The following is a 72,089-nucleotide window of genomic DNA, read 5'->3' on the forward strand; positions in this document are numbered from 1 at the left end:
TCAAAAAATGGTTTCTTGAATCCAAACTTCGTGTAAACTTGAGAAACACTCCAAGTAAACTTAGGGAACAAGAAATACATTTTTTAAACTCTATATATAGCCCCCAAGGCAAAGTTTTTTATTACAAGAAATATTTTTAGCAATCAACATACTCTCAAGTGCTCTATATTCTCAAGGCTATCTTGCTCGCATCTTGTTGATCTTTCAATTGAGTTTTTACTGATCCGAAATTGAGCATCAAGTCTGAATCTTTCAATCATAGAAAGATTATAGCGATGACAGATTTACATTGAACTTCAATTTCATTATATTGAGATTTATGTTGAAGTATAGTTTGTGCTTACACTTGTACTAACTTGCTCTATCTGAGAGTGATTCTTATACACAAACTCTTCTTCTTGTTTCTTGTTTCTTGAAGGTTCAGTGCTATTGGATTGTTGTAACCAAGTGTGGGGTATCGCTTGGAGAGGGAGCCCCACCCTATTGTAGGAGGGATTGTAACGATGTGTTTCACCCGTAAAGGAACGTGTTAGTGGAATCCTTAGGTTGTTGCCTAAGGCGAGGACGTAGGCTGGGTATAAGCCGAACCTCATAAAAAACTCGGTCTCACTCTCTTTCCCTTACTCTTTAATTTCCTGCATACTTATTAATTGTGTGGTTGATTTAAATTTCTTGATCATAAATACTACGTAGATTTGACTTTAAATAAACTAAAGATTAAGTTATTTTTAGGACTTGCGGGAAACCAAAAGAAAGTACATTGGTTGATTATTATAAATTGCGGAAACCATAGGGAAGTACGTTGATTGGTTAATACCCAAAACCTATTAGCTAAAGGTTTATTTGAATTCTGAATTTTGGAAAAAATGTTGGATGTTATATTACTTATCATCTTGAAAGACCAATTTCATTAATACAGGGCTTAATCTCTGCAAGCATTCATATTCAAAATTTTTTATTTAATCATCAAATCTTGATAGTGCTACAGTTCATAGATTAACTTGTGTTTGGTAAATCAATTGGTTGATTTTCATTAAGAATCATTACTTTGTGTTGATATTAAATCAATTCATTAATTGAGTGTGATTTGTGATTGACCTATACAAGCATTGAATATCTAATTATTCTTGAGTGATTGCTAAATATAAAATAAGTTGGGAATTTATAAAAGGAATTAAAAGAAAAATTTTATAAACCCAATTTACCCCCCCTCTTGGGACTACACCTTAGTTTTTTACCCAGTAGTGACGATTTGGAACCGTCATTACTGCTTTTTAATTATGAATTTTTTTAAAAAAAATTAAGTTAATTTATAGTGATTGAACAAAGATCGTCACTACAAAGCCTGAGATTAAAATACTACATGGATAAATTGGGGATAAATACTTGGAACTATTAGCAACGATTTTACATTCTTCATTAAAATCATTTTGTAGTGACGATTCAATATTCATCACTAACAAATTTTCAGAGAGAGTTTTAGTGGCATTTTAAACCGTCACTAAAAGGAATTCGCCAAAATTTTTGTTACTTTAAAATAATTTAAATTATTAGTGATGGAAAAAGATCGTCACTAAAAATATTAGTAGTGACCAACAAGAATTCGTCACAAAAAGTTAATAGTGACAAGACAAATTCATTACTATTCTTTGAAAAAGCGTTACTAATATACTGGAGCCATGCTTAGCTCGAGAAACAACTCTTTTAGTGACGAATGCAGATTCGTCACTACTGTGTCTTTATTGGTGACGAAATGCTTTTTCACCACTAATACTAAAACTATTGGTGATGATTTTTTTTTTCTGTCACTATAAATGCAGCATTAATGACGATTTTTGATTAGTCACCAATACTTATGTCACTAAAAGAGCATTTTTTGTAGTGAGTCAAACACCCCTAAACTTCAAAATATTTTAGGTCAGGATTATAACCTTTCTAAAGCTCATAAGGTATTTTTCTTGTTTTCTTATAAGGTATGTTGTTTTAAATGTGAATGTAGACAATATTGCTTCCACTCACAAGTTGTTTGGTGCTCCTAAATTTATTAGCATAGAGTTCATCATTTCTTTTAAAGTTTCTTTCTTTCTTTCTACAATTCCATTATATTCAAGCGAGTAGAGATGTGTAGCCTTATGTATTATTCCTTTCTTCCCACAAAATTCATTAAAAGGTCTAGACTCATATTTCCCTTTGCGATAAGATCTAAGTCTTTTAATTTCCTTATTTAGTTGATTTTTAACTTCATTCTTATATTTTATCAACATTTCAACAAATTCATCCTTGTTCCTTAAGAGGTATATTTTAGTATATCTAGAGTAATCATCAAAAAATGTTATATAATATCTCTTTCTTCCTCTAGTCATTAAGTTTTTTAGATCACCTAAATCTATGTGGTTTAAATGCAACATTTTAATTTCTCTATTTATGGATGTACACCTCTTTATAATATATTTAGATTTAAGACAAATTTCAAACTTTTCTAAATTAGAATCATAAAAAAACTATTTTATTTAGTTATTTTTTTAAAAGTAAGATACACTATTATGTCCTAATATAGCATGCAACAAATTAAAAAATCAATCAAGCAGAAGAAGTAGATGGAACTTAATGTACATTTAGAACAAAAAGACCTTGACTAGTACTTTTTACACACAAATACATTATTCTTATTTAGTAAAAAATTGTCAAACTCAAGACACTTTCACTTTGACTTTCCTAAAAGTGATATAAGAGACAAGATTCACTCTAATGTGAGGGATATAGAGCACATTTGGTAGTGAAATGAGTTTTCCAGATGCAAGTTTGAGAAGAACCTTCCTTTTTCCTAATATAAGGGACATTAAGTCACTCATTTATGCCAATTCTTCCCCTTCCTATATTGGAGATAGGAGATTCTTCCCCTTCATACTGGGTTGGTTGTCTGAATAGTTTGGGAGATGGGCTTGTGGACCGTGTTGTGTACATGTGGGCTTGACCTGGGCATGGGTTTTGTTTGGGTCATAGAGCTTGGGTCTTTGTTTTAAAAGGGGTGGGCTTTGTAAAAAATTGGACTTTGGGTATTTGAAAAAAATGTTGGCCTTAGGTGCTTTAAAAAAATAGGGTTGGATCTTTTTTATTTTTAGCATGTGCCACATACCCAATTTTGTCTTAAAAAGATTTGGGATGTGGGAGTAAAAAAAATAAAATGAATGGGCCTCTAGGTATTCAAAAGGAAAACAGTGGGTTATGGGCTTGGTTCATTTTTAAAATTGTTAGGCCTCTGGGTTTTGGTTCGTGTTGGGCTTCTGGTTTTTGGTTCTTGTTGGGCTTATGGGTTTGGATTCTTGTTGGGCTTCTAGGTTGGTTTCAGTTGGGCTTTTGGGTTTGGGTTCTTATTGGGCTTCTGGTTGGTTTCAGTGTGGGCTTGGGGTTGGTTTCAGTATGGGCTATGGGTTTGGTTTCAATTGGGCTTTTGGGTTTAGGTCCTTGTTAGGCTTATGGGTTTGGGTTCTTGTTGAGCTATAGGTTGGTTTTGGTGTGGGCTTGGGGTTGGTTTCAATCTAGGTTGTAGGTTTGTTTTAGATGGGATGTTGTTGGCTTTTTGAGTCGGATCTTTGTTTTGATATTGACAAACACAAGTGTTTCATGTGCATGCCTAGTGTTTTGAACAGGTTTACAATTCAGAATGCACACATAAAAGAGGAAGATGAAAGCCAGAAACGACTTAAAACTCACATCATACTGGTGTATTCCATGAAGAGAAGAGCAAAAAGAAGAAGACATGTTTTGAATTGTATTGCATTTAATTTTTATCTTTAGTCTGTAATAATGCATGCATCTACATGATACGAATTGAATGCTCAGATGATCGTAGACTGACCTTAGAGCACTTACACTTCATACAAATCTTTTCATAAAAAGATAAAATCTTACAAAAGTTTTAATATAACTTTAGGGTCAAATAAGGTCGACCGACGTTAGATTTGAACTAATCTTTCACGGTCGACCAAACCTTAAAACTGACTTTTTCTACCTGCCCTAGCCAACTGAACTATCAATTCAAAATACCCTCGGTCGACCAAACATACCATCTCGGCAAACCAAACTCTTCATTGGGCGACCAAAACCACGAAACCCTAGGAAATCTCTTGGCTTAACCAACCGGCCATTGGCCGCGGTCGACCGAACTAGAAAGTTGCCTCTGGGCCATTGTGAGTGTTCGAGCGACTGACTCTAAGCATTGGGCGACCGAACCTCTCAGGTTGCCAATTTTTTACTGCATTTAACTGAGGTTAATTTTAATTAAACATCATTAATTTTTTTCCAAAATGACCTATGTGTTCCCAATGGTCACTTTTTCAGAAAAACTATAAATACCCATTTCATTTGTTTAATTAGTAACTTTGATTAGTTCTAAAATTCTCTCAAATATTTTTTAATCAAAGTTCCCCCATTTCAATTCCTATTTCAAAAACCTTTTTGGGGTTAAAGTTTTACACTCTCCCAACTATCTTTCCACTCTTTCTTTGAAAAATTAACCTTGAAGAAAGAAATTTATTTTGGGCATTTATTTTTGAATCCAAAGGCATATACTCTCATTTAATCTTTGTTTGAAAATCTTTTTGAGAGTTTGCATAGGGTTTCTCCAGATTATTTCTCTTAATAAATAATTTTTGGGAGTAAACCTTATTATGGCTTGTGAACCTTGCACATTTATTGCTAGTGTTCAAAAGCTCACTAATCTTCATTGCAAAAACAACTTTTGAGCATAAATCCTAATTTATCCAAATACTTTTTATTGCTAATCTTTGTTGGAGAAATACTTATTTTATTTTGATCCTTGAAGTGTGTATTACATATTTTTCTCAACATCAAAGATCACACATCTTCTTTTTTGGCAAAAATATTTTTAAGACCAAAAGCCCTAGGTTCTCTAGTTCGTCTTTGAAAAATATTTTTGTGAGAGTATTTTATTAGGGTTCAAATCTTTGAAGCATTTTATTAGATATATCTTTCTTCAAAGATTGACATATTTGTTTTGAAAAACACCCTTACTCTATTGAACATATTTCAAATCATATTAGAGTGTATGTATTTGAGCTTTTAATGTGGACATCCGTGCTTGTATTTAGAAGCATATTAATATGTACAATTTTTTTTAATTATATCAGTTAGCCGGGTTCATCCCGTTAATTGAACAGGGGAGTCTCAGCCCCGTAAGTGAGACCGGTTGGATTTAGCCCCTTAATTGAACTAGGGAGTCTCTGCCCCGTAAGAGAGACTAGTTCCGTTCAACCTGAAAATTGAACTGGGGAGTCATCGCCCCGTAAGAGAGATCAGTTGGGCTTAACTTGGTAATTGAACTGGGGTTTACCTTGCCCCGTAAGGAGAGGTTGTAATGGCTTCTGCTCCGCCGATTTAAGTGAGCAGGGTTAGTGGAATCCTTGGGGGGGCCCAAGGCGGGGACGTAAATTAGTTTGGCTGAACCTCGATAACAAATATTGTGTGTTTCTCTCTCTCTCTCTCTCTCTCTCTCTCTCGTTTAAATTCACGCATTTTAATTTCCACACATGTGTGCTTGTTCATTTATCGCTATCATTACTTTTGCATACATGCCCTTTATTTAAATGAGATATGTGTCTTACGTGTATGTTTATTTTCATTGCTTAATCATTTTCACATACACGCTTTGAAGATTAAATGGGATATGTCGTGGTGATTGTATGCAAGTATTTAATTTACTGAGAGTGTCTTATTTGGCTTAAATATTTGCATACTTGATTAATTGGGAATGCTCAGACTGTAACGACCCAAAAAAAAAAAAAAATTAAAAAATAATAATAATAATAATAATTATTATTATTATTATTAAGAAAATTAATTAAATTAAGAAATTTGAGGATTTTGGATATATATATATATATGTATATATAAAAGTATATATGTAAGTATATATATTTATATACAAGTATATATAAGTATATAATAAAGTAAAGTTTAAAGGATAAAGCAAAGTTAATGGATAAAGGAAAGAAAAAAAAAAAAAATTCTCTCAACTCACGTTTTCCGTTCCTCTTCTTTCTATGATTTTGCGGCGGATTCTTGCCCAATTGGAAATCCGAGAATATCACCGAACTCCATTCTCCGCCACCGACATATCTACCAAAGTGGATTTGTCGTAGGAGTAACGTGAGCATATCTCTTAGGGTAAGCCAAATTCTCATTCTTATCTCAATTTTTCTTAAATTTTAATCCAAATTGATGATCGGACATGTGATGACCCAAAAATATATATATGATTAAAGCACAATAATAATAAAACAATAAAAATGGTCATTGAGTTAATATCAATATAGAAGTGTTTTTCTATAGGATCCTTGATTCCATGTTTGATGCCTAAGAAAGACCTTATCTAAGCGAGTGCTCAGAGACTATTGCGGCTCAGTCGCTCCCTAGAGGTCGGCCTAGTCAAAATGGAATTTCATAGGATAAACAGGATAGACACTGTTTGTACACGTAAATAAGTATATATACATAAAATAGTGTTTTGATAGACATAATTTGTAGAAATACATAATAAGATGATAATAATATAGGTATCATATGTGGGGCCCACAAGACTATGTGGGGACCACATGAGTCCCGGAGCCATAAGACACTGTTTATATACGTAAATAAGTACATAAAATAATGTTTTGACTGATATAATTTGTAGAAATATATGATAAAATAATAATAATATAGGTATCCTATGCGGGCCCACAAGACTGTGTGGGGCTCACATGAGTCCCGAAACCGTATGGAGGTTTACACGAGTCTCAAAGTTATGTAGAATGCATAAAATCGTATAAGAGTTATTCAAGTTACGTAAGATCCATTCGGGTCTTGAAGTTGTGTGGGACTCACAAGACCATGTGGGGCTCACATGAGTTTTCAAAATTTAAATTTAATTCTTGTTCAAAAATAAATAATAAAATAAATAAATACTAAAAATAGTTTAAAAGTAATAACAATGATAATAATAATGATAATAATGATTAAGAAAAATAATAAAATAATAAAATAATTAATTAACTAATTGATTAATTAATTAGGTAAGTCGTTAATTAAAAATTTATTTAATGGGAATGGTGGCAAGCACTCCCACATGGCCTCCATCCCCATCCCATACTCAACCCATACCTTGCCCATCCCTTACCCATTTTTTAATTTTAAAAAAATTATAATTTCACCCATCTCCCCACACTTTTATAAATTCCACTTTTTCTCCAAAATTTTCCTATAAATAGGGAGCTCTCAACCTTCATTTTTCACAACAATTTTCCAAGGAAGAGCAGGATTAGTGAGTGAAAGAATTTGTGGTGAAGAGAGAATTTTTAAATAAATTTTTAATCACCCACTCTTTCCGATCTCATTTCTTAAAGATAGTTACAATGTTCGTAAGAAAGAAGGTAAGTAAATTTTGATTATGTTAGTTTTTTTTTTTTTTTTATTTAAAATTCATACCCGAGTTTATTTTATAAGTAAATTTCAATTATGTTAATTAGTTCCACAAAATTTCCATGAGTTTATTTTTACGCGTATTTAATTATACCAATTCTATTTTTAATATACTTGCATCTATTTTTGGGTTAAGAAATGTTCTAATCCCCTCGAGTAAATTTTCAGCATTTATTTCAATTCAAAAATGAAGTTATATATATATTTTTAACACAAAAATTGTGTGTCATGAGTTTATTTTTACGTTACATTGTTATGAAAATATGAGTAAAGATGAGATTTTCACGATATTATTTTAAATTGCATAAATTATAATAAGATGATTTTAAAACCCCTTATGGTAACGAAAGTTCAAAATTACAGATGCTCGGTCCTGCAGCTTAAAGTTTATATGGATCAGAGTGCACCCACACTGTTTACAGAGTGGTTATTTATGTTAGTGGATTTGTCCTGAGTGCACACCTGGTTCCGGACCAGGACTTAATAAGGAAAATCTCACTTAAAGTTTACGTACGTTGATTTAGTTTGGTCGGCCAGCCAGCTAAGTCCAGTCTTCGGACCGCACAACCTAGTCATGGGGGTAATCATGACTTACGACAAACATGCCTAAGGGTGGTTTTTATAATATATATTTATACATATTTAATTACGTGTGTAAAGTTACTGATGATTTGAAGGAAAAAAGTAAGTTTACGTGAAAATGATCATTTTGATGCTTAAATGACGATTTAAGGAAAACGTATAAGGAAAAATATATGTATATTTATCATTAAATATTTTTACAATTTTAAAGTTAAAAGTTTAATTTAACAGTTATAGTATATAATTATAAAATTTTACTGTTGTAATTGATGACAAAAGTTTTATGTAGAAATTTTTAAATTTATATTTATTCTAAAAGAAAATTTGAAGTTATAGTATTAAATATTGTTTTAAGAAATTTTTAAAAAGCTCATTTTGGCCACACACTAATAATAATCTTATTTACTTACTGAGCGTCATCTCACTCCAATCATATTTTTATTTCAGATAACTCTGAAGAGTATGTTGCAAATCAGGCTTAGCAAGTATGCGGGTGGGGATAGAAAAATAAAGATTTGTTTAGAAATATTAGTATGATGTTAGATATTTATACTTGTGTAATTTTTCTTCTTTTGAAATAAATGATTGTAATATGGATAATTAGTGTTCTGGTTTAATAAAAATTAAGTTTATTTTACTTCCGCTGTAAATTAGTAGTAAAAAGTTAATATCCTAGGCCCTTCGGGGTCGGGATGTTACAGGACACCACCACGAGAATCTATGGATGATTTTTTACAAATCTAGTGGAGCAATTTCTCGTGGGGTCGTTGTGGAAATAGCCCCAAAACTAGGATAAATGAGTTATTTAAAAATTAATTGGTATTTAATTATTGTAAATTAAGAAATGTTAAAATAATATTTTATTGGGGTTGATATGATTGTATTAGGGTTCGGGTGAGCGTTGCGAGTAAAATCTTGGGAGCCCTGCAGGCGTGGTTCAGGGAATCAAGTAAGGGGGAATAAAATTATATAAGTATTTTATTAAGGTGAATCAGTTATTTACGAGCATATGAAATTTATTATTTATCTATATGATTTTCGGAATAGCCTGATTATTGGAAAAATGATGACTTTGGTTTAAAGTTATATTTGGGGATAATTGCTTATGATATTAAAATCGTGTGGCATGAGAACAATTACTTTCTAATAAATTGAATATGAATTTATTTGGTATTTGGGCTTACATGAGGGGTGTTTGGAATGATTATGACATGATGAATGAATTGTTATGTCTGACTCCTATGTAGAAATGTATTGATCTGTTAGGATACTGTGTGGGAAATGAATTGATCTGTTGGATTCCTGTGTGAAAATGCATTGATGCGTCTGTGTGGACTAATTGGTGTGGTTATTCATATGCATCTCAATATAACATTAGTAAGAGGAGGTTGTTATATTGCCTAGATATAAATCATGATATGATGTTGGCAGGTTGAGGAGCTCGTCATACTATCATTTATATGGGGTAGGACAATGGCAGGTCGAGGAATTTGTTCTACTAATGTACGACGGGTAGGTCATGGGGATTGGATACTGGTGAATAGTGGTGTCGGTGTGGGCCACGTGTTGCGAAAGCTGGAGTGGTGCCTGTGTGGGCCACGTTATATCCTGTGTGGATAATGGCGCCTGTGTGGGCCATGTTATGTACGTTGTGTGGGTAGTGGTGCCTGTGTGGGTCACGTTATATCTTGTGTGGATAATGGCGCCTATGTGGGCCATGTTATGAACCTTGTGTGGGTAGTGGTGCTTGTGTGGGACACATTATATCCTGTGTGGATAATGGTGCCTATGTGGGCCATGTTATGTACCCTGTGTGGGTAATGGTGCCTACGTGAGCCTCGTGTATAAGAAGTACGTAGGTGCTTGTGTGACCCACGTACTGACATGTACGCAGTTGCTCTGTGTGGGCCACATACTGAGGACGTTAGAAAATGAAGTATAAGTTGCGTGATTCTTGTGTGGATGTGTTGTGCATGTGAATTTAATTAAAACATAATAGTAATGGAATAACATATTGTGAATGCATGTGTGTGCATGCGGCTAGGTAAACATACCACCAGGGGTTTGCTGAGAAAGGAGAGTGCTCTGCTAGGTAGTTTTTTGGTATCAGTGCAAAGGGACGCTACTTGTATGGGCGGATAGACATCCCGATCCTCAGAAACCTTCGCCTTTAAAAGAATAAAGATGTGTGTACTGGCGGCGAGGTAATACTTCACGTGAGGGCTTATTGAGTAAGGTGAGTGTTCTGGTAGATAGTTTTTAGTACCAAAGCAGAGGGAAGCTACTTGTATGGGCCGAGTAATCTCCGCTATCCTTGGGGACTTTCACCTGCATAAAAATTATGTACTTGTGCATATTGGATGTGTGTATGATATTAGATGTTAGGGATGTTATTAATGGTACATTTTCTCAGTTGTTATTGATGATATATGTATAGATATATTTGTACTGGGTTATGTTTTAAATGCTGGATGTGGATATAGATATCTGGATGTTGTAGTGTTTGTTTTTGGGTTGTTATATAGAACTCTGATATTTATTTGAGGTTATTTATTTATGTTCCACTGCATGCATGTTAATTATGGTATCAGATGCAGGTTTTTGGAACATGTGGCACTCGGGCGCCACTTGGCGGGTTTCGGGGCGTCACATTGTGGTATCAGAGCATTAGGTTATAGATTCTGCAGACTTTAGGATTGATTAATACCAGAGTATAGGTACGAATAAGGATTAGAATAGGAATGGGTAGATTAGGATGTTGATAGGAGATTTTGAGTTTTGTTTCGTAGCTTAGAGACAGAAATCCCTTGATGGACTTCTGTGAGTTTCTGAATCCGGTCAGTTTTAGAAAACCATGGTAATTCCGTTGATGGTGATGTTTCTGAGCAGAGAGACTGGAACTCAGAATTAGAACTTGAAGGTTAAGTTGATTTTGGGGATAAGTTGGTTGTTTGATGTTTCAATTGAGGATTTAATTGTTAAACTAATTTGTTATTCTATAATTTATTAGTGAATTTCGAGAACGAAATTCTTTTAAGGAGGGGGAAATGTAACGACCCAAAAAAAAAAATAATCAAAAAATTATTATTATTATTATTAAGAAAATTAATTAAATTAAGAAATTTGAGAATTTTGGATATATATATATATATATGTATATATAAAAGTATATATGTTAGAGTATATATATATTTATAAGTATATATAAGTATATAATAAAGTAAAGTTTAAAGGATAAAGGAAAGTTAATGGATAAAGGAAAGAAAAAAAAAAAAGAAAAAGAAAAAGGAAAACTTATTGTTTAAGTTTCCTGGAGAAGCAGGAAGAGAATAGAAGGAGAAAAAAAAAAAAACTCCTTCACATGCTGCAAAACAAAAGAAGGGAAATAAAGAAAGAATAAAAAAAAAAAATTGTCACAGCTCACGTTCTCCGCTCCTCTTCTTTCTATGATATCGTGGTGGATTCTCGTCCAATTGAAAATCCGAGAATACCACCAAACTCCATTCTTTGCCACCGACATATCTACTAAAGAGGATTTATCGTAGGAGTAACGTGGGCATATCTACTAGGGTAAGCCAAATTCTCATTCTTATCTCAATTTTTCTTAAATTTTAAGCCAAATTGAGGATCGGACACCACCACGAGAATCTAGGGATGATTCTTTACAAATCTAGCGGAGCAAATTTCTCGTGGGGTCGTCGTGGAAATAGCCCCAAAACTAGGATAAATGAGTTATTTAGAAATTAATTGGTATTTAATTATGATAAATTAGGAAATGTTAAAATAATATTTTATTGGGGTTGATATGATTGAATTAGGGTTCGGGTGAGCGCTGCGAGTAAAATTTTGGGAGCCCTGCAGGCGTGGTTCAGGGAATCAGGTAAGGGGGAGTAAAATTATATAAGTATTTTATGAAGGTGAATCAGTTATTTACGAGCATATGAAATTTATTATTTATCTATATGATTTTCGGAATAGCCTGATTATTGTAAAAATGATGATTTTGGATTAAGGTTATATTTGGGAATAATTGCTTATGATATTAAAACCGTGTGGGCATGGGAACAATTACTTTCTAATAAATTGAATATGAATTTATGTGGTATTTGAGCTTACATGAGGGGTGTTTGGAATGATTATGACATGATGAATGAATTGCTATGTCTGACTCCTGTGTGGAAATGTATTGATCTGTTGGGATACTATGTGGGAAATGAATTGATCTGTTGAATTCCTGTGTGGAAATGCATTGATGTGTCTGTGTGAATTAACTGGTGTGGTTATTCGTATGCATCTCAATATAACGTTGGCACAAAGAGGTTGTTATATTGCCTAGATATAAATCATGATATGACGTTGGTAGGTTAAGGAGCTCGTCATACTGTCTTTTATATGGGGTAGGACATTGGCATGTTGAAGAGCTTGTTCTATTGATGTAAGAAGGGTAGGTCATGGGAATTGGATACTGGTGAATTGTGGTGCCTGTGTGGGCCACGTGTTGCGGAAGCTGGAGTGGTGCTTGTGTGGGCCACGTTATATCCTGTGTGGATAATGGCGTCTGTGTGGGCCATGTTATGTACCCTATGTGGGTAGTGGTGCCTATGTGGGCCACATTATATCCTGTGTGGATAATGACACCTATGTGGGCCATGTTATGAACCCTGTGTGGGTAGTGGTGCCTATGTGGGCCACGTTATATCCTATGTGGATAATGGCGCCTGTGTGGGCCATGTTATGTACCCTGTGTGGGTAGTGGTGCCTGTGTGGGCTGCGTGTAGATAAGAAGTACGTAGGTGCCTGTGTGGGCCACGTACTGACATGTACGCAGTTACTCTGTGTGGGCCACGTACTGAGGACATTGGAAGACGAAGTATAAGTTGTGTGATTCTTGTGTGAATGTGTTGTGCATGTGAATGTAATTAAAACATAATAGTAATGGTATAGCATATTGTGAATGCATGTGTGTGCATGCGGCGAGGTAAACATACCATCGAGAGTTTGCTGAGAAAGGCGAGTGCTCTGCTAGGTAGTTTCTTGGTATCAGTGCAAAAAGATGCTACTTGTATGGGCGGGTAGACATCCCGATCCTCGGAAACCTTCGCATTTAAAATAATAAAGATGTGTGTACTGGTGGCGAGGTAATATTTCACTTAAGGACTTATTGAGTAAGGCGAGTGTTCTGGTAGGTAGTTTTTAGTACCAGAGCAGAGGGAAGTTACTTGTATGGGCAGGTAATCTTCCCTATCCTTGGGGACTTTCACTTGTATAAAAATTATGTACTTGTGCATATTGGATGTGTATATGATATTAGATGTTGGGGATGTTATTAATGGTACATTTTTCTCAATTTTTGTTGATGATATATGCATAGATATATTTGTACTGGGTTATGTTTTAAATGCTGGATGTGGATATAGATATCTGGATGTTGTAGTGTTTGTTTTTGGGTTGTTATATAGAACTTTGATAATTATTTGAGGTTATTTATTTATGTTCTGCTGCGTGCATGTTAATTATAGTATCAGATGCAGGTGATTGGAACACATGGCACTCGGGCACCACTTGGCGGGTTTCCAGGCGTCACATAGACAGACCCTAGGTTGTGAAATATTGGCTGTGAATTGAGTTCAACCTAGGAGAAATTTTTATTACTCAATTCACCCCCTCTTGGGAATACACCAATTCCAACAGATGTGTGGGTCTCGCTTGGCTTTTTAGGGGGAACCTATACGAATACACAGGGATAGGGGAGTCTTTATTCTAATTTGAGTACCTGGGACATAGAATAGGTTATGGAAGGATAAACCAATATACCTGAGATCTTCTACTCCTTCGGTCTTCTTTTCCCTATGTCTGTGTCTGTCTACGTAGCCTTCTGGGTTATAGGGAGCACTAGGTTGTGCCTTGGGGTGCCATGGGGCCCTAATGTATGCCGTCTGAGTATGATGGGAACTTCTCCTTTCGGTGTCTTTAGGGTTTTGCCATTCAAGACTGCTTTTCCTTTTTATTTTATTTTATAAGAGATCTCCTTCTCTCTCAATGTGTTTCTGTGTGTTTTTTTCTATGAATTTCTCCTCTATTGGACTCTTTGCCTTTTGAACCATGCGAGACCCCTTAATTTATAGGGTTGAGACTCATCTAACTTAGGTAGCCTCTAGTCTTACCCGTTTTCATTGTCCCCTTTTAAACAAAACCCTAGCTGTGCTTTCCTTCCTACAACAACTGATCCCCCCTTTCTTGTGATTTGGACCGATTTTCCTTCTAATGGAGTGTTTGACTGAATATGTGGGTGGATACATCCCAATATTCAAAATCTCTCAATTAATTGCATGATTTACTTTCAAATTTTATTCCCTGTGTAGGATTGATTTACCTTTTGTTTTTGGGTGTAGGTATCCTCGGACGTGCTGTGGGATATTCCTGCACAGAGGGAGCTGCTCGGCCCCTAAATTTTGAATTAGGGTTTTCTTTGAGTGTATTGTATTTGAATTCTTCTGTATTTTGCATCTATACTATCGTACACTTTGTATTCCCTGCATATGTATCCCTTGTATGTATGTCTCCTGTATGTGTACCCTAGTATGATGATGTAATGAAAATTTTGATTCTTTTTATTAGTGGTCTTATGGGACCCAATTGCCAAAAATAAAAGGGTAATCTTAATTCTAGGAAATCAAAAAGACCTAGTTAATAAGGGCTAAATTTTAAAACAAAAGGGACTCAACATAACATGACTCAATTAATTCTAACACAAAAGACCTCAATTTTGAAAAAAAGAACTTAATTTTTAAAATAGGAAGGCTCAATTTCAAAATAACAGGGACTCAATAATAACAGGGCATTGAAGGACTCAGTAAAAAAAATGACCCAATTTCAACTCACGAGGACTCAATGAAAAGGACTTAATAAAAAGGGTTCAATTTTAAAATAATAGGGGCTCAATTTTAAGATTACAGAGACTCGATTTCAACTCACAAGGACTCAATGAAAAGGATTTCAAAAGAACCCAAATTAGATTTTTCAAAAAAGGACTCTCCAATTTTTGGAATACAAAATTGATCTCCTCTTTATGTGAATTACCACGTTGTTAGCAATGCAAGGGAATAAACACTAGAGGGCCCACAATTTGAGACGAAAAGAGAGATCCGATTAAAATTGTGGTGTTTACAGGTAGAGTAAAGCCCAAGGCATACGCCTTTATTGCTATTGGGTAAAGTAAAGGCTTAAGCCTCTATTGTTATTAGGTTCACCCTACACCCATGCTGCAATTGCCCAAGGAGCCTTAAACCTAGGTTACTATTAGGTTGATTAGTAGCCCTAGCTTAAGCAACTACAAGGCCATGCAAGCTATCCTTGGGACAAGTCCTACTAAATTAGAGTTGCACTACTAAAGAATGAACCAGCTTGTATCCCGTGAATAGCTTATGGTTGTTATTGGAGAAGAAGGTGGAGAGGAAAGGACTCGGTAACTTCAGTTGATTTTGTGGGTATTTACAATGATAACGATCTATATAGGGAGGAGAAAAGGCAAACACTTATTTATGAGCATAGTAGTAGAATATCAATGGCCAAGAAGATTATGGGATGCATGACATCTTCTATACTCACAAATGGAGACTGAAGCTTGTGAGGGGTACGACAAAAAATGATACATTTTTTCCACAAGAAAGATTTTTCGAGGGAGGTTAATATTTTGCATTAATGGGATTTAAATTCTTATTATTTTTAAAAATTTTGTAATCTATCCAAAAGGTAGCTTGGAGAACAAAGTTTGATGAATTGGCTACACCTTTGATTTATAAAAAATGAAATGAAATCGAATGGAATGGAATTGGATTTGTCCTTCACGTTCTTCATTCTATTCCATTCTAATACAATTCATTTTGAAAACAAAACATGTCGTGTCCATTTCAAGTTGACAAAATTTATCTTCCAACCAAATTAAAATTAATGGTGAAAGTGAATTCTATTGTACAACTTATTGGTTTAGATCTGAGCTAACAAGTAGAATTTAACAATTTGATCATTGCACTTATCTTAGGAACTTGGGGTAAGTTCCTTAGCTACGGTTGATCAATTACAAATTTGATCACATCGTTAATTAATTAAAATTCATGTGTAGAAACTGTACGTGGAGGCATCCGTGATGATGTTCCGCATGCCACCGATGGTAGATGCTAGCATGATGAATACTCCAATGAAAATGCTCACCTGCAACCATGAATTCAAATTATTATTAATTAATATTACTTAGTTACATTGTTTTCTTAATTTTTTAACAGTTGCATGGATTCACTAATGCTTGTGCTAGCTATATAGACCAATTAAGGAATTAAGAGATAGAGGATCCATGGAAGTTTCTATGACATTTTAAAGGGTAAAAATCATACCACAAGCCCTATAGTTTGACTTAATTACTTTTTTTTACTAATTCATTAAAGTTTAAGTAATGGTAGTTTGATTCTAGCTTGATGTTTTATGTTCAAACTAGTTCAAGTCTTATTCATAAATCATGTTAAAAGTAAATTAAAACTTTAAAAATCGAATAATGACGATTTATAATTTAGGAAGTGAAGTGTAATTTAGTCAAATTTAGGAAACTATTGTGTAACTACAAAACAAGATCCTGAAATTGTATACATATGCTATGTTGAATGAACTATGAATTTGTATAGCGGAATTTAAATGCAGCAAACAATGAAGAACCAAAATGGAACACACACACTCAGAATATCTGAAAGCAATAACAATCCACACAAAAATTTATGTGGTTCGATAAAGCCTACATTCATGGGAACAATCGGTAAAGGTTTTCACTATGAAAATCTCAAAGCACACAATACAAAACAACACAATACATAGATCTTCCACTCTCAGAATATACCTAGAATGGTATATTTATAAATATTTCGGAGGCTTCCCTCCAAACACCCAATTGTATTAGCGTTCACATTCAAATTTTGAAATCGTCCTCGTAACCTTAAGCAAATCAGTCGAAAATTCAAACAAAATGTAAATGTTTGCATTCTGGATTAATCAGTCGACAATTTTATGTTGCTCCTCTACACGACTGACTTCAAATATGTTTTCTTTCTTTGTTTATGCACTCCATTAAGTATATGAGCCATTAAAACACAACAATCTCCACCTTACCGAGTATACATCCCTTAGGATAATTTGAAAACATATCTCATTGCTCCACCTTGACCTTGGACCATTAGGTTGGGTCTGTCTCCCTTCTAACACTTGGAGACATGTAGTAAGTCCAAGTAATGCTTAAAATTTTTAGTAGTAACTGGTTTTATCAAAATGTCCACTGCGTTTTTTGATGTGTGAACCTTCTCCAATACAAGTTCACCTGAAGTAATCAATTTCCAGATTTTGTGGAATCTTACATCAATATGCTTGGTTTTAGCATGGTACACTTGATTTTTCGCTAAGTAGATAGCGTTCTGACTATCACAACGTAGCACAACCCCATTTTGTTGTATTCCCAACTCTTTAACCAAACTGTTAAGCCATAAGGCTTCCTTTGCAATTTCAGCAATTGCCATATATTCATATTCAGTTGTAGATAATGCCACTAAGGATTATACCATGGACCTCCAACAAGGTAAAAACATAACCCATTCTAGACCTTCTGTCATCCATATCCCCTGCATTATCAGCATCAACAAACTCCATAACTAAAGGACTATCCTGTTGCTTGCCGAACATGATGCCATAACTAGAAGTACCTCGTAAGTATATGAAAATTCATTTAATGACTTCCTAATGTTGTCTACCCATATTAGAGAGAAACTTACTCACCACACTCACTGCATGTGTTAAGTCTAGTCTTGTCATGTGTTAAGTCTGGTCTTGTACACATCATGACATACACTAAACTCTCCACGAGACTAGCATAGGGGACCTTTGACATGTCACGAATATCATCATCCGTACTTGGGCATTTAGTAGTAGACAATTTAAAATGACTCACTAGAGGTGTACATACTGGTTTAGCATCAGCCATGCTGAACCTTTCCAACAACTTCTCGACATAACTGCCCTGAGATAACCCCAACCTCCTGACAATTCTGTCCCGATGAATCTTCATCCCAAGTCTTGGCTAGACCAAGATTTTTCATGTTAAACTCTTTATGCAATAGTTCCTTTAACTGATTTACCTCAGTTAAATCTTTTGCAGCTATTAACATGTCATCGACATACAACAACAAGAAAATAAGAGAACCATTATTAAGTTTATTCACATACACACAACAGTCATACTCACATCTTTTGTAGCCAATTTTGATCATATACGAATCAAATCTTTTGTACCATTGCCTTGGAGACTGTTTCAGCCCGTAAAGATATTTCTTCAACTTGCAAGCTAAGTGTTCTTTCCCTGGTTCACTGAATCCCTTCAGCTGTACCATACAAATCCATTCCTCCAAGTCACCATGGAGAAATGTCGTTTTCACATAAATTTGTTCCAAATGCAGATTATAATGAGCTACAAATCCCAACATTACCCTGGTGGAAGTGTGTCAGACCACAGGTGGAAAAGATTTCATCATAATCTATTCCATTTTTCTGTGAGTACCCTTTTTCCACTAACTGTACTTTGAATTTTTCTCCTTCCTTTTCTAAAATTGCTTCCTTCTTCCTATATACCCATTTGCAACCTATCGCCCTTTTCCCATTTGGAAGCTCCACCAACTCCCAAGTTTGATTCTTTTGCAGCAATTCCATTCCTAATCATAACACCCATCCACATACTTTTCTCCTGGCAGTGCACAGTCTCTTGAAGTATAGTTGGATCATTACAACTAGTAATGAAATCATAAGATACTAACTCTTCAGACCCATACCTTGGCAGAGGTCTAATAATACGTCTAGATCTTCGTATAGGAATATTGTCAACTTGCTGGTTTCCCAAACTAGAACTCCCTGCAACAGTAGGACTAATATCATTGTCATTGCCATGAGTTTCTAACTCTACCTGCACAACATGTTTGTCTTTGCTCTAGTTTTCTGACTCTTTTTTCTCTTCATCAAATTCTTGAGCACGCTTCACCATAACTTTCTCATCGAAAACTACATTTTTTCTGATCACCACCTTGTTTGCTGTTAGATCCCACAACTTGTATCCCTTTACACCCTTTTGATATCCCAAAAAAGATGCAATGTCTAGACTTTGCGTCAAGCTTCGATCTCTCCTTAGTAGACACATGAACATAGGCTGAAAAATCGAATACTTTCAATCTAGAATAGTCTACTGCATTTCTCGTCTATACCTTTTCAACCACTTTCCCCTCTATTGATACCCTTGGTGATTGGTTTACCAAGAAACAAGCCATTCAAACTGCCTTAGCCCAGAAGTTCTTTAGTACCCATGTATTAAGCTTGAGACACTGAGCTCTTTCAGTTAGAGTTCAATTCATCCATTGAGCCACACCATTTTGTTGAGGTGTCTGACGAACAGTGAAATGTTTCTTAATGCCCTACTGCTCACAAAACTCCATGAATCCAGAATCAACGTATTCAGTCCAATTATCTAACGTGAGACATTTAATTCTCCTCCTCGTTTGGTTTCCCACTTTAGCTTTCCACAATTTAAACTTGACAAACGTATCAGACTTGTGCCGCATGAAGTATACCTAGACTTTCCGTGAGTAGTCATAAAAAAAACTCACAGAATAAATATGTCCACCTTTTGATGCTACTTTAACTGGCCCCTAAATATCAAAATGTATGTAATCAAGAATACCTTTCATCTTGTGAATAGTTGATTTGAATTTTGCTCTATTTTGTTTCCTAAGAACACAAATCTTGCAAAAATTTAGCTTACATATTTTCATTTTTCTCTTGTAAAGTTCTTTCATCCCATGCTCACCTATATGCCCAAGACACATATGCCACACAACGGTTTCATCAAATTCAGTATCTACGACTACAGGTCCACCTACAGTAGTACTTCCCTGCAGTGTATAAATATTTCCATCTAACTTTTTCCCTTTCATCACTGTCAGATTACCTTTCCACACTTTCATAATCCCACTTTCAGACTTGTAATTAAATCCATTACAATCCAAAGTGTCAAGTGAGATAAAACTCTTCCGTAGGTCCAGTATGTGTCTTACATTACTCAAGGTTCTTACAACACCATCTAACGTTTTAATTTTAACACTTCTAAAGCCAATGATTTTACAAGAGACATCATTGCCCATAAGAACTAAACCTGAATTTACTAACCTATAGGTGCTGAACCACTCCTTGTTTGGAGTCATATGGTAAGAACATGCTGAATCTAGAATCCATGAGTCCGTGAGGCGATCTGACCCCGACAAAACTAAAAGTACATCACTATCACTTCAAACTAAATTTTCTTCTTGAACAACATTTGCTGATTTCGAAGTCCCTTCATGCTTTTCAGCATTTCCTTTCTTCCAATCCAGACACTCTAGTTTAATGTGGCCATTTTTACTGGACTTATAACATCGAATATCCTTTTTCTTCTTAGATTGAGTATGGTATTTTTGACTTGATCCATTTATGAATTTTCCTTTCCCACGATCATAGTCACCTTTTACCATAAGTCCTTCTCCATGTGAATTTTCATTGCATATTTTCAACCTTTAACTCAAATGGCACTTTTTGCTGTTGCCAAAAGGGGGAGATGGAAAGGGGCAAAAATAATGGGTTTGTTTAAAAATAAATTGGATGCATATTGGGAGGGGGAGCCTTCTTAGACTTAACCCTATATTTTTTCTTGTCGTATTTGTCATCATCAAAAAGGGGGAGAATGTTGACCTTGTAGGTCACGCCTAGTTTTGATTATGACAAATACTCATTGGTTATGTGCAGGAACCTAAATTGTCAAGATCATAATGCACATGCACATGGAGCAAATGATGAATGAAGACCAATTTATATTTAGTGTTGTAATATATTTCATTTGTGAAAATGGGTCTGTAATAGTAAATAGGATTTGGTTTGTAATAAGCTCACACACATCACATGCATGTTAATACGTAAGCTCAAAACAAATCATAAACTAAAAGTGATCTTAGAATGACCTTAGGGTTCGGTCGACCGACACCGGATTTTTTCGGTGTCTTTATTTTGGACAAAAATGACCCTAGGAAACACACCATTGCACCTATGATTGTTATGCACACATTGTGCACTTTCGGTGGACCGACCAAGGCAGTTCATTCTACCCCGGTCGAACGAAACAAACCTGGGTCAACAGTTGACCAAGGTCCTGGTCGACCAAACCAGTGTAGTTCAAAACTCCTGATCGACTGAAACCCCATGTGGTCAACAAATTGACCATCTGGTCAACCGAGCCAAATTTGTACACCAACTACCTGGTCGACCGAGGGTCCCTGGGAGAAATCCCAACGGTCTGGTCAACCGAACCAGTCAGTTCAAAATGGCCTGGTCAATCGAACCTCGGTAAAGTGGAAAATCGCCCACTTTTGGTTGACCAACCATTCAGTTCAAAAGTGCCCTGGTCGACCGAACCATATGAACTCTGGTCAACCAAAACTGTTTTGGTCGACCCAACCTCTCGAGTTGCCTTGATTTTTACCGCAGTTAAATATTTTTTAAACATGGTTAAAATATTTGAAATGTCATTAAACTTTTCTAATAATTCCTAATAGGTCCCCAACGATCATAATTCATGGGGTGTCTATATATACCCCTTCATTTGGGAAAATTAGGAATGTGATTAGCAAACAAGATTAAAAATTTTCTCTCAAGAAAAAATACTCTCTTTTATTCCTACTGCTCATACTTTCACTCATACCACTCACGCTTACCTCCTTCATTTCTATATATCATCTGTAAGTGTATTGAGTGTTATTATTTAAAGGTTTGCTCTCTCATTGCTTGAGTGTTTGAATCAATTTTTTACGAGAGCATAACCTAAGTATTCTTAAGAGGCTTTTCTAATAAGCCTACCCTAAGAAGACTTGTGTTGAACTTCCGAGTGTTGCACTCACATTGCAATAACTTAGGAAGTTTGTATTTGTTTTTGGCTTACAAAAATATTTTCAAACTTACTCAAATATCTTGTGGTATTCATATTGACATTTTTGTGAAAAGATATTTGTGTTTGTTATATTAATCTTTGTAGGCAATATTTATTCAAGTATACATCATTTGCTGAATACAAAGATTGCATATCCTTTGCAAACCAAGCAAATACACTATTTGAAGTGATTGACATATTCTGCTATTTGGAATATTTGAATATTACATGATATCTTTGTTTGAGCATTTTGATTGAGAACATATTGAAATACAAAGATTGCTTGTTGACACTCTCATGTACGCATTACACTGATAGAAAATACATTTGAGAGTTGAACTATTTTGACCACACTGAGCTTACATATTAAATCATTGTGGTGTATGTGATTGAGCGCATTTGGGTACAAATCTGTTTTACGTGAAAGCACTTTATATTGTATCATTTGATTGTAATCTGAGTGATTCCAGGCGTGGCCTGAGGAGGCGGTAATCCAGCCTGGTAAGGATTGGTTTAAAGGTTGAGGTCAGCCCTGTGCTAATTGACCTGGTTTGTATAGGTGCCGCTCCACCCGGTTAAGTCAGCAAGTGATAGTGATATTCCTTGTGCTTGTTAGCCAAGGCGGGGACGTAGGCAATTGGTTGAACCTTGATAACATATCTGCGTGTCACCCTCTCTTTATTGCTTTCTGGTGCATGTACGATTGATTAAATTGTTTTATTTACTTTCTGGTATACATTTACTTTACTTGCACTAGATTGACCATAGGATTGTGAATATACTGGTGTTAGGTGGAATACCTAGGGGTTAAATTTTAAAAATACCAATTCACCCCCTCTCTTGGGATCACGGTAAAGCTAACACAAGGCCTTCACCATCACTTGCTGTAGAAGCAAATCTTTCACTCTCCTCTGCCATAAATCGAAGTTTCCGATTCCACCACATTTGACAACATCAAACTTTGCAAATGAAGTGCCCGATGACATAACAACAATGGTCTGATACCAATTTGTTGTGAATGAACTATTAATTTGCATAGCGGAATTTAAATGCAGCAAACAATGAAAAACCAAAATAGAACACACACACTCAGTATATCTGAAAGTAATAACAATCTATACAAAGATTTACATGGTTCGGCAAAACCTACATCCAGGGGAGCAATCGGTAAAGGTTTTCACTATGAAAATCACAAAGCACAAAATACAATAAAATACAATACAATGATCTTCTACTCTCAGAATATACCCAGAATGGTATATTTATAAACACTTCAGAGGCTTCCCTCCAAACACCCAACTATATTAACATTCATGTTCAAATTTAGAAATCATCCTCGCAGCCTCGAGCAAAGCAGTTGACTGATTGGGCCAATTAGTCGACTAATTCAAATAGAATGTAAATGTTTGAATTCTAGATTAATCAGTCGACTGATTTGGCCAATCAGTTGACGGTTTCATGCTGCTCCTCTGCATAAGTGACTTCAAATATGTTTTCTTTCTTTGTTTATGCACTCCATCAAGTATATGAGCCACAAAAACACAACATGCTATCTATATGCACCAATTAAAGAGGGAAAACAAGAGATAAGATGATTCATGGAAGTTTGAATAATACTTAAAGGGTAAATCTACATGACAAGTTCTTGAAGTTTGACTTAATTGCACTTCATTAGCTAGCTCTTTGAAGTATAGGTTGTGGAAGTTTGATTCTTGAAGCTTCATGTTCAAACTAGCTCAAATCTTGTTTAGAATTCTCATCGAAAGTAAAACTAAAACTCTAAAGATCAAATAGTCACAAGTTAAACTTTGGGAAGTGTAGTTCAATTAAACTTCACAAACTTGTGTTGTAAACTACAACACAATCCCCTATAGTTGAATGCCTATGCTAGCTATAATACACCATTTAAAGAAGCAAGGTAGGAGATGAGAGGTCCATAGAAGTTTAAGTGAAGTTTAAAGGGTAAACTACACCATAAATCCTTGAATTTTAACTAAATTGCATTTTAGCTAGCTCCTTGAAGTTGAAGTTGTGAAAGTTTGATTCCTGACATGTTTAGACTAGTTCAATTATTGTTAAAATCTTATTAAAGGTAAAATTAGAACTTTAAAGATCATCAAATAGTCAAAATTTAAACTTTAGGGAGTGAATTATAATTCATTCAAACTTCAAAAACTTAATTTAGGTGTAAATTTGTTGCAACACAAGCCTTTGAAGTTGCAGACTTGTCCTAGCTATATGTACTAATTAAAGAGGCATTAAATGAAATGATCCATGGTATTTCAAATGAAATTTAAAGGGTGAACTACATATAAGTCCCTGTTGCTTGGCTAAGTTGCACTTATTACCTAGCTCTTTGAATTTTAAGTTTTAAACTTTTGATTATTGAAGTTTCATGTTTAGATTGGTTCAATTCTTGTTTATAAATCTCATCAATGGTAAAATTGAAACTTTAAAGATCAAATAATCACAATTTAAACTTTAGGAAGTGATGGTGCAATTTTATCAGACTTTAAGAACTTGTTGTGTAAACCCTAACACAAGCACTTGAAGTTGCATATTTGTGCTAGCTATATACATAAAATTAAGAAAGAAAGCATTAGATATGATATTCTATGGAAGTTTTGATGAAAAATTTAAAGGTAAATTGCCTCACAAGTCCTTGAAGTTTTACTAAATTGCACTTCATTAGTGAGCTTTTTGAAATATAAGTTGTGAAATTTTGATTCTTGAAGATTTATGTTTATAAAAATTCAAGTCTTGTCCAAGAATCTTGTCAGATGTAAAATTGAAACTCTAACTGTTACATTGCTATAATTTAAACTTTATGGAGGGAAGTAAATCAAACTTCGGAACTTATGGCGTTAATTCCACCACGTACAAGTCCTTAAATTAAGTGCAAACCTATGCTAGTGTCACGAGCCAAATATTTCACAACTTTGTGAATGAACTGTATGGAACTAGCTAAAGCCCTCTTATTTAACTAGCTAGTTTATTGTTTACCACAATTCACCCACAAAACACTTTCATTGTCATTCAAGCAAATATAAATGGAAACAATAAGCAACTTATGAAAGCAGTGACACTTAAGCAGTAAACATTGAAGCAACATAATTCATTATCAACACTTTCATTAACATTGTGTGTCTAGCGAGGGGGGGGGGGAAGTAGGCTAAACATGTTGACAATAGCTAGTGAGTTTTACAAGTTGATGAACACTCACCCTCCCTTAAAGAGCTTTCTATGCTATTCTCACTTTGGTACTAGGAAACATCAAAGTGACTGAGGAGTCATACTGCATTTTTTAGCCTAGGGAAAAATTACTTTTAGAAAATAATCCTACACTAGTATTTACATGATAGAAGTCCATCCCAAATGCATAAGAAAAATCCCTAAATAAGCTTATCTCGTGACGCTTTTCCACTTATGCGGCTGACGTCCTAGTAGACTTTAATGCTAGGTACACTTCAACTTTGTCCACGAACACCCCCATATCTTCCGTAGAAACCCAGCTAATTTCTTCATCACCAAAGGCTTTCCACTTCACTAAGAACTCCCGGTACTTCTTCCTCGAGGATGTGAACTCTTTTTCTGTAAGGATGCCTTCAACTTCTCATTTTTCGGGTTGCATTGTCTTCAATTCTGCTTTGGTTGACTAACTTATGCTTGGATTTTCGATGTCGGCGTTGAAAGACTTGAGGCAGCTAACGTGAAACACAGGTTGCACTTTTATCCAAGCCAGAGGATCAATTATGTAAGAGGCCTTCCCGACTTTGGCCAAGATGGTGACTAGTCCTTCATATTTACAAAGTAGACTTCTATCTCGCCCCCGTAGTGATCTAATATGTTTAGGATTGAGCTTAATAAGCACCAAGTCACCTACATTGAAGTGTTGTGGTCTTCTCCCCTAATATGCCCACTTCTTCATCCGCTTAGAAGCTTTCTCTTGGTAGGCTCAAACAATCTCTGCATTTTGTCTCCATTCTTTAGTGAAGATGTACGCTTTGGGACTATTTCCTTCGTACGACTCATCCACTGTATGAGGTAACAATGGTTGCTGGCCTATAACAAGATCAAAAGGGCTCTTGTTAGTTGTTGAGCTCCTTTGGGCATTGAAACAAAATTGAGCCGCATCAAGTAGTTGCACCCAATTCTTCTAGTTGGCATTGATGAAATGACGTAAGTACTCTTCTAGTAGCCCATTGAATCTTTCCATATGTTTGTTTGTTTGTGGATGGTAGCTCGAAGAGATGTCAAGATGTGAACCGAGGAAACTGAAAAGTTATGTTCAGAAGTTGTCAGTGAATCTTGAGTCTTGATCACTAACAATATCTTGGGGAACATCCTAATACTTCATAATATTCTTGAAGAATAGTTATGCCATCTCCTCCGCCAAACAATACTTTGGTGCGGGTATAAACGTACCATACTTCGAAAACCTTTCTATAACCACAAGTATAGACCCTGCGTCTCCCACTCTAGGAAGGTTGGTGATAAAGTAGAGTGAGACACTTTCCCACAGTTTGGATGGTACTGGTATGGGCTCTAGAAGCCCTGCAATCTTCTTCTGATCTACCATGTCTTGTTGACATGTGAGACAAGTTCTTGTATAATCAACCACTTCATCACATATGTGCGGCCAATAATACCTTTGCTTCAGTAAGGCCAAAAGTGCGCTGCCATCCTGGATGTTCGGCCCACATGGTATCATGACACTCTCTTAACAGTGTCTTCCTCAGATCTTTAGCTCGTGGCACAAAGAGCCAGCTACCATGGTTTATTAGCAATTCTTCTTCTATCTATAACTGACGTTCTTTTACCTCTTCAATTAGCTGCATAAGGTTCTGTGCAACTGGATCTTTGGCTAAATTTTCTTTGATATGCTCCCGCATTGTCATGGTAACAGTACTCACTACTCACAGTCAAGTGTGTTACCATCTACAAGGCTGCCAACTCGGCCTTCCTACTCAGTGCATTAGCAACTTGGTTTAGGAGCCCAATCTTATGCTCAAATGAGAAATAAAATTCTACCAAGAATTCCAGCCATCAACTTTGCTTGGGTCTCAACTTCAGCTGTGTGAAGAAGTGGCTAACACCCGAGTTATCCTTTTTCACCACAAACTTTAACCCAAGTAAGTAATTCAGCAACACACGAACACAACGTATCATGACTAGCATCTCCTTGTTTTGAGTTGTGTACTTCTCTTCGGTTTCACAAAGCTTACGACTCTAATAAGCAATAGGATGTCCCTCCTATAACAAGACTCCTCTAAGGGCGAAATTCAATGCATCTGTTTGTACCTCGAAGGGTTTCATGACGCCTGGAAGAGCAAGTACCGGATCTCTCATCATGGCATCTTTTAAGTCATCAAAGGCACTTTGACACTTCTTTTTCTAGTTCCACCCCTAATCCTTCTCCAGTAGTTCTGTCATAGGAGCAGTTCTCTGCCAATACCCATCTATGAACTTCTTGTAATAGTTGGCAAGACCAAGAAAGGAACGCAGCTCCTTCACTGTCTTTGGGATCTTTCATTCTTGAATCACTATTACCTTCTCCACATCCATCTTGATATGGCCTTGCTCAATCACACGACCAAGGAATTTGATGCACCACTAAGTGAATGAGCACTTCTCTTTCTTCACATAAAGATTGTTCCCCTTCAGCCTATCGAAGACCTTTTGTAGATGCTCTTTGTGTTCTTCCATAGTGGAACTGTAGACAATGATATCATCTAGGTACACCATGACAAAATTGTCAAGGTACTCACGAAATACTTGGTTCATCAAGGTACATAATGTCACAGGAACATTCAACAACTCGATTGGCATCACCAAGAATTCATATACCCCATACCGCGTCACATAAGTTGTCTTTGGCTCATCATCCCCATCAACAATTCTCACCTGATAGTAGCCTAACCTCAAGTCAAGTTTAGTGAAGTACTTGACATGACTTAGCTGATCCAACAGATCGACAATCAATGGAATAGGATACTTGTTATGCACTATTACCTTGTTGAGCGTGCGATTTTCTACACATATCTGCATGCTCCCAACATATTCCTTTAGAACAACACCAGTGCTCCAAATGGTGCTTTGGAAGGGCCAACATATCCCGATTCCAAAAAATCATTAAGTTATTTTCTCAACTCTGCTAGCTCTAGAGGCACTATCGGATATGACCCTTTAGTAGGTGGTTTCACTCCTGGTAACAACAAGATCTCATGCTTTATACCCCATCATGGAGGCAAGTTATGAGGCGGATTATTTGGCAACACCTCCTTGAACTCTTCTAACACAATATGAATGGTTGTAGGCACCAGCTTTTGGTATACTTCTTCATATACCACTTTGCTCACCCCTCCTTAACCCCTTCTTGAGTTGCATGGCGGAAAGGAACTTCTCATCGTCTCCTTTCTTTGCAATAGCTTACACCATGCAAGGGTGATCTCCCATCAAACATAGGGAACCAACAAAGGGCATCGGCACAACCTTAGTCTCCCTTAGGAATTTCATTCGCAAAATGACTTGGAAATCATCCAACGACATCGCTCTGAAGTTGAATGTGTGTTGTAGCTACATACACTAATTGATAAGAGATGATGAGACGATATGTGGGAGTTTATATAAATTTAATTGGTAAATTAAATGACAAGTCCCTAAAGTTTTTCCAAAATTGAAGTTTAAGTTATGATAGTTTAATCCTTTAAATTTTTTGCTCTAACTAGTTCAAGTCCCTATTCAAGATTCCCATCAAATGTCAAACTTTAAACTTTAAAGATCAAATTATGACAACATAAATTTTAGGGAATGAAGTAAAGTTCAACTAAGCTTTAAGACGTGCTATAATTTACCAAAATTTAAAATTGATTACTTACCCAATTGATTAGCCACTTGCTGCTGAATCTCTTTGGTTTCTTTATTACCAACCATAGTATACTAGGGAGCTGCATGTAACAATGAAAAAATGAATGACCACAGAAAAAAAAAAAGAAGAGAATTATAGCTAGTTAGAGCAATTTAATAATTAATTAATTAGTTAATTAATTGCAAAGTCAATAGGAAATAAATTTTTAACAAGGATTAATACATAAAAAAGAGATGATAGGCATGGAGCCGGCTTACAAAATATGAAGTGGGAGTGAAACCAAAGCCTCCAAAGAAACCAAGAAGATCTCCAAAGAAAGGGAAAGTTACTCCAACAAATAGCGTAAAAGCTGCAAGGTTTACGCAGAAATTATATTTTACCTAAGTATTAGTACAACACTTTTTAACAAAGAAAAAATATTTTCTCCTAAAATAAACAAAGGAAAAGTTTAAAATAATTGTTTTTGGAAAATATTTTCTAATATTTTTGTTTGAAAAATGTTTTGATTTGTTAATAAAATGCATACAAACTTTGATAATTTATTTCCATCTCTCTTTGAAAAATAAATTTAATTTATCAAATTGATTTATGTATTAATAAAAAATATTTTATAGTATCATTGCTAGATAAATGGACCATATAATTTTAAAAAAAAACTCACCAACATAAGCAGAACGAGTGACGAGCCTGAGTGCAAGTCCTGGTGGGAATTTTAGTCTTTTCATCATTATATTTTCCAGCATGGCAAACACAGGCATTGCATAAACCTATGCCAATTGAAAATACTTCTTTCAATTTTGTTCACAACTAATAAAAAATTAAATAAAAACCGTCATTTACATATGATCGACAAATTTCAAAATTAATCTAAAAACATGATTGGTTCTTAAATTGTCATGTGGTTAAAAAGAAAAACAAAATAATTTTTCATTGAGGGTTGTAGACACCCAAATTTTTATCTGATCATTTTGATTAATAGAACGGGGGCCCTATTCACTAAAGCGAGTTCAAGTTCTAATCCTAGGAGCCCCTCATACAGTTTATGGGCCTCATATATCTCCATTGGGCCCCCACGCGGCTTGTGGGCCCCACACATCTTCATTGGGTTCCGCACGGTTTCATGGGCCCCACACAGATTCGGCCACACTTGACATATATATTTTTTATTTATTTAATTTGTAAAATGCAAGCATACTTTGTCCCCCCATGATTTGTAAGTCATAATTATTCACCCCATGCTTTGTCTCCCACGATTTGTAAGTCATAATTATTCACCCATGCTTTATTCCCCCATGATTAGTAACCCATGATTATTCCTCCCATGCTTTGTTTCCCATGCTTGTCCCAAACTTAGTCTATAAATAGCCTTCTCATTGTAAACACAAAAGGGAGGGGGGAGTTTTTGAATATATGGAAGTCGATCTTCCATTGTTAAGCTTGTGAAACTTATTCCTCTCTTTGTGAGTGAGTAGTGAGGCCATGTTCCGTTCTCTGGGGAGATCAAGTGGTGAGAGACCACTAATATTTCTAGCAACTCCATCATCCCCTCCTCCATCAACACCACACCGCCACCACCAACATACACCCACATGGACAAAGGTCAATCAATCCCGTCTCTCATCAGTGCTGGGTTATCCCACCTGAAGAAAGCACTCCGTAGTGCCTCAACTTAGAGCTCAGGAACCACCCACAGAAGGGCGCTCTAGGTTGACACCTACAGACTCACCAACTGGAAAAAAAGACTGGAGGAGAGGAAGACGAGAGGTAAAACTAATAAGCTTTTCCTTCCCGAGTTACATTCTAAAATGTGATAGACGATGTATGAAATTGTGAATGCGGGAACTCTAACCCAAAGTTAGGTTCAACCTTGAACCTAAACCACGTTTGCTCTGCTGCGAACCATTTGACCCATTGAACTGGTTATCTAGTATTTTCTTATTTTTTTTTTCTATTATGTTATTTATTTGAAATTTTAGGCTAAATATGGAAAAAAAATCAAGAAAAATAAAAAAAAATTAAAATATTTTGAGGCCAAAAAATAGTTTTTGCACTTGGAAAAATAGAAATGGGTTCCAAAAACTTCCCAAAAAATTTTAAAAATATTACTTAATATTTAGAAAAATTCTATAAAATTTTTGAAATAAATCTGGGAGTTATTTTCACTTCTCTCCCTATATTCCCTCTTTTCTATGATTTGAACATCCTCGCTCAGATATCTCTGTCTCAAGGGTTATAAAATCCTAACTCAAGTTTCACCACTCCTCTGTGTGTCAAAACAAGACCTTGGTTTCTTCCTTGAGGGCAAACGACGGTGTTTCAAAGGCGAATGGGCATCTAAAACTTAGGGAAATTCCTTCGACCTCTGAAGACACCCATAAAACAAGATAAGCCCTCCTTTTGCCCTCTTCCTGGGTTTGCTATTTCCATATGATTGTGTGAATGTGCTTATTTTCATATTGAATGCTAATTGTGTTGTGGTTTGAATACTAGATTATACGTTCATGATTTGACTGTCAAGGTTTTCATGATTTGAATGCCGGAATTTGGAACTATTAGTGTTGCAAATCTGTTTCGAGTTAGGGTTAGGGTTTCGGGTGGAAGACGAGTTAACTCGTCTTCACCCGATGAGTGGCACCAAGGTTGACTCGCACGAGTCAACTCGTTGGGTTGTGTAGCCTCGGGTGAGCTCGAGTGGGCTTATGGTGCTTTTTGAACTAGGTCTGAGTTCATGTTTCAAAAATTTGGAGTTGGGATTTTTTTTAATAGGCCCGGGTCAGTTTTTCGGAATAGGCCTAGGGTTACTTTTAAAAATGGGCCTCGAGTTATTTTTTTTAAAAAAATGGGCCTCTGGTTACTTTTAAAATACAAATGGGCTTTTGGTTTCTTTGACATAGACTGGCCTCGGATTAGAAATCATGATGGCAAAAGAGATTTTAGGAAATCTCCCATCTTTCAAATATGTCCCAAGATTTTATTATTATTGTTATTATTATTAATATTAATATTATTTTTATTTTTATTATATATATACATTTTCGCCACCTCGTGAGCGCAGCCCCTCACTCCAATTAAATATTTTCTTTCTCCTGACATTTTCACTCATAGGTCCCTCTCACTCCAATTAAAATTTCTCCTGATATCTCCACTCATAACTCTTCCCAGCAATCTTATCCTAATAATAGACAAGGTGTGGCGTAGATAGGTGCGGAGCAGATAGGTGCGACGTAGATAGGTGTGATGCCAAGGACCATCTGAAACATGAGACGTAATGGTGCCTATAATTGGAAGTGAATGCACAAAGGTTAGGCACTCAAGACATCAGTTTGATTTAGCACTCCAAAATTTCCTAATTTCTCTTAACAATTCTTTATCATCACCATGGCGGGATCTTCATTTGCCAACCGAGTTCCTAACCTAAATGTGGCACCAGAGGTGCCAACCTGCCCTAATCCCTTGTGGTCCCATAACTGTGATGAGGTAAAAAAATTTTCCTTGGCTCATTTCATTTTTCACCTCAGCTCCAAAGTGATATGATGAGGAATGAAATGACAATGGCCATAATGTTTGATACAGTTGCAACTACTCGAGCACTTTCTCTCAGTGCTTAGGTGGTCACCTCGATATCTCACTTAACCCGATGTTTGCAAAGCGGGAACCATATTGTGACCTGTCTCCAAAATGAAATTGATCTCTTGCAGCAAAAATCCCAAGAAGACCAACAAAAAATGAAAGACTTAAGGCAAGAAAATAAGGTGCTGAAACAGGAGGTCTAGGAGCTGAGAAAACTGGTGGATACTTACTCCAGTGATCTCAGACCTAGATAGCCGGGCTGGAGAAAAGCCGAGAGGATTTCCAGTAGGAGCATAAACGACTCAAAACTATGGTGCATGGAAAAGGCAAGACCTCTTGCTTTTTAACTTGAGAGGGAAGGTGAAAAGGAATGACAGAGGTTCAGAGTAGATGACTCAATGAGGACCTGGGTTAGTGCCCCAGTTTTAGAGTGGACATCACAACAAGGATTGTTTGCATAAGGATGAAATGGGATATCCAATAAGACAAGTGTGACTGAATGATGCTATGTTATGTATGTATATTACTATATGTATATGCGATATGTACAAGGCGTGTGCATGTTGAATTTAGGGATATGTATGCATGTTGCATGGTATGATGTGTATGCATTTTTTATTATTTTTTTATACTATACATTTTTTTATTTATTATTTATCATTTTTTATTATATATTTTTTCCATGCAATGCATGAAATGCATAATGATGCATGAACTTTATTTTTCCGACGTGTCTGTAATCAACAACCCAACCTCTAATTTTGGTCATGTTTTTGAATTTCAATCCCCAATGGCAGAATGTTAGTAGTCGACGAATGGAGGAAATTAGTCGATGAATGGTTGCTAATAGTAGACGAATGGGGTCATATAGTCGACGATTGGCGTCGGATCCCCAACGACTATAAACGGATAGTTTTCAATTTAAACATATAATATATCACCCTAATGGCCATAAAACGGCTAGTAGCCCATTTTTGGCTGTAAATACAAGTCCATAGACTTGATTAAAACATATCTTAAACATCAACCCTAAACACTTTGCATCTTAGTTCATATTCATAAGTGCTCATTCTATCTTGTTCTCTAATCTTGTGTGAATCATTATTTGAGAGATTAAGAGTGAGGTTTGTTTTGTATTTGCAATCAGCTCATTTGAGGAGCATCATTTTGTAAATCAAATTCTTGTTGTAAAGGTTCTTTGTGAACCAATTGGTGAAGATTCTTGGTGAACCATTTTGCAAGGCTTCTTGGTGAACCTTGTGGCCTTCGGTGAGCGTGGGTACGAATTTGTTCCCTATTGTAGGGATTTGTTCCCAAGTAAAGGCTTCTTCGTCAGTGAAAGAGTTTATAGAGGATTGTGATATCTGTGATTTTGTCTCAAGGTGTGGACGTAGGTTTGGTACCGAACCACGTTAAAATACCGATGTTAAGATTTCTCTCCCTATACTCTTTAATTTTTTATCTTGTGCATGATTTACATTTTATATATTGTGATATAATTGTCAGTATCTTGCCAAGAGTTTTATTTTGTAGAGAAAGCATATAATATGCAAAAGAGTCCATTCACCCCCCACTTTTAGTGTCTATTTATAGACCACCCAAAAAAATATAGGGAAACAAAACCTTTTGAATTTGAATTTCAAAATTCAAAAATTCAAATAGACAACCACCAACCCACAAGTACCAACTACCCTAGTCGTTTCCTAACACGTGACAACTTCTAGGACGTTTGGCATACCAAAATCCATTAGCTAATCAAATGAAGACAACTCAAAATTTTGACTGCCAATAAGTGGTCGGTCAATTGCCCTATGCTGCAAAAACTTTTATACTTATTTTTCGGCTTAATTTTTCATATACTCATTTGGATTTTGTTATTATATTAGGTAAAAAATGACTTTCGGTAGGTATGAATATTTTTTAGTGGTTCTCTTTATCTAATAAAATATCACCCTTATATGATGTAAGTCATTGCAAAGAAAGGGGATGGCGATAACTTCCTCTCATTGTTGTAACTTAGAATATATTGATTAGAAGGGTTGAACAAACATGTCTTGCCACATTGGTAGTGGATGAAAAAGTAAGCCAAAAGTAGGTGAGCTACTACTATCCAAGATATTTTAGATAAATACAAATTTGTAATATCATATAATCTACCACTCAAATTGCCACCACGAAGAGATGTAGAGCATAAGATCGAGTTGTGACCAAGGTGCAACCTCCAACTAAAGGGTCATGCACCAAATGGAACTCTCCCAAAGTCAACAGAGTTGAGGAAGCAACTTGATGAGTTATTTGAAACAAACTATCTATGTCCTTCTAAAGAATTGTTTGGAGCACTAATATTGTTTAAGAGGAAATGTATAGGAGCATGCAAATATGTATGGACTACCGTGTGCTTAATTAAGTAATTGTGTGCAAACTAGTATCCCATCCCACTAGTTTGATAAGCTAAGTCATGCCAATCACTTCACCAAACTTGACTTGTGGCAGGCTACTAGTAGGCAATGATAACCAGTGATGACGAGTCGAAGACTATTTACATAATAGGGTACAAGGCATATGAATTCTTGGTGATACCCTTTGGGTTGACGAATGTGCCAGCACATTTTGCGCGTTGATGAATTAGGTGTTTCATGAATATCTTGACAAGTTTATTGTGGTATGCCTTGAAAACTTAGTTGTCTAATTCCACTCTAGCTAGAAGACACATGAAAAGTATCTATATAATTTGTTCAATAGGCTGAAGGTGAACAACCTTTAGGTAAAGAAATAGAAGTACTTTTTAGCTCATAGGAGCATTAGATTTCTCAGTTATGTGATTGAACAAGGTCATATCTGAATAGATATTAAGAAGGTGAGAGCTATTAAAGATTGGAAGATCCTAACAACAATGTAAGATCCATGTTCCTTTTTCGGACTTGCTAATTATTATCGCAAGTTTGTGGAGGGGTGCTTGAGCATAATTGCCCCATCGATAGAACTGCTAAAAAAGGGTTATAGGATGAAACTGAAGGGACGAATGCTATGGTGCCCTTAACAACTTGAAAGAGGTCACAATGAAATCCAATACATTATTTTTTGGATATCATAAAGCCTTTTGATGCATATATATATATAAATCACACTATGTTTTTAGTGGATTCTCATTGCAAGATGGACACCCTATTGCGTATGGGAGCCATAAGCTTAGTGAAGTTGACAGAAGTACAAAAATCAAGAGAAGGAGATGCAGGGTGATGCATTGTCTATGTGTATGGCGACATTACTTACTTGGGTATAAGATTTGGGTGAAAATAAATAATTTGGTTGTCATTCATTTCTTTACACTTCCTAAGTTATCTCCTAAACAAACCTATTTGCAAGAATTCTTAGCAGAGTTTGATTTCTATTTTGGGCATAATGTGGGACGTATGGATGAATCGAGTCGTAGATACATTGAGCAAGAAGGCCGAGCTTACGTCCTTACAATTGGTAACATAATTCACAACAAGTAAGGTTGCCACTATAATATGGTAACACATTGAGGAGAACCTTGTTAAATATCCAATCACCCAAAATCTTATGAAGTTGGTGGAAGAGAGTAAAGTATGCTAGTTCTAAATAGAGGATGGATTGGTATTGATACATGGTAACCAAGTCTTCGTGCCCTAAGCTAGTGATTGGAGGATAACAATATTGCAAGTGATGTCATGACACCAATGTAGGTTGACTACCTAGGATGGCATCACACTTTTGCATTGTTAAAGAAAAGGTACTATTGGCCACATAGGCGTGATAAGACAAACTTTTCTCACCTGCTAGCAAGACAAGGTTAAGCAAAAGAAGACTCTACAATTGTTGGAGCCTCTTCAAGTACCATCAACACCATAGGGGAGTGTCTCGCTTGACTTTGTTACCAACTTTCCTAGAGTCAAGGATGTAGGGTCTATAATCGTGGTTATAGATTTCAAAGTGCGATACTTTCATACTCACATTGAAGTATTGTTCGATAGAAGAGACAACACACTTTCTTTTTAAACATGTTGTGTAGTGACCCGAAGAATAATAACATTTTAATAATAATAAGAGGGAGAGAAATAGAAACAGAAACAGAAGGAGGCCGTAGACTTCGTAGATAAACGCTCCACATTCGTCGACGACATTGCATTTTAGAGAATATAATAAATTTGAGGGATTACCAGGACTCGTCGCCAAATACAGGACTTCGTCGACGAGTGCATAAGGAAATTGGTCGACGAATACAGGGTTTCGTGGACGAGAAAATACCGTGCAGGGTTTTTGGCTGCTCTGAATTTCATCGACGAATATAGGGTTTCATCGACGAATTTAATGAAGGACTCGTCGATGAGGTGACGTGTCTCATCGATGAATCTGGCCCTATAAATAGCTAAAAACCGATTTTTATTCACTTTTAACGCTCCTCTTTCTCTCTTTCTCTCTCTCTCTCTCTCTCTCTCTCTCTCTCTCTCTCTCTCTCTCTCCTACATCTCTCTCTCTCTTCTCTCTTCAATTTTGGCCCCGCCGGTCACCGGATCAAAGATTTGAGGCTACTACGATGCTCCTGACGAAGTTCTCTGCAAGTCTACTGGAGCGGATCGTTGGGAAAACGAAGTTGGATTTCATCCCAAATTCAGAGTAAGACCTTTTAGCTTATTTTTGACCTTATGGTAGTTATAAGAAATGATGTAGGCGATGAAATATTGATATTTTGTTCTGGCGAATATTGTTTTCAGGGAGTTGTGTAGGAGGCCCTGCGGGTGTTAGGCTAGTATTCCATAGGGGCTTTCCAGTAGTCAGGTAAGGGAAATATGTTATGTTAGGTATTTTTAAAATATTATACAGTTTATTAAATGATGAAAATTATGTATTACAGTATCATGTGGATTGTGAATATGAATATAGTATGGAGATATGTTTTACGATATTTCAGTATTCTGATTTTACGATATTTCAGTACCATGATTTCATGAACCTTAATACCATGATAATACGAATATCAGTATTAAGATCATGTAGTTTCAGTACTATGATTATGCAGATGTCAGTGTTATGATTATACAGTTCTCAGTATTACATATGAACTATAGTTACAGTTTATGTAGCATCATGGTTATTTCAGTATTTCAGAATCATGGTAAATCATATATATATATATATATATATATATATATATATAAATATATGATATGATATCAGACCCTGTTGGACTATGCAGTTATAGAGCACGGTACCGTTGCTACATATATTACGTTACTTTTTGAGTGCAACCACCTATTTAGATAATAAGTGGTAAGGTCGATTACCTAGACCCTTGAAGAGGTTAGGCTCCCCATCTAGATATGGGTTGAGGTGGGCAGATTGACCGATGGAGTATAGTGATTTATTCCTAGTTGGCCAACCAGGGTAAATCCTGCGTACAGGCCGCACAACCCTATCATGAGGGGGTAAGTCATGACATACAGATATCCACAGGGAATAGTTTCAGTTATTATTACGTATGTATAGATTTGCAGATCAGGAAGCATACTTACTTATACTAGAAGTATTTTGAATAATATTCTCCGATACTGACTGTTAAACATTAAGGACAAAGGTGGTGGATTTTATTGCTTATACTTTATTTATATATTCAGTTATACATGTTTATTTGAAAACAGATTTTCATGATATAGTAGCTCATTTGTCACACACTAGTAATAACATATTTCTTCTTACTAAACGTTGACTCATCCCAGTGTTGAAACATTTTTCAGGAGATCCAGGTAGGCGAGCAGATAGAGGGGCTTCTGTACTCCCTTGCCAGTGGAGAGTGAGTACATTTTGGGAGTATTTTTGTATACCCTAGCTAGTTAAGGGTATTTTGGGGAACAGACGTATGTATATATATTTTGAAAAACATGTAGTACTCTGGTATTGTGTGGGATTGGTTTGGTATGGTATATATATTTTCATATGGTTATGTCTATGTGATTTATGCTTCTCACTGCTTAGGTTCTTGGTTGGGTTTACTCCTAGTATGGTATTAGAGCATGTAAAAATGTTATAGTATAAAAAAAAAAAAAAAACCCCAGTTAATTAAGGTGGTCGTTACATGTTGTCATTTCTTAAGATATCATCAGTGACTAAGACGCATCATTTAACTTCTAGAAAATACTTTTCATAATCACTTTCTTTTTAAACATGTTGTCATTCCCTAAGATATCATTAGTGTGACTGAGACACATCATTTAACTTCTAGACAATACTTTTCATAATCCTTGGTTCACAACTTGATATCTCCTCAAGCTAACATTCGTGAAAAAGTGGATAGATGGAGAGTTTTAATGGGCTATTAGAGAAGTACTTGCACCATTTTTTCATTGCCAACCAAAAGAATTGGGTGCATCTAATAGATGTGGTTCTATTCTATTTCAACACCTAAAGGATCTCAACAACCACTAAGAATCCTTTTGGGTTTGTAACATGCCAATAGTCATTGTTACTTCACATAATGGATGAGTTATGCAAAGGAAAGAGTCCAAAAACATACATCTTCACCAAAGAATATAGACAAAATACGAAAATGACCCATGCTTACTTGGAGAAAGCTTATAAGAGGATGAAGAATGGACAAATCTAGGAAGAACCATTGAATTTTAACGTGGGTGGCTCGGTGCTTGTTAAGTTCCATCCATAATAGATTAAGTCACTATGATGTTGAGCTAGAAAATTATTTTGCAAATATGAAAAAAGAATCTTTATCTTGACCAAAGTTAGAAAGGTCTCATACGAAGGTGATCCTCCAATTTGGATGAAGGTGCATCTTGTGTTTCATGTCAGTTGTGCCATGTCAGTCATCGTCGACACTAAAGATGTAAAATTCAATCAACCATAGCACCACTGAAGACATTGTAATTAACCTCTAGATGATGAATTTAAGTCATCCTTCTAGATAGACAGTTCACATCATTACGGATCGGAAGAAGCAACACACGTTCTTAGTGAAGTAGAGAGACCTCAAAGATGAATAAATTAGTTGGATTTAGCCAAAAACATGGAACCATTTGTGATACAACTGAACAATTTTTAACATCAAAGTCTATAAGAACGTTAATTGCATAAGTGGAAAAGAATGCTACAAGTCAAACTTGTTTGGGACATTATGTTGGCCTATGACTACTTCACTTGTGTACATGGAATAAGTATATAAATAATCGTGTATGTTTTATTCTTTGAGTAGGATAATGCCTTAATGTAAATGGGAGTACAATTTCTCAATCACTTTCATATTTCTTAGTATCAAAATTAGAATACTTCTTTAATAAGAGAAGGTGAGTAGTGTTTCGTCATTAATTATAAAATTCATTAATTATTATAAATGTGGTTAACCTAGTCTTCCTCCATTTATATATGTTACCTATGCAAGTGTGAATTACATTACTTTTCAGTCTATTTCGTGGCTCGTGTCTATGTACCATCTCCACTTAACATTGTATTGTGAAGATGGGACATATTTTCTTATTATTAGTGTTGCCACCTAGTCAAATACAAGGCCCTCAAATCATCCCAACTATGCGGCCCATTACTTGGTTTTGTAGTTCAGGAGACTCCGACAATGTGTACAAATCCCGAGAACACTATAAAATGACAATACACATTAGCATTTAGACTTATCAAGACATGTTTTGGGGTGGATTATAATAATATTGTAAACAATTAAGAAGTAGATAGACAAATACCTGGTAGCTGCCAATGACATGGACGACGACCATCAAGTTGGCAGCGGCGATGAGCCACTGAGGGCGCTTGAGGGCGGCGAGGACGTTGTCCTCGACGTCTTGGCCGAACGCCCAGTATCCGATGAGCGCCACCGGAAAGTAGCAAATTGCATTGACGAAGTAGGCGCCGACGGCGCCCTTCCACATGGCAATTCTGGAGGGTTTTTCAGGAGTGGAGGGAATGGTGGCCTGAATCTCCAGCGCCACCGCGTGGCCTGCAAATGCAAAGGAGATCTGCCCCAGCGCATTGGATACCCGGAACATGTAATCCGCCTCGCTGGTTTTCTTGTACCCGTAGCTCACGTTCTCTTCTCGGCCGTGGCTCAGGCTGCCCGCCCATGCAATGGTTGAGTAACTGCACTCCACAGCAGCACACGACAATGCTCGTGTCTCTATATTTAAATCTCTACTTCTACACATGGCTATGAATTTCAGCTCTTTTGTGTTTCTTTGATTTTCCCCCTCCTTTTTTCTTTTATTTTATTTAGAATTTATTAAATCAAAAGTTTTGTTTGAAAAAAGAATTTTCTACTATATTTCTCCCTATATCAAACATGAAAAATTATTAGGTACATCTAGAAATAATTATTATTATTTTAATTATTATTATTATTATTTTTTGCATTGATGACAAATTAAACATGTAAGATCCAATATACACCTAGTATCCCTAATATTGTCAAATACTATTAAAAATAAAAATAAAAATTATTCTAGTGAATTTGATTAAAAATTGAGAAGAATATGCAAATATTAACACGTAAAATTAAAATTTTATTGACTAATTTATTATGTTCTTTTACTTTTTTTTCGTACTTTTCTTGATAACTAGACTGGTAACTTACCAGCGTAATGCCTTAAGGGGGAATTAAACCTATGACCTTGAGGTCCCCAAAGTCACAAATCGCCCTTACTATTTGAGCTGACCTAATTGAACAGCAGATCTTAAGTGATTAATTGGACTTATATTGCATAAAGAATTATAATCCATTTCTCATTCCATACCCCTCCCATCTACACTCAACTTACAAAATAAAGTTAAGAATAGACTAGAGATATAATATTTTTTTTTCCTTTTTCAATGTAGCATTATTTCAAAAGACAAATGATGTAATTAATTTAGAAAAACTTGAAATAAGTAATTCTTTTATTTAAGATTTGAAACCTATCTACTCACAAGATGTTATATTGCAAAAGAGTTATGTTATTTCACATAAGTAAGAAATCGTTATAGTATAATATGAACTATATATTAAATAACTATTCTCAAATGCTTACATGATGAAGTCTTGGAGTTTTCTACTTTGAAGAAATACTTGGTACCCACGAACATGTGTCCCTGGGAGCATACCCCACAAACACATATATTATGGTACGTGGTGGGCTCATACGATCTCACCTATATATATATATATTATGGACAGATTAACAAAGGCCCTCAAATTTTCACAAGACAAAACTATGGCACTTTCACATGGGCTCTACCATCATTCTTCTTATCATGAATTTTTATACCTATCTATCTTGGAATAGTAGAAAAAGAGAAAGAAAAAAAGTGGAAGAAAGAATGTGAGTGAAGATCTTTCCTCTCTCATGTATGTGAGAAGTTAGAAGGGTTAGAGGAAAAAAAAAAAAAAAAATGAGAATGGACCTATTTTGTACTAGGATATGTCTATGGAGGTGATTAAGCAAAATGTAGACGAGGATAGAATCAACACAGCAAGTAATCCTAAACAAGCTCCACCTCTTTTCATTTTCTCTTGTTAGATACCATGCAATGTTAATTAAGATTAGAATAATGGAAATATAAGATCTTTATTTAATTATGATGTTATGTCAATATTTATGTAGACGGGGCAATAGAAAAAAATGCATCTTTCATTACATTTTTTCTGTACATCAACTAGTATTAGGAATGAAAGAATTGTTCTAATATGATTAAAACTTAAACAACATTAAATGTTATTCATGCTTAAAATCAAACTTTTATTTATCAATTTGTTGTATATTCTTTTTTCCTTTTTATTTTTTTAGATAGTCAAAAATGAAAAAGTGAATTCGTCTATATTTTTCTTTCCTTTTTCTTACATTTTTCAAGTTCCAAACAAACCTACTTTAATGTTTTCCCATGTTAAGTATCAACTCACAACTTTAATTGTGATATTTAAACAATATTATTAAGTATGGCACCATGTCTTATAATCTCAAATTATTCTTAAACCTATTTGGATATTCATAAATATTTATCTATATATATATATACAGTTTGCCACAACGCTCTAGTTATAAAATTTGAGGGAAAACGTGTTTCTTTTTTCCTCAAAAGGTAACCACTTCTAAAATTAATGCAAAAATTACGGGTATTGCGCCCAATTGGGCCAACTCAAGTGGTAAGGGCGATTTGTGACTTTGGTGATCCCACAGCCACGAGTTCGATTCCCCCTTAAAGCATTACGTCAGTGAATTAATAGTAGAGGTGTTTGGAATATGAAATTGGCCCAACAATGCATCATTTCCATTCATTTTTTTTTCCTTTTTGCCTATAATTATTTAGGTGGACCAACATACTTTTACGTGTATGAGTCATTATTAAGCCTCTTTTCCTAAGCAACTAAGCTTTCTTCTTTATATTTATCAATCACTTTAATTAATTTCTTTTACAAAAAGCAGTTGTCCTTAATTTCTTTTTCTCTGAAGTACAGACCATAATTATCCTAGGGGTTTAAATTCAATGAACTTCAACCACAACAATGGATTTTTTTAACTTTCCTCGTGCATGGTCCATATATAATATCATGTCAATGATATATTAATTAAATATAATTTGTAATAAAATATGCTGGTGATGAAACTATAACTCCTTTTAATAACCACAATTATAGGAAAAACATAATATTTAAAAGTCACAAAATAAAAATTAGAACTCTTAAGAGAGAGCTTGCAAAAACACATGAGTGATTGAAAATTATTAATTTTCGGAGTCAAACAAAACAACAAACATGACCTAAAATAAACAAACTTTAAAATTTATAATGTTTCAAAATTAATTAAAAGTAGCTTTTTGAATAATATTATAAAAAAAACCACCTTGCAAATGATTTTTGGATATTTAAATTTTTTCTATTTAAAAATAGAGTAAGAATAATTATAAATATTTTACTTAATTATTATAATTTAGAATTCATTTTACAAAAATAAACTTATTATATGTAACAATTGAAAATAGAAAAATATCTTTAAAAGACTTTGTTATTTTTTGAATTTTTTGAAATGTTATGAATATTTTTATTTTAATTATATTTTAAATTCATATATCATTTTATTGTAATTTTAATTGAAAGTTATGTATAATATGAATGGCTTAATGCACAAAAAAGTTAATTCTAAAAATTAAAAAATCAGCCAATAGGTTGTTAAAATAACTGAAAATTGTAAATTTAATTTTGAATTTTTCTAAAACAGTTAAAAACCAATAATGAAAAAAATAAAAATGACAATAACAATAAATATATTTTCATAATATGTTTTTTCATTGTGTAGAATAAAAAATAAAAATAATATCAAATAGACTCTTAAATCATTATTTTCATTCATCTTCTGAAAAAAAACCTTTTGCAGATTATTATTATTATTATTAAATGGAAAACAAATGTTATCGGACAAATTAATTAATTTAAATTTAAATTTGAAATTCCTAAAATATGTCTACCATACGCCATCTCTTTTAAAAAAAATTAAGGAACTGAAAAAGAAAATTTAATTTTGGATCTCAAAATATCTGCACAATTCCAGCTAGCTGCTAGGCTACTTGTGAGCTATGTGTGTATATTGGTGTGTAAAGGAAATGTATAGGGGAAAGAAGGTTATGTATCTATATCTGAATTAATTAAGAAGCAAATACACAGATGCAGGCGGTACCTCAGAGACATGATTGCGGCGGCCAAAGAGACGCCGGCGACGGAATTGAAATTGGGAAGCTGAGAGAGGAAGAAGTGGACCCCGCCGAAGATGCAAATCCAGTAGGACTGGCGGAGACGGGTGCAGTTGGCGCATGCGATCTCCATGAACTGCTTCAGGCACTTGCCGCCGGTCACCATGTACACGATGTCACACCCCACCTGCACTATCAGCTGCTGCGGCAGCACCACCCACGGTCCCACCTTCTCTCCGAAGGCGTACCGGCCCAGGTCCATGTACCGGTCGAACCGGATCCCCGGCACACACTCGTGCAGCTGTATCATCTGCCACATTGTGTTCAATGTGATGCACCATGACACCAGCAGAACCATCGTCCCCGGACCCCTATATTCACATACACAGTACCCACAACACAAGAATATATCTATGAGAGAGAGAGAGAGAGAGAGAGAGAGAGAGAGTGAGGGTAGTTCTGTTGAGAAAGGCTTGCGGTTCGACTTATAACTCTCTAATCACAAGATTTAGATTTTGTATTAATGTTTGGACTCGGATTCAGAGCTAGCGAATCCCTTACAAGCTAGTTGTTCTCAGTTTTGTATAGCAGCTTACCAACCAAGGTAGGCCATGGCGTAAGGCAAGCTGAGAACGCCGGCGCCGATCATGGCGGTGACGCAGTGGAAGGTGGAGTACCACCATTTGGCTTCGCGGGGCGGGCCGGCGGTCTCTTCCCGGTTCCATTTGTCGCCTGAGAGAGCTTCCTGTCGGAGTTGAAACCGCAGATCGTAAGAATTAACAAGAAGAAGTTTAGAATTAAAAGCGAACACAAAAAGGTAGCGATGAGAATTTTTCTCGTATAGACCTTGGAAAGAGGGCGAGGAGGGGAAGCTGAAACCATGGCGGCGGCGGCCGGAGGAAGAGTGGGAAAGAGCTACAGGTTGGTGGAAGGAGGAGTAGTACTCAAGAATTGAAGTTGGAGCGCAGTGATGGGAGGTCACTATATATGCGTGGGAGTGGTGGGGGTTTTGATGGATGAGTCCAATATAGTACAGGTGGGAGAATAAATATTCTAAGAAAAATATATAGAAGTTAAAAGGCCATCGACCTCAATTAATACTTTTATTAATTGATGTTGCGTTGTCGGCTATAAATTCTAATATAATAAAAAAGGAAATAAAATTAAATATTAATAATGAGTAAAATTAAACTTTTATTCATTGATTTGATATATTTTTTATTTTCTTTCTTATTTTTCTCGATAACCAAACGTGAAAAATTGGATTCCTACATATTTTTCTTTCCCTTTCCTCACATTTTTCAAGTTCTAAATGGACTCTTTGTAGACATCTCATGCCAGGGTTTTATCTAACAAATCTTAGATTTTCATTAATACAATTCAAGAAATAATAAATAATAAATTCATGAAAAAAAGAAAAAAGAAAGCAACTCCAAGGGCCCCTAGATTTCGGTATACCTACACACAAAAAAGGGAGAATTATCATTTAGTAATACATGAATGTAAATACATTCAAATATAAAAATCAACCAATCAAGAGCAATCACTCTTATTTATTTTAAAATTGATTGATCAATCAAAATTGATTGGTTATTTTTCCCCTTTGCCTATAAATAGATCTTCACAAAGAGAAATTGGAGGGGAGGTGGAAGGATTTCCTATATTGAGAAAAGAGAGACAAAAATAAGATTGGGAATTTCTTAGGGGAGAGAAAAGAAGAAAGGGAGTAAGATATAAGGGTTTAGAGAGATTAAAGTAAAACCGTGATTGCTCACACAAGATTAAAAGATAAAAAATTGGGAGGACTCTAGTATTAGAATATTACACCAAAGGAAACTGTAAAGACTGCAAAAAGGAATTCAGACATAGGCAAACAATAAGCTAAGAGGTAAGGTACCCAAATGCTCTCTCTCTCATCTTATAAACTAAAGCATGAGTCGGTTTAACTGTGATTGAGATGAATGTTTTGTAGAGCATTTAAAATTAGCTAGGACACAGTGAATGATTGAGCAGAATTCAGGTTAAATTAAATGACGGTGTTTTTTAAAAAAAGAAATGACATTTTGAAAATTGAAATTGGGCTTGATAGAAAAGGATTTTGTAATTATGAGATATCTTTGGTTTGCCTTATCATGCACTTAATTGTTTAAATCAAAACTCAAAAACAAGATGAAAAGAAAAGGAAAAGTGGGAAAAAAAACACAAAAAATATATGTATATTAAATTTTTTTAAAGAAATTAATGGGAGGTGTCATCATATGGACAGTGACACGTGGCACCACTAGGACCGTGCGTTTGGGGAGCGACGTGGTGCAATCCTGACGATCCAAACTGTATTTTTTCTTGACGGGTAAATTGTTGCCATATTAGTGATCTGTTTCCAACCTTTTTCACCCATATCTTTTTGCCACATGGCGGGTGACATCACGCTGATGTCACCCTCCCACGTCTCACCTCCTGATTTCAAACAATTTTTAGAAAGGAAAATCAGCTTCACCGTTTGCTGTCAAATGTTGCAGTGGGTAGCTGACACGTGACAGACCCAGGTGATTTCCTGCCTTCCCTGAATTGGGTTAACCTAGTTTGACCTAGGTCAACTCATGTTGACTTATTAACTTGGTTTAAACCGATTAAACCAATTTGACTTCCTTGGACTGCCCTATTTTTTAATTTTATTAATTTATTTATAATTCATTTATAATTAAAAAAAAGGAAAAATAGTAAAAATTAGGAAAATCGTAAACAAAATTAGAAAAAAGATAAAATTATTTGAGTCATTTTTGACTTAGGGGGATCAAAAAATGAAAAAAAAACAAAAAATATAAAAAAAAAAACTGTATTATATTCCCCAAAAATCCTAGAAAATTGCAGAAACATTTTGAAAAATTCTAGAAAACTATAGAAAAAATTTTGAAAAATTGGGAATGTTTTGAAGATCCCTTTTGCTTGAATTTGATGCATTCGTATGGTCATTTTACATGTTTAATACTTGTATGCATCATATTGTGTGAGTGTGTGTGCGTGCGTGCATGTGCGCGACCCAATGAGAAAACAAAAGGTAAAGCAGTGCTTCAAATTTCACCTATATTAGTTATGAGGAGGGTTTATATAATAAAACCCCCTCCTTCGGAGGTGTTATTAGATATTTCTAAATTGTACTTAATTTTGCATTCTTTCCAAAAATTTCAGTATTATTGGTTTGTTTAGGAGTTAATTATGGACCATTTGATTCGATTTGAGTTAATTCATAATTAATTAGGTACCATTCGTAGAACAGGTGTGTACTGGATGCTAATACTAGAGGTGAGCATAATTTGGGGGAACTCGAATTAACCGAATTGATCGACCAATTTCGATCAGTTCGGTTTGGTTAAAAAATAGGGTCGGTTCGGTTTGGTTACATGTTTATCAAATTTTGGGAACTTAGATATCAGTTCGATTATCAGAAATTTTAATTTAGTTAACCGAATTACCCAAATTAATAATTAATTAAAATTAAAATATAAATTAGTAATGCAGGCGAGATGGGGAAAAGGCTTAAGGCGGAGCCAACTAGGGCTAGGGTTTTGTTCTGAGTCTTCGACTGTTCGTGTCCACTATCCTCTACATTGTAGCCTCTTGGTCTGGTTTCTCCACTTCTCCTTCAGTCCTTCACTCCTTCTCCACTTCACAGTTCTCCCTCTTTACGAATTACCTCTTCGCAGCTTTGCCTGAGCCCCTCTTCCCCTTTCCCGTCCAAACTTCCTAAAACTAAATTCCTTTTCCCTTCCCTTCCTAGTTCCCGTGAGACGTGACTCGTGAGTGCATGACCCGTTCTGAATCCCTTTTCGGCTATTCCCCTACTTGGCGGCGACTAGAGGGTGTGTCATGACTTAGGTACCTTCGACCTTCCCGTCTTCTCTTGTTTTCTTCTTGTTTTTATTTTTATTTTTTTCTGTTTTGTTTTTTGTTCTTATTCTGCTTGTAAAACCATAATGGTGCTTTTCTTTTGAAATGTGTTTACTTAGCTTGTAACGATCTGAAGAATAATGATATTTAAATAATAAAAGGGAGGGAGATGGTAACAGTAACAGAAGGAAGCAGACGACTTCGTCGACAAATGCAAACGTTGCATTTTGGATGTAATAATCTAATATTTTCTTAGGGCCTCATCGACGAACATAGGGGATTCGTCGACGAGGTAACATTTCGTAGACGAGAAAATACTGAGCGACCGTTTTTTGAATTTTAAATTTCGTCAACAAGGAGATGGTATTCGTCAATGAACCTCCTTCTGGACCTCATTGACGAGATGACGTGGCTCGTCGACGAAGGCCATAGTATAAATAGTGCGAAACCTCGGATTAATGCAGAAATTTAGCGCCGTTCTCTTTTCTTTCTCTCTTCTACAGTTCCTCTCCCTTCTTTCTTCGATTTCAGCTCCGTCGGTCACTGGATCGACGATCTGAGGCCACCATGCTCTTGGCGGAGTTCTCTTCAAGGTTGCCGGGTGGATCGTCGGTAGAATCGAGTTGAATTTTTTCCCATAATTAGGGTAAGACCTTTTATTCAGTTTTTGACCTTCTAGCAGTTGTAGGAAATGATAGAGGCAAAGAAATAATGCTATTTTGTTCTAGCGAATGTTGTTTTAAGGGTGTTGAGTAGGAAGCCCTGCGGGTGTTAGACCAGTATACCATAGGGGTTTTCCAATAGTCAGGTAAGGGGAACATGCTATGCTAGGAAACTTCATTATGATTTCAGTACAAAATATAGGTTGTTATCAAATTATTATTCAGATTATATATACATAATATTAATATTTATTTGTGTGGCTTGAGTTGATAACAGAACAGTACTATATTTAAAAAATTGGTGAATACTATATTTATAGTTATTAATAGAAATACCATGATATTTGCATGTTTATAGAATGACAAATTTTTCAGTGTATAGTATACTCAGAAATATGCATTTTCAGTAATTCTAGAATAACATGTTTATCAGTACCGTAACGCCCCAATATACAAATATTCAGACATCAGTTCAGTTATACAGAAAACAGATTTTCAGTCAATTTATTTAGAATTTCAGATAAATTTTATGGGGTTATGGTTATTTTAGAAATCACAGTAAAAATAGTATACTATAGATATCAGTTACCTATATAGTATCAGACCCTGATGGATCAGACAGCAGAGCACGGTACCGTAGCTAGAGATATTCAGTTCAGAGTGCAACCACTTTACTCAGATAGTAAGTGGTATGAGGTCGATCGTGCCCACGTCGGGACAGACTCCATCAGATATGAATGGAGGGGGCCGATCAGACTGTCGGAGTTTAGTTGACTCACCCTAGTCAACCAGCCAAGATAGGTCTCGCCTTTGGGCTGCACAACCCTGTCATAAGGGGTTAAATCATGACATACAACCATCTAGGGAAAATTTTTTTAGATATTATGAGTACTGTTAGACTTTTAGGAATAGTAGCATTAATATGAAAAGTAGTTTCATACATATTGGCATGTTAAATAATATAGTTAATGGGTTTATTATTCGTTATGTAATATCAGCATTTTCAGATTAATTTATTCATACTATTCTTAAATCAGATTATTTTTACCAAACTATAGCTTAGTGGCGAGACACTAGTAATAACATGTTTCGTCTTACTGAGCGTTGGCTCATCCTAGTGTTGAATTGTTTTTCAGGTTAACCAACTAGGTGAGCGAAGCAGGTTCACAGGTAGAGGGGCTGTTGTACTGCCTTTTTTAAGAGTGAGTATTATTTTTGGGTGACATGTTTTGTAAACCCTTGGTATTAGAAATGGTAGTTTTTGAGAGAAACAGTGATGTTTGTATATCATGGAATTATTTGACACTCTGGTATTGTATTATATGTGGATTTTTTTATATGATTGGTCTTCCGCTGTTTAGGTTAATGATTGAATTTAAAACTAGGGAAAAATATTTTATTTTATTAGCTGGTCGTTTCAATTTTGTATCAGAGCCTAGGTTGCTAGGTTCTGTAAACTTTTGAGCACAACGAAAGCAATACCAAAGTATAGGAAATGATTTGAGGTTTGTCCTGTGGTCTGGGTATAGGATTTTCCATGGTGGTTTCTATGTTTTTCCTGGGGTGATGATTTTAGGAAAATCATAGTAAATTATCTTCGGGTCGTGTGTTTAGGTGGAAAAACTGGATTTGAGTTCAGATTGGGGAGAGTAGTTAATTATAAATATAGGATTTGAGTAGAATGAAATAGATAGGGTCTGTGTAGAAGATAAGGTTTTTAAGTGTGCTTCTGTTTTTCAGGATGGATCTAGGAAGTAGCAGTATGAACACTGGGAGGGATGGAGCAGGACCTTCCAGTATGGGAGGTGCCGATACTGATGCCATTCTGCGCAGCATCACCCAAAAAATGATGGCTGAGATGGCCAGGAGCTCTGGGGAGCGTGGCTATTCGATCGAGTAGTTTACACGGATGAAGCCCCCATCCTTTTCTGGAGGAGATAAGCCAATTGTAGCTAAGAATTGGGTCCAGGATATTGAGGAGACATTGGTGGTGCTTCCTTGTTCAGATGAGTAGAAGGTAGTATTTTCAGCGTTTAAATTGATAGGGGAGGCGAAGCACTGGTGGAGGTCAGCGCGATTGATAAAGGAGCAGAGGCCGGTTCTAGTGCAGTGACTTGGGATCGATTTAAGGAGCTGTTCTTTGAGCGATATTTTACTTCTGTTGTTCGGAGCACCAAGGCAGTAGAGTTTTTGCATCTGGTATAGGGGTAGATGACCGTATCCTAGTATACAGCTCAGTTTATCGAGTTGTCATGTTTTGCTCCACATCTAGCACCTGATGAAGAGAAAAAGGACAGGAAGTTTAAAGAGGGATTGAGGCAGAACTTGTTTGAGCAGGTGATTGGCTTCAGAACTCAAACATTTTACGGAGGTGGTAGACAGAGTTGCGATCATTGAGAGTGGCATTCAGAGGGGTTTAGCAGCGCAGAGTCAGAGGAAGAGGTCGGCAACTCAGGATTACCAGGCTAGTTCCAATAGGGGTCCATGGAGAGGAGGCCGTGATAGAGGAGATCAGAGGCAGACGGTAGTACCTTGGGAGTACCAGGGTTTGTAGACCTTCCTCGTGTGTTAAACATACGGGAGACGTCATTCAGGAGAGTACCTAGCAGGGAGAGGGGTATGTTACTATTGTGGGAGACTCGGCCATATGGCATGTGCATGCCTAGGGCCGCAGGACTAGGTTCTAGCTCCCAGCCCCTATCAGGGAGGACATCAGGCAACTAGGGGAGCATATTAGGCACATCGTGGAGGCTAACAGAGGAATGTAACCCTAGCGCGAGTTTACGCTTTGACATCGGGTGATGCTGAGGCTACCGTGGATGTGGTGACAAACACATTTACTATTTTATCATATCCAGTTATTGTTCTATTTGACTCAGGTACCACTCATTCCTTTGTCTCTACATCTTAAGTTAAATTATTTGCAAGTGAGACCCAATTGTTAGATATAGCATTGTTAGTAGCTACACCATTAGGATCAGTGATGAGATGTCAAAGGGTACTTAGAAGCCATCCAATGGAAATTTAAGGGAGAGTGCTACCAGCAGATCTGATTGTATTAGATATGTGTGGATTTGATGTAATACTGGGTATGGACTGGTTGGCTACTAATCACGTCAACATTGATTGTTGTTAGAAAGAAGTAATTTTCAAACCCCCTAGTAAGCAGGAATTCAGATTCGTTAGCTTTTGTGTGCATGCCCCATTGCAAATAGTATCAGCTATACAGGCAAGCAGACTACTTCGAGATGGAAGTTAGGGATTTGTGGCTTTTATAAAGGAAGCGTTAGAAAATGAATTGAAGCTCGATAGTATCCCAGTCGTGTGGGAATTTCCATATATTTTTGCAGAGGAACTACCAGGATTGCCTCCTGAACGCGAGGTGGATTTTCCTATATATTTGCTTCAAGGGACAGCGCTGATTTTTAAGGTTCCCTACCGTATGACTCCAGTTGAATTGGAAGAATTAAAGGAGCAATTGCAAGACTTGCTAAACAAGGAATTTATATGACCCAGTGTATCGCCATGGGGAGCTCCAGTGTTGTTTGTAAAGAAGAAAGACAGGTCTATGAGGATGTGTATTGATTACAGAGAAATCAACAAGGTTACTATCAAGAATAAATATCCTCTACCCCGTATAGACGATTTGTTTGATCAGCTCCAGGGTACATGTGTATATTCCAAAATCGACCTCAGATTAGGATATCATGAGGTGAGAGTAAAGGCAGAGGACGTTGCAAAGATAGCCTTCAGGACTAGGTATGAACACTACGAATTCCTCGTTATACCGTTTGGTCTGATGAATGCCCCAACTGTGTTCATGGACATAATGAATAGAGTTTTTCACTAGTATCTAGATCGATTTATGGTGATTTTTATTGATGATACACTAGTGTACTCGAAGAATTTTGAGGAACATGAGGTACATTTGAGACAGGTACTGCAGACACTTAGAGAGGAAAAGATTTACGCCAAGTTTAGTAAATGTAAGTTTTGGCTTGAAAAGGTTGCATTTTTGGGTTATGTGATCTCAGGAGATGGTATTTCAATAGATCCCAGCAAGATTGACGCGATGGTGAATTGGGCCAGGCCGAAGAACATACAAGAAGTCAGGAGTTTCTTGGGGTTGGTAGGTCATTACCATTGATTTGTTGAGGGATTTTCAGTTTTATCAGGACCTCTCACGCGTTTGACCAGGAAGAATGCCAGATTTGTGTGGGATGAAGACTGCAAGCAAAGTTTTCAGGAATTAAAACAGTGGCTCTTCACTGTATCAGTCCTGACGATTCCATCTGGAGGTGATGGTTATGTTATCTATAGTGACGCGTCTTTGAAAGGGCTCGGTTGTGTACTGATGCAGTATGGTAGGGTGGTAGCGTATGCGTCTAGGTAGTTGAAAGAATATGAAAAGAACTACCCTACTCATGATCTGGAATTGGCTGCGGTTGTACATGCACTGAAGATCTAGAGACATTACCTATATGGTGAGAGGTGTGAGATATTTTCTGATCACAAGAGTCTAAAATATTTCTTCACACAGAAAGAGTTAAATATGCTCCAGAGAAGGTGGTTAGAACTCATTAAGGATTACGACTGTACCATCAGTTACCACCCAGGTAAAGCAAATGTGGTGGCTGATGCTTTGAGTCGTAAATCAAAGGGTATAGCGCAGCTAGCAGCAGTAGTTTAAAACCCGATTCGAATGGACTTGGAAAGGCTCGGTGTGGAACTAGTAGCAGATGGTCCTCAGGCATTCATGGCCAATTTGGTTGTATAGCCTGCATTGTATGAAAGAATTAAAGCTGCTTAAAGAAATGATCCCGAATTAGTGGAGATGCTAGCCAGAGTTCAAGATGGTCAGGGAGAGGAATTCAGTATTTCCGATGATGGAACTATGAGATTTCGTATCAGATTGTGTGTGCCTGTAGATGACAGTATTAAGAGGACGATTTTAGAAGAGGCACATAGATCTCTATACACTGTTCATCCTGGCAGTACGAAAATGTATAAGGATCTATGTGAGTATTTCTGGTAGAGTGGCATGAAGAGGAAAATAGCAGAATTTGTGCAGCAGTGCTTGACATGCTAGCAGGTTAAGGCTAAGCACCAGAGGCCGGCAGGACAGTTGCAGCCACTTTTCATTCTTTAATGGAAGTGGGACCATGTATCTATGGATTTTGTTACTAGGTTACTGCTGGCGCTGCATAGTCAGAATGCCATCTAGGTAATTGTTGATAGGTTGACAAAGACAGTGCACTTCCTACCTATTAAGGTTAGCTACCCTATGAACAGATTAGCGGAAATTTATATATAGGAGATTGTTCGACCCCATAGAGTGCCGGTATCCATAGTGTCGGATTGTGATCCACGCTTTACATCGTGGTTCTCGAGGAGCTTACAGGAGGCATTGGGGACTCAGCTAGCATTCAACACCGCTTTCCATCCTCAGATAGACAGTCAGACAGAAAGAACGATTCAGATACTTGAGGATATGTTGCGAGCATGTGTACTAGATTTTGGGGGTCACTGGACTCAATTTTTTACGCTGTTGAATTTGCTTATAATAACAGTTATCGGGCTAGCATCGACATGGCATCATACGAGGTGTTATATGGTAGAAGATTTTGATCCCCTCTTTTCTGGGATGAAGTTGGTGAGAGGCGAGTTTTGGGTCCAACGATGGTTTAGCAGGAGTGCGAAAAAGTTCAACTCATTCGAGATAGAATCAGTGCAACACAAAGTCAGCAGAAGAGCTACGCGGATACTCGCCATCGGGAACTAGAATTTGAAGTGGGTGATCATTTATTTCTGAAATATGCACCATTGAGGGGGATCATGAGGTTTGGGAAGAAGGGTAAGTTGAGCACTAGGTTCATTGATCCCTTTGAGATACTAGAGAGGATTGGGTCAGTCACTTATTGGCTAGCTCTACCATCATCTTTATTTAGGATTCACGACGTATTTCATGTCTCTATGCTAAGAAAATACGTCCTAGATCCTTCCCATATCATTAACTATACAAAATTGGAACTTAGTGGTGATCTAGCATACGAAGAAGCTCTAGTGCGGATCTTAGATAGAAAAGAGCAGGTATTGAGCAACAAAAGAATTCCGTTAGTGAAAATCTTATGGATGAATCATACGGTAGAAGAAGCCTCATGGGAACTTGAATATGAAATCAGACAGAAATATCCCCACTTATTTAGTGAACCCAGCGGTGATGTATCGATTAGAGTAATAGTAATTTTATTTTGTTTTGTATAATGTAATTGTAATATGGAATATAGGATATGTAGTGTTTTGGTTTTGGGAGAATTTTCTTTTTATAGTTGTAATCTCCCAAAGCTACCCATGTAACCACGATATTCTTCCGCCATAAGTGAGGGCTAGTAATAAAATAAGTACACTATTTTACCTTTAAAGGATAATGAGATATATAAACAGAAAATTTCGAGGATGAAATTTTATAAGGAGGGGAGAATGTAACGACCCAAAGAATAATGATATTTAAATAATAAAGAGGGAGGGAAATGGTAACAGTAACAGAAAGAGGTAGCTGACTTCATATGCAATTGCATTTTGGAATGTAATAACCTAATATTTTCGTAGGGCCTCGTCGACGAACTTGTGGGATTCGTTGACGAGGGTACATGAGGACCTCGTCAACGAGGTAGCATTTCGTCGACAAAATGGGGGAAAGGCTTAAACCGGAGCCAACTTGGGTTAGGGTTCAGTTCTGACTCTTCGAATGTTCGTGTCCACTATCCTCTACGTTGTAGCCTCTTGGTATGGTTTCTCCACTTCTCCTTCAATCCTTCACTCATTCTCCACTTCTTAGTTCTCCCTCATTGCGAATTACCTCTTCGTAGCTTCGCCTGAGCCCCTCTTCCCCATTCCCGTCCAACCTTCCCAATACTTAATCCCTCTTCCTTTCCCTTCCTAGTACCCGTGAGACGTGACTCGTGAGTCCGTGACCCGTCTCGAATCCCTCTTCGGATATTCCCCAACTTGGCAGCGACTAGAGGATGTGTCGTTACTTGGGTACCTTCGACCTTCCCGTCTACTCTTGTTTGGTTCTTCTTGTTTTTATTTTTATTTTTTTCTGTTTTGTTTTTAGTTCTTATTATGCTTGTAAAACCATAATGGTGCTTTTCTTTTGAAATGTGTTTACTTAGCTTGTAACGACCTGAAGAATAATGATATTTAAATAATAAAAAGGAAGGGAAATGGTAACAGTAACAGAAGGAGACAGCTGACTTCGTTGACAAATGCAAACGTTGCATTTTGGAATGTAATAATCTAATATTTTCCTAGAGCCTCATCGACGAACACAGGGGATTCGTCGATGAGGGTACATGAGGACCTCATCGACGAGGTAGCATTTTGTAGACGAGAAAATACTGAGTGACCGTTTTTTGAATTTTGAATTTCATCAACGAGGAGATGGTATTCGTCGATGAACCTCCTTCTGGACCTCATTGACGAGATTACGTGGCTCGTCGATGAAGGCTGTAGTATAAATAGTGCAAAACCTCGGATTAATGCAGAAATTCAGCGCCGTTCTCTTTTCTTTCTCTCTTCTACGGTTCCTCTCCTTTCTTTCTTTGATTTTGGCCTCGTCGGTCACTGGATCGTCGATCTGAGGCCACCACGCTCCTAGCAGAGTTCTCTTCAAGGTTGCTGAGGTGGATCATCAGTAGAATTGAGTTGAATTTCTTCCCAAAATTAGGGTAGGCCTTTTATTTAGTTTTTGACCTTCTGGCAGTTGTAGGAAATGATAGAGGCAAAGAAATAATGATATTTTTGTAAGAACCCGGAAAATATTAAAATGGATTTCTACAAATTTCGTCGATGAAGGCAGAAGACTTTTCGTCGACGAAATTCAGAGGTTCGTCAACAAAGAGAAACCGAGAGTTTTGGGAAATTTGAAATATCCAACTTCGTCGAGGAGGCGGCCGACATCTGCGACGAAATCCTTGATTTTTGATCGACGAAGGTACTTTTCGTCGACAAAAATCGGGCGGGTAAAAGGGGGTATAAAAGGAATTTTTCCTTTTCTTCTTCACTAAGTTTCTCTCTCTCTCTCTCTCTCTCTCTCTCTCTCTCTCTCTCTGTAAACTCTCTACTCTCTCTCTCTAGATTTCCTTGCCAGTCGTTGATAGAATCAGAAATCTAAGGTTACCATGAGGATCGTGGAAGGATTCTCTACAACTTCTGTGGATCGAAATCTCGTTTCGGAGATTTTCGGGTTTTGGGCCAAAATTGAGGTAAGGCTCGATTTTCATTTCTGATTCGGTATATGTATAGTAGTATGGATCATAAGCATGTTTAGTACTGTGGTTTGTAGATTTCAGAGTCTCGGTTCATAGTTTTGAGGGACGTAGAGTTCGTGGTTTGGTTTCGGGTTGAGGTAAGGGGATTCTGTTTATATCAGTTCATTTTTTAAATCAGGATTGGTAGGCTTGTAGGCTACAATCGTATGTATGTTTTGACTACTTATTTGGGGAAATCTGTCAGGTAAAAACATGGGATTTTCGGGTTATAGTTTTTGGGAAAATTGGGGATTTCGGGTATCATCTCTTATTTGATTGGAAAATCGTTAATGTTGTTTAAACTGTATTATTGAGGTGACCGTGATCCATATTTGCATAAACTGTATACTTGAAATTGTAAACGATATGATTTGCCGTAAACCAAATAAGTGTGGTACGTGTGTATTTATTTATTGTGTTCCAAATATTTGTGAAAAACAACTATGTGGCGGCTTATTATCGTACGCTAAAATGTATAAGGACGTGAGTTCAAAAGTGATTCCAGGTTTTGTGAAATCAGCTAGGGACGGCTAATTACCGTACGCCGAGAGTAGCCGGCTCTATATCCGGTGTGCGAAATATCACCAAGAGTAGCTGGCTCTATATCCAGGGTGCGAAATATCACCAAGAGTGGCTAACTCTATATCTAGGGTGCAAAATATCACCAAGAGTGGCCAGCTCTATATCCGGGGTGCAAAATATCACCAGTATGATTCGGTTGGTCACCAAATGTAGCAACAGACCACAGTGGGCCTGGGTTGACGCAGCGTAGTTTGCACATGGTAACGTAATCGGGGTTAGATCCGGTGACCTTGTGTAGTTGCATATGTAGCAATGGATTCACTATTGGGCCTGAGTCGGAAACCTTTGTAGTTTAATGTGTTGGAACGTAACCGCTGTGAGACCAGGTGACCTTGTGTAGTTGTGAGTAGTGTGACGACACTGACCATATGTATGTATGTATGTATTTGGGTATCGTATGAACTGGAATGGTTTTGTGAAAATACTGGAACTGTATGGAATTGTATGGAAGTGTATGGAACTTGTTTTGAAACTGTACGTATTTGTTTCAAACTGTATCGTATGTATGTGTTATAAAGTATGAAAATGACACTGGTATGCCACACACTGATATAACCTGTTTTCTCCCTTATTGAGAGGTGTCTCACCCTGAATATATATACAAATGTTTTTCAGGTCCTTCGGGTAGCCGAAACTAGCATCCTAGCATCCCGAAGCGGGGGGTGTGCTTAGCTACTGCTAGTACCTGATAGGTACGCGTTTTGTAACCGGGTTGTCGTGACGGATTTTGTAAGACACCCGTAATATGTATAGTATTGTAGGAATGTATAATCTTGTATGGTATAGACTATGGTATGGTACAGTTTGATGTATAGAAAGACCGTATTCCTCTGCGTATTTTAATGAGCATGGACATGTGTATGTACGCATGTAGGGCATCCGTTCACCCCACGGGGTCGGACCCTCTTTGTATTTTTGTATCACGTATGTTTTAATTGATACAGAGACATGTTAGGTTACTTAAATTCACCCCTGGGTCCCATTTTACACGCCATTATTCTATTAAATTCATTTGCATCAAGTGCACAGTATAAGGCGTTTATTGCACTTGAGTTAATTTGCAACATTTTGTAATCTGAGTCATTTAGTTCTTTATCTTCTTTAGGTACTACTTTTCCATCAACAAGCTTAGTGGGAATTAAATTTCCATTTGTGACAACATTCCATGCCTTCCAGTCCATTGTTTGAAGGTAGATTCTCATTCGTTGCTTCCAAAAGGTGTAATTTAATCCACAAAAGATGGGTGGCCTAGTTGAGGATTGACCCTCACCAAAGGGAGCTACTCCTATTTGTGTCATTTTGATCTTTGTATAGCTACTTGTTAGGTTTTGCTATAACTGGACTCTGATACCAACTGAAACCTAAGGTGTAGTCCCAAGAGGGGAGTGAATTAAGTTATTTAAAATTTCTTTGATTCTTTTTGAGAACTCTTGTCCCTTTTCACAATCTCTTAAGGATTACTTGTATTTTTGTTAATGAGGCAATACACACAAATTCCTATTTTCTAATTAATCCACAATCAACTAATACAATCAATTAACTTACTATACAACAACCACTCAACAAAAATCAATTTGAATTTTTAGAGTCCCTGTATATGAATATACAACTCTTGTTGTTGTCTTTTGAATTTGAATATTACAACGACATTCAAACACTTTTTCAATATCAGAACTTAATTAAACTTTCAGCTAATAAGTTTTTGGATGTAAAGCAATCAACGTACTTCCTTTCGGTTTCCGCAAAAGATCGATTAACCAACGTACTCCCTTTCGGTTTCCGCAAGCCCAAGAACAAATTAGTTTTTGGGTTTACTTAATTTATAATATGTGTTTGTTTTATAATTAAAAGTATTAAACATCCACGCAGGGCATATCGTTGCTGAAATTAAAAGAGAGTAAGGATAAGAGAGTGACACTACCACTTTTACGAGGTTCGACTTAAACCCAGCCTACGTCCTCGCCTTAGGTCAACCACCCAAGGAATTTATTATATCTTGTTTTTTCCGAGTAGAAAAAAAAACTTACACAATTTACCCTCTTTTTCAGGAAGAGAAACCTCTCCAAGCACCAACCTGTGTTTGGTCCAACAATCCAACAAACCTTTGAATCATTCAAAGTGTGACAAAGGAACTTAAGGAGCATTTTAGCGCAAGAAGAATTTCAGCGTATTGACTGTTTCATCTCTTAGGCTTATCTTGCTTGTCTCTTTTCTATTTTTCATTGCCCAAAGGAGGTATTTGTAGATTTTTCCAAGAACAATTTCCTCATTTAATTAAGTAGCATTAAATTATTGAATTAATTTTGAAATTCAAAATTTTTAAAAAATAATTTTCTCATTTAATTAGGTAGTATTAAATTATTGAATTAATTTTGAAATTCAAAATTTTTTCAAAGAACAATTTCCTCATTTAATTAGGTAGCGTTAAATTATTGAATTAATTTTGAAATTCAAAATTTTCCAAGGAACAATTTCTTTATTTAATTAGGTAGCATTAAATTATTGAATTAATTTTGAAATTCAAAATTTTTTCAAAGAACAATTTTGAAAACCCAGAAGGTTGGCAATCGTCTGACTTGACCACCCAGGCGCCTGTCAGTGCTCAGGAAGTCGCCTGGAACCCTACTGCCTCCTAAATTATTTCTTTTAAATTGTGGCAGTCGCTTACCTATAAAGGGCAGTCACCTGGCTCTCAGTATTTTCCTTTTTTACTTTGAAAACTTTCTTCCTTTGAGACCTTTTAATCAAAGACATATTTTAAGGTCTTTCAAAAAAGTGTTTCTTAGTTTGTTTTGATTTATAAGAGCTTCACATGCATCTAGATAGTATGTGGCTTTGAAGTACTTACAACAATCCTTCTAATCATGGTTTTCCTAAAACACTAAGTTCTTCAGCCTCCTTCAACCTCTCGAGATTCACTTTTGACTTTAAGAAATGTTTGGCCTTTAACCTCTTCATTTGTTCGTCATTGACCTCAATATTCTAAGGAGTTTCCACTAGATTGACATTGAACTTCAGTTTATCAACCGTGAGTGCCCTTTTACCTAAATCAAATCACTCAACACAACATGTTAAACCATCCTTCATTTTGTTATCATCAAAACAAGATTGAAAAGCCTAGTTAGGCCAACAATTTTATATTAATTAGAAGGCAACTAAACAGTGGAATTTCATAGTATTTATTATTATAAAAAAATTTTAGCAGGTTGTTACATATTCTTCATGAGATTATGGTATGTAGTAGTGCACAGGAGATCTGGGTTGAGCTGGAAAAGAGATATGGAGAGACCCATGAAAAGTAGATTGCCACTCTAGAAGCTCCCAGATCAGATGATCTGGTAGTGGTGAATCATGAGCTAGTAATCAATGAGGAGGTATATGATTCACCTTCTATTTCAGTTTGTTATGCAGTTGATGATTCTTATGTTGATTGTTGCAAAATATCATGTGGAGAATCATCTGTGGTTCTTTGTGAAAATACTATTGTTATTGCATGCAATGATTCATGTGAAAATTATTGTGTTAATTCGTTTGATGAATCATTTGATATTCCTTGTGATAATGCTGTTGACAAAGCATGCAATGATTCATGTAATAATTATGATATATCTTCTGATGAATCATATATTGAATTTACTATTGAAAGCATGCCTTCCTTCGTAGAACTAGAAAAGACCTTATTTAAAATGCACAAATTTCTAGTTAGGGTGTCTAATCAAAAGACATTCTTGAAAAAGGAAAACAAAAGGTTGGTTAGATATCTAGGAGATTTAAAAGAATATCATGCCATCCTAGAAAAGAGAAAAATTAGGAAGGTCCCGAAAATCACTTGTTTAGAAGGAAAAATGGAAAATGATTTTGAATCAACATCCAAGGTTGCAAGTGATAAGATTAGTTCAACTAAATCCTTAGGAGTCAAAAGAAAAAAAATTTCAAATGGGGTTCAAAGTCATTTAATAAATCCCATAAGCATCCTTATGCCTCATAAAAAAAAAAAAAAAGAGTTTAAATAAGCATAATTACAAAATATGCTTACTTCATGAAAGGAAAGGGCGCGTGTGGTTTAACTGTCTACTTAGAAGTGTCAAAAGCTTAGAAAATGAAACGAAATGGATAATCATGAAAGCAAACCCCATAGGTCCTAAGGAAAAATAGATTTAAATTAATATTACTTAATTGTTTAATGCTTTCTTAGATCCTAGGTTTATGTTTAGGGGGTTGTGATAATGGTAGGTTTGGGAAGTGATTGTTGCTTAAAATGAAAATCTTAGTATTCACACTCACTAAACTATCTTGTTATGCTAAGACTCTCTATCCACTTTCAAATGGACATGACGTCTATGTCTAGTACTTAATTCTAAATGCTTAACCCATGCTAACATGAAAATCACAAAGTTAAGTAATTGTTGTCCATTGCACAAAATTAAGTGTTAGGGTTCTATCTTATATCATATATCACTACACCCTAAACTCACTTTTGAATATGAAAATCCTAAATCAAAATCAAGTCATCACTTTAGGCTTAAGGCACTACTGATCATAAATGACTAATATATATTAAGTGCTCATCATAAGACATCCCTTCTACTCACTAGTTGTATTTTTGCTTCATAATTATAATTATATCTAAAGGATACATACCACCATTCAAAGAGTTGTTTTCAAAATTCACACTCTCCTAGACGGTCTTTGCACATACCTGGACATTATTACTAAGCACAAAAATATTTTTGAAAATGTTCACTAATAATGAATACTCTTCGAACTTAACATAAACTATAATCCTTAAGAGTATTTAATCTACTTCACACGCATAGCTCTCAAAATGTTAAGTCATATCCTTTAGAGCTTCATATCCTTTGAAATGAGTTGAATGACTAAGTTGGTTGCACTAGCTCTTAATCTAGATGAATATATAAAATTCAAGTAGACCTATGCATATGCATTTTTAAAATTGGAAACCATTCGAACTTGTGCCTCTCTCACATATTGAAATATTGTAAGAAAAGAGGCAGTTATAGGCTTTATTCATTGAAGGAATATTGATTGTGACTCCTTGGGTCCTTTAAATTCTATGCATCTATTGCCAAGATATAATCATTGAAAATCTTAAAACGCTTGGCTAAAGAATTTGAAAAATAAAAAGGGCATGATTTGGTTGTGTGCATAACTCAGGGGGAGCTTTTATCCTTCATATCTATATAAATTAAAATGCTCTCCTTATCTCGTAACATTTATTTCCATATGCCTTAATGAATAACAATACTGTACCAAAACGCATAACTATCCAATGTTGTTTATTGTTCATATTATATCTTGATGGATAGTGATTTGTGATTATCTAGTATTGTGAACTGTTATTGAATATATTGTTTGATAATACTAGATTGCATGGAACGCCATTTGCATGGCTGATGCAGTATGTTGTGTATTGCATGCTGGTAGTAGATATAGGTTCTTGTGCGCCTTGAACTTAATTATAAATTGCTTAATTGAACATATAAGGTATAGGTTTTATGGGAAAATGTTTGATTTACAGACGGCAAGCTGTCGAAATTTCGACAGGAATTTTCTCAAAATAAAACCTTGTGCTAAAGATGATTATGATAAAATTAATATTAAAACATTTTTGAAAGGATGAGTGAAACCAAATTGATAATTAAAATTCATCCTAGCATAATTATCAACTATTTAGAAAGACTCAGATCCATCCTTATAGGAAGCGTATAAATGATCCATATGCATCAATTTCGTCTACTAAATATCGAGGCTCTTAAGAATACCCTAAACATTATAGCCAGTGCTTTAAGGCTTATGATTTGATATGAAATGTTTTTGGATCATGAACATTATTGCACACCTTAATATATACTCTCTGTTGACTTTTTGAGTCTGATCCCTGTTTTGATGCTGACAAAGCACATGTTTCTTATGTGTGTATTTAGCATGTGAACAGGTCCATTAATTTAACACACATATAAGGAAATGGCAATGGAAGTTTGCAGGACTTAAAGACTATATGATCAAGCGCATTCCATGAAAACAGAAAAGCAAAAAAACAAAGAAGATGTTTATTTTATGTAATTCCATTTACTTTTTTGATATCTCTGGTCTGTAATAATGCAAGTATCTGCATGATGTGTTTGAATGCTCAGAACGACCGTAGAAAGACCCTATGGACCAGCTCATTTCACCAAAAACCTTTTTCTAAAATTACTAAAATCATACAAAATTTTTGGAATAACTTTAGGGTCAAAATTGGGTCTAAAACGAAGTTTACGAAGTCGATCGACACTGGATTTTTTTGGTGTCTTCAAAAGGACCTAGAAATGACCTTAGGACACTCACTCATGCATGTATATGAATGATCATTTGAAATGGGTGATTGAATGCTTAAAATAGGACCAAAATGCACTAAATGTGCACATTCAGTCAACCGAACTTGTTAGCTCAAAAGTTCCCGGTCAACCGAACCCAGACTAGGTCAACAGATTGACCATAGCCCGGTCGACCGAACTCACTTAGTTCAAATACACCCGGTCGACCGAACCTCCTAGGAGTCAACTTTTTGACCACCTAGTCGACCGAGCCCAAAATGTACTCCAATGCTCTGGTCGACCGAAGGTCCTCGGGAGATGTCCTAACGGTATGGTCGACTGAACTATCCAGTCCAAATGTTCCCGATCGATTGAACCTTGCAAAACTGAAAAATCGCCTTCAGACTTACATGTCCGGTCAACTGAACGGACAGTTCATTTTTGGCCTGGTCGACCGAACCCTAAAAACTTGGGTCGATTGAACTTGTCCTGGTCGACCGGTGCTCTCGGGTTAGAATATTTTTTTAAGTGGTAAAATGTCATTAAAACGTAATTAAACTTTTCCAAAATACCAAGCGTGTCCCTCAACGGTTAGATTTGTTGAAAATCTATAAATACCCCCTCACAACTCGAGATTAGCAACTTTGATTAACCCAAATCTTTTCTCAAATTTATTGTTAATCAAAGTGTCTAAAAAGGTTGTTTAAATCATTCTTTTGGGGTAAAATATTTTAAGCAAATCTCTCCAACTCTCTTTCACTTGTTTTATCTCAAAATCATTTTTAAAGAGAGTATTTTATTTTGGTAATTTTATTTGTATTTACATGCATATACTCTCACTTGTTATTTACTTTTTGAAAATCAATCTTTAAGAGTATCGCTTGCATTTCTCCCGGTTATTTCTTTGATCAATATTCTTGAGAGAAAATTATTTATTGCACAAATTCTTTTGAGCTTAAAATTCCTAGTTTCTCCAAATATTATTTACTTGCAAAAACACTTATAGGAGAACAATAATATTCATTTTTCATATACATCTCATTTGTGCAAATATTATTTAGATAAGCACCCTTTACTCTACTAAGGTCAAATCATATCATAAGAGAGTGCATACATCTTAGAGCTTTAATGTGTACATTTCTACTTGTATTTTTCAGAAGCATTATCATGTACAAAAGTGGTTTTAATGTAACAGTTGGGTTTATCTCGGAAATGAACTGGGGAGTCTCAGCCCCGCAAATGAGACCGGTTCGGATCAACCCGGAATTGAACTGGGGTGTCTCAGCCCCGTAAGTGAGACTAGTTTGGCTCAACCTAGTAATTGAGCTGGGGTTTTCCTCGCCTCGTAAGGAGAGGATGTAAAAGACTTTTGCTCCACCCAGTTAAGTGAACGGGTATAGTGGAATCCTTTGGGGCTATGCCCAAGGCGGGAATGTAGGCCGATTTGGCCGAACCTCGATAAAAAACCTTGTGTGTCTCTCTCTCTATCTTATTTAAATTCCTACACTTTAATTTCAGCATGTGTATGAATGTTTATTTAATGTCAAAATTATTCTCATGCACACATTTGATTTAAATAAGATACTACACACGTGTATGTTTGCTTTTTTGTTAAACTCGCTTTACATACACGTATATATATTGAATGGGATATGAACTATGGTGAATCGGTGAAAATGTTTAAATTAGTCGAAAAGTTTTTAAAACCCAATTCACCCCCCTCTTGGGATCACATCAATTCCAACAGTCTCTGATGCATCTATGATCTATAGGGACAACTATACTAATCAAGTGACAAATGCAATTGGCAAATACTCAGTATAATTGATTTTAAAGATTTGGATTGATGGCTTATACTACTAAGCATAATGAAATTAATCTTTGGTTAATATAAGTAGTTAAAGAATTAAGAACGTATTCAAATCGATAGGGGGAGCATCTTAAATTAAAATGTCTATCATGTTATGCTCACCAACACCTATTATCTTAGATTCGTTTTGAATCAAGTGTGACATGTGCTTGAATGAAAAGTCATTATTGAAAATCATAATTTGAAATATGTTGTTTGTGCCATAGTCACTAGATTTGCCACATGATCATTGCTTTAAAGTGTTTGACATCTTTAGGATCATTGTGGTTGTGATTTTCTGGTTATATTTTAGTATGTGCTTAATCGAAATACCAGAAAATTTGTTGCTTGCTTGCATGATTTTTAAATTTATTTTTGGCAAGCAACCCCCAATACTTTAAGCTAACATCATAAGGGGAATATATATTTATATATATATATATATATATATACATATATATGTATTGTAATACTTTATGGCAAGAACTATCTTCAAAAATCAAACTTATTCTCTTGCCTCATTATTATTATTATTATTATTATTATATACATATAAGTTATAAAGTCGCATAACTGGTTTGGTAACTTCATATGAAGATGCATGCGAACTAGTTAGACTATTTTTATGTTCAAACATTCTTCTTGGTATCATATGTCGTGTGCTTTTAACTCAATCTTTCACGGGTCTTATGATATGTTTCAATTGTAATGGTTTGTGTATATTTGTGGTCTAGCATTGTCTTCATGTCACTTAAATCATTTAAATGACCAGTGTTATTATTTGTGTGCTTAATTGCTGAAGTTATCTTTGTCATTCATTTTGCATCATATGACTATTATATTTCTTGAATGACTAAAAGTTATACTTCTATTTTATGTTTTGAGAATACTGGACTGTTTGAATTGAGTAGTTGTGGATAAATTGTTAGGACTTATACACTCAACACGGGTCATTTTTTATACAGAATTTGTTTTGGAATGTCCTATTTTCAAACGGCTTTCTGCCGAAATTTTTCAAAAATTTTCCAAAACTTATTGTGTATAAAAATAATTTTTACCCATTGCCTAGAGCTATAATTTTTATAGCCCTTTTTGCTGTTGCCAAACGGGGAGAAGTAGGCAAGTATTTATCATCATCAAAAAGGGGGAGACTATTGACCCTATGGGTCTTATCCTGGTTTTTATAATGACAAATACTCAGGTATTTAATGACTATCTAGTTCATGTGCAGTTTTATATTAGCAGATACACTAATGGCATATGAAGTAAAGCTTGAATACACTATTAGCAGTTTTATATAAAAGTTTTATAATAATTCCAAGCTTGTCCTAAACGGTTATATTTTTGGGTAAGTCTATATATACCCTCTCATTTGGAATAATTAGCAAGAGATTAGTAAGATCATTAACGAAATATCCTCTCAAATTCAAAAAAGCCTATTTTTCCAAATACTATCTCAAATACTCCTCTACTTCGTTTTATTTGATCATCCAAGCCTAAAGAGAATGTTTAAAATATTAGTGCTTCATTCTAAATAGCCTTATACTCTCATTGATATTTGTATTGTTTGATTTTTGTTGAGACTTTGGCTTTAGTTCTTCCCACAGATTTAACTTGATAAATCTTGTGCTAGGAAAACTCTTTAGCTTGAGGATCTTTGCATTGTCATTGCAAGATTCCTCAAGTAATTATTTTTGTGTGCAAAATATTTTATAAAGCTTGTGTTCAAACAACTCTTGTGCTTGATACTATTTTAGAAAATATTTTTGAGTTTGTTTGAATAATATTGCTAGCATCTTTGAAACACTAATCTGATATTGAGATTTCATATACTTTGTTTTCAAAGATTAACTTGCTTGAACACTCTTGTGCTTGATTGAGTATAATCATTATATTGAGTGTAGATTGCACATATCCACCACTGAGCTTACAGTTCTTACATGTTTGGTGTGGATTGATTATTACTTGCGCATATTGCAGTACATGTCTTCTTAGTGCGAGAAGCATATTTCCGTGTACGCAAAATAGTATTACACATTTGTTGTATTCCAGGCATGGGCCTGAAGAGGGAGACTAGCCCTGGTAAAATAGTCCTCGATTTTCTTAGACCCGATTAGGAAAGCTAAGTGCGTCATCCTAGTAACGTGTGTTGGTTGAGGTCAGCCCCTTTAATTAACCTGGTTGTAAACAGTGCTGCTCCACCCGTTAAGTGAGCTTATAGTGTAATCTTGTACTGGTGTAGCCAAGGCAGGGATGTAGGCACAGTTAGTCGAATCTCAATAACATATCGTGCGTGCATTTTATTTTTTCGTAATTTATTTATCGCACATGTATGTTATATTGTGAATGTCGCACATTACTTAATTTTTGAACGTTATATTTATCTGCGCATTTGGAACTGTATAGACAGACCCTAGGTTGCAAATATACTGCTGTTAGATTAGCTAAACCTAGGAATAAATTTTAAAGTTCCAATTCACCCCCCCTTTTGGGAATACACCAATTCTAACATTATGACAAATAGCTTGGTATTTAATGTTTGCTGAGTTTGTGTGTAGGATCAGTCTTGCATGAATTGTCAAAGGCATACGGTGACTCGAAGAATTTGAAGAAAATTTGTTTACATTTGTAATTTATATTTAATTCATTCGGATCTATAATTTTAATCAAAAGGTCTATAATAATTTATGCATGTCACGAATGGTAGGAACTACAAGTTCAAAGGCCTTAGAACGAGCCTAGGTCCCTACACATCACTTGGAAATCAAGAGACCTTAGACAAGCGGTCAACCAACATCAGGTTTTTTAGGCTAAGTTAAAATGCCTAGACCTTAGAAAAGACCCTAGGTCCTTGCACTAGCACTTAGGAAAATTCCCACTATCAACTATGCAATCAGGGGTAACTTATTATTTAAAATATGACTTAGATATTAAATATGTAAGGGGTTCGAGTGACCGAACCTTGGCGTTGAAAATGCCTCGGTCGATCGAACATAGGGAAAGTCAAAGAGTTGACTTGACTTTGGGTGACCGAACCAGAATGAACTGAGTATTCACGGTCGACTGAACTCAAATCCTGACTTTTTCGAACATCCTTGGGCTCTTGAACTCCACGATAATTTTGACCTCAGGCAACCGAATTGAGATATTCGGAAAACCAAACTTAGGACTGGGTGACCGAACCTCGAGCAGTTTGGAAATTGCCTTGGCTCAGCCACCCAAAGTTCTTACCGGGCACCCGAACTTCAAAATTGTCTTTTCCTATTGTGAGTGTTCAAGCAACCTATGGCTCAGTCGAACGAAACTCTCGAGTTGCCCTAATTTTATCAAGGTTAATTGGGGTTAAATAGGGTTAATTTTTTAAAACTCAATTAAAACAATTTTCATAATTCCCCTGGTGTCCTCGACAGTTATAATTTTAGCCAATTCTATAAATATGAGTTCACTTGTTCAATTAATAAGGGATTAGCATTTTTGATTAAGTGGAAATTATATGAAATTCCCAAAGCTCACTCTTCCAAAAACAAAGCCTATAAACTCACCTTTGTTATTCCCTTTCAAAATATAGCTTAGTGAGAGTACCTTGAGTGATTTTACATTGTCTATACTAGCTTAAACTCTCATTGATTTATTTTTGATTGATTTTGTATTAAGAATTTTTAGCCAAAGTTTTTCCCCCCGATTTATTTAATAACTTCATTGTGTGGGGAAAACTTTGAAGCTTGTGAGTCTTGGAATTTGTATTGTAAGACTCCGAGGCTTGTATTTTGATTGTGATAAAATTATTTATGACAAGCTTAGACTTCAAATATCTCTTGAGATAATATTTTGAGATAATCATTTTTTGAGATATTTTGAATATTCTGGTTGGAACTCTTTGGAAACCTAGTTGTGATTGATTAATATTAATATATAGTTTCAAAGATAGATAAATTATACACTCTTGATATTGACTACATATTAACATTAGATTGAGTGTCATCACACATATTGCACGGAGCTTATAGTTCTTATTTGGTTGATGTGCATTGATTATACTGTGCTGAACTATCGTACAAATTTGCATGTATTTGAAGTGTTGGAATTGGTGTGATCCCAAGAGGGGGGGGGGGGTGAATGGGATTTTAAAATTTTTTTGGCTAAGTTAAACATTTCGTCAATTCACCACAAATCATATTCCATTTATAATACAAACATGTATGTAAATAATAAAACTGTGAGTGCAAACATGCACGTGCAGCATATCTCATTTAAATGAATGCGTGCATGCAAATAATTTTAACTATAAATGGACAAACATACACATATGGAAATTATAGTGTGAAAAGTAAATGAGATAGGGAGAGAGGAACACATGATATTTGTTATCGAGGTTTGTCCAAACCAGCCTACATCCCCGCCTTGGGCATACCCCCCCAAGGATTACACTATCCCTGCTCACTTAGCCGGGTATAGTAGAAGCCGTTTACATTCTCTCTTTATAAGGCGAGAAAAACCCCAGTTTAATTTCCAGGCTGAATCGAATTGGTCTCATTTACAGGCCTAAGACTCTCCAATTCAATTTCCAGGCTGAATCGAACTGGTCTCGCTTATGGGGCTGAGACTTCTCAGTTCAATTACAGGCTAAACTGAACCAATATAATTAAAAATACTTTGTACAAGATAATGCTTCTGAAAATACAAGCATGGATATAATGCCCCAAACCTGAAAACCAGGTCCGAGGTGTTAAACCTAAATAGACCATGCCTCGTGGCGCCCCAAACTCGCCTTTTGGGACCCGGGTGCCATGTTATTCACTTCCTGAACCTAATAATCCATTAATAAATATGTAGCGGAAAACATAACTACAATTCTCAATCAATAGAATACTAGAGTTTTCTATACCTATCTATATTCCATATAAACTATTCATTCACCTGTATCCACATATATGCATATCTCCAAAAACACAAACCACATTTCTAGTATTCACAACCATCCATCTTTCTAAAGACATCAAAACATAAAATGTAAAACATAAAACATAAACTTATACATCCCAAAATATCATTAAAGTATATACCCTTTCTTTACTATATCCCAAAAATGCTACAAACACCTCGAGCTCTCTAAGCTCAATCTCGTGGAGGTGCTGAAAAAGATAAGTTCATATTCGGGTGACGCACATCTCAATAAGGAAAGAAACCATATATTAAAATAGCGTGTGACCAACATGAGATTTATAATTAACATATTAATATCATTTGCAAATCATTAACATAAATTATGAAATCATTTTCTGAACTTGATCATACACATGTAAAGTATTTACCCATGAGACTGCCCAAGGATAGGGGTGATTACCCGCCCATACAAGTAGCACCATTTTGCTATGATACATTAGATAACCCAAAGGTGTCAACTGAAGCATACCAGGGCACTCACCTTACTCAGTAAGCCCTCATGTGATAGATTAATCTCGTACTCACACAGTTCATACAAAAGTTTACTGGCGAAGACCCTAAGGATAGGGAAATCTACCCGCCCATACAAGTAGGTTCCCTCTGCCCTAGTACGTTATGCGGCCTACTGCTACATTTGATACTACTAGCGCACTTGCCTTTCTCAGCAAGCCCTCGAGCGAAGAGTTTGCCCTACCTAAATGTAAAATGTTCTACTAGCATAAATACTGATAATGCTATAATACATTATTCTGTTTGTCTTTATTCAACCATTTGTATCTATTCTTGTTCATAACTTTAGCATTTTATAGCATTTCACTTTACGCAGCCTTTCACATTTTACATCATTCACATTTCACATTTCACATTTCATATCCATTTCATTTCATTTATTCGTACTACAGCTCTTTTTAGTTGTACATTAGTTAGTCCACATAGAAATGCGCTAAAATGTGCTAACACGACTCCTCTTAGCAGTCATTAATTAGTCTACAGCTCCTTTTAACTGTCATTGTATACATGGTTGCATTAACAAACACAAGCAGCATAGTTCATATCATATTTTCATTCTCAATGCATTCTTAACATAACTTGCATCTCATACATATAACATACATTTGCACAGAATTTACATTTACTCACGCCACACAATTTCACAATGAAATTCATATATATTCCCTATAAAATAGCCAACCTACATTTAACATTTATAAACTAAAAATATACCTTTCATTTCTTATATAATTATTCCGAAAATATCTTTCACTTTCATCGGTTCATTTTCACATATACGTATATAATAAACAACTCTAAGCTTAGAA

The 72,089-nt window shown here is 35.9% G+C and overlaps 1 protein-coding gene across 1 annotated transcript; it reads right to left on the reverse strand.

The window, feature by feature from the left end:
* Window positions 1-15,985: 15,985 nt before the first annotated feature.
* LOC131154225 (lysine histidine transporter-like 6) lies at window positions 15,986-45,237 on the reverse strand. The gene is made up of 8 exons (XM_058106859.1): window positions 45,063-45,237; window positions 44,813-44,961; window positions 44,204-44,587; window positions 40,247-40,640; window positions 29,617-29,722; window positions 29,213-29,304; window positions 28,966-29,034; window positions 15,986-16,272 (listed from the first exon to the last, which is right to left on the reverse strand). The coding sequence occupies exons 1-8, from the start codon at window positions 45,096-45,098 to the stop codon at window positions 16,174-16,176; spliced, it is 1,329 nt and encodes a 442-aa protein (XP_057962842.1). The 5' UTR covers window positions 45,099-45,237; the 3' UTR covers window positions 15,986-16,173.
* Window positions 45,238-72,089: the final 26,852 nt, after the last annotated feature.

This window comes from Malania oleifera, chromosome 4, assembly GCF_029873635.1.
Source record: "Malania oleifera isolate guangnan ecotype guangnan chromosome 4, ASM2987363v1, whole genome shotgun sequence".
NCBI classification, from domain to species: domain Eukaryota; kingdom Viridiplantae; phylum Streptophyta; class Magnoliopsida; order Santalales; family Ximeniaceae; genus Malania; species Malania oleifera.

Excerpts from the sequence above, each read along its gene's own strand:
- LOC131154225 (XM_058106859.1), bottom strand. The coding sequence starts at position 45,098 with ATGGTTTCAGCTTCCCCTCCTCGCCCTCTTTCCAAG. Across the intron at positions 40,641-44,203 it reads GCCGCAATCATGTCTCTGAG|TTACTCAACCATTGCATGGG; the intron begins GTACCGCCTGCA and ends TGTGGAGTGCAG. Across the intron at positions 29,305-29,616 it reads CACTCGTTCTGCTTATGTTG|CTTTTACGCTATTTGTTGGA; the intron begins GTGAGTTTTTTT and ends TAAACCTTGCAG.